Source organism: Castanea sativa, chromosome 1, assembly GCF_040712315.1.
Source record: "Castanea sativa cultivar Marrone di Chiusa Pesio chromosome 1, ASM4071231v1".
Lineage (NCBI taxonomy): Eukaryota > Viridiplantae > Streptophyta > Magnoliopsida > Fagales > Fagaceae > Castanea > Castanea sativa.
The window spans coordinates 55127224-55199312 of NC_134013.1; the positions used below are offsets into that span (position 1 = coordinate 55127224).

General features: G+C 33.8%; 4 protein-coding genes and 1 long non-coding RNA gene across 9 annotated transcripts in view; 1 reads left to right on the forward strand and 4 right to left on the reverse strand.

Annotated features, from left to right (window-relative positions):
* The first annotated feature begins 10937 nt into the window (after positions 1-10937).
* On the forward strand, positions 10938-15220 carry LOC142621485 (mitogen-activated protein kinase kinase SIPKK). Of its 2 annotated transcripts, none has more exons than XM_075794740.1 (9): positions 10938-11340; positions 11446-11530; positions 12457-12591; positions 13342-13566; positions 13669-13851; positions 13989-14212; positions 14435-14480; positions 14598-14697; positions 14838-15220. In XM_075794740.1, the coding sequence occupies exons 1-8, from the start codon at positions 11264-11266 to the stop codon at positions 14685-14687; spliced, it is 1065 nt and encodes a 354-aa protein (XP_075650855.1). In that variant the 5' UTR covers positions 10938-11263; the 3' UTR covers positions 14688-14697; positions 14838-15220. The 2 variants fall into 2 exon arrangements, with proteins under 2 accessions (XP_075650855.1, XP_075650856.1); XM_075794741.1 differs by having other exon boundaries at positions 11026-11340; positions 14786-15220.
* Positions 15221-15957: 737 nt separating this feature from the next.
* On the reverse strand, positions 15958-19028 carry LOC142639296 (protein phosphatase 2C 77). Its single transcript, XM_075813501.1, has 4 exons — positions 17907-19028; positions 17467-17814; positions 17272-17377; positions 15958-16624 (listed from the first exon to the last, which is right to left on the reverse strand). The coding sequence occupies exons 1-4, from the start codon at positions 18717-18719 to the stop codon at positions 16290-16292; spliced, it is 1602 nt and encodes a 533-aa protein (XP_075669616.1). The 5' UTR covers positions 18720-19028; the 3' UTR covers positions 15958-16289.
* Positions 19029-34325: 15297 nt separating this feature from the next.
* Positions 34326-36313, reverse strand: LOC142608787 (uncharacterized). Its single transcript, XR_012839556.1, has 3 exons — positions 36056-36313; positions 35544-35848; positions 34326-34692 (listed from the first exon to the last, which is right to left on the reverse strand). It is a non-coding gene; the product is annotated as an uncharacterized LOC142608787 (long non-coding RNA).
* A 46-nt stretch (positions 36314-36359) lies between these two features.
* Positions 36360-53257, reverse strand: LOC142608769 (uncharacterized). 3 transcript variants are annotated; one of them, XM_075780457.1, is made up of 16 exons: positions 53066-53257; positions 51586-51693; positions 49941-50489; positions 49596-49872; positions 47528-47826; positions 45916-46098; positions 44931-45683; positions 44715-44806; positions 44552-44611; positions 44378-44466; positions 42858-43439; positions 42387-42461; positions 40313-40383; positions 40156-40213; positions 37669-37924; positions 36360-37449 (listed from the first exon to the last, which is right to left on the reverse strand). In XM_075780457.1, the coding sequence occupies exons 3-16, from the start codon at positions 50354-50356 to the stop codon at positions 36728-36730; spliced, it is 3933 nt and encodes a 1310-aa protein (XP_075636572.1). In that variant the 5' UTR covers positions 50357-50489; positions 51586-51693; positions 53066-53257; the 3' UTR covers positions 36360-36727. The 3 variants fall into 3 exon arrangements, with proteins under 3 accessions (XP_075636572.1, XP_075636567.1, XP_075636577.1); XM_075780452.1 differs by lacking the exon at positions 51586-51693; XM_075780462.1 differs by lacking the exon at positions 51586-51693 and having other exon boundaries at positions 47528-47814; positions 53066-53256.
* Positions 53258-60526: 7269 nt separating this feature from the next.
* The window catches only part of LOC142621116 (uncharacterized), a 13145-nt gene continuing 1582 nt past the window's right edge, over positions 60527-72089 (reverse strand). The window contains exons 2-14 of one of the 2 annotated variants that reach the window (XM_075794429.1): positions 72048-72089; positions 70504-70587; positions 69407-69648; positions 69021-69264; positions 68485-68564; positions 66354-66438; positions 65147-65278; positions 64935-65048; positions 63097-63144; positions 62043-62127; positions 61240-61290; positions 60984-61145; positions 60527-60903 (exon numbers count right to left, since the gene is read on the reverse strand). The exon at positions 72048-72089 is cut by the window's right edge and continues 133 nt beyond it. In XM_075794429.1, the coding sequence (XP_075650544.1) occupies positions 61066-61145; positions 61240-61290; positions 62043-62127; positions 63097-63144; positions 64935-65048; positions 65147-65278; positions 66354-66438; positions 68485-68564; positions 69021-69264; positions 69407-69648; positions 70504-70587; positions 72048-72089 (1287 nt within the window). In that variant the 3' untranslated portion in view covers positions 60527-60903; positions 60984-61065. Of the gene's footprint in view, positions 60904-60983; positions 61146-61239; positions 61291-62023; positions 62128-63096; positions 63145-64934; positions 65049-65146; positions 65279-66353; positions 66439-68484; positions 68565-69020; positions 69265-69406; positions 69649-70503; positions 70588-72047 lie in introns of those variants that run through there. The other variant, XM_075794435.1, reaches the window with a different exon arrangement.

The following is a 72089-nucleotide window of genomic DNA, read 5'->3' on the forward strand; positions in this document are numbered from 1 at the left end:
GCTAAAGCTCAAAGGCTCAAATGCCCGCTTGGATCCTTTTACTCGTCACACTAACATTATTCTTATTTTTATTGGCAATTCAATAGTCACGCGTTCCTATTTATTTTAAGGATAATCATTACAGCAATAAAGTAAATGTTTTTAAACCCAAAGTAACATGATCTCTATTGTACGTTTCTTCAGCCTATATAATATGCAGCCTATGTCAGGCTAGAAAGAGGGATAAAGAGATGAGAAACATTTTTCCATATATATTTTAAGGTAATAGAAAAACTGTTCATATATATTTCCATACATAAATTGACGTAATTTGCTTTTCTTGTCGTAAGATTAATTTGAAGCATCATCGAGAAAATAATTTTATGATAAATTTTAATTTACGTGAATTTTAATAATTTATATGATACGTTGAATGTAATGAAATTAAATTTATTTATCAATTATTTTTCTTAGGGACAACAAGTACTACCACACAGGCATCCAAATTTGACTGTATGTTTGCGTTGTGTCCTGTCCACCGACTTGGAGAGCCACGCCTTGTATTTACCAGTTACCACAGTACCGGACTTTTATTTTTCATCGTCTTGTCTTTGGTGCCGACATGCATAGACGCATGGGAACTTCAGGGTCTATTTAGGCAACCAGAAAAGATGGCTGCAAAATTGCTAAGGAAATGTTAACGATGCCATTAAGGATGATTTATTGTGGGGTTTATCTATTAAAAAATTAGTATAAATTAATGAAATAGCTGAAAATAGTCTTTAGGGACAAGTGAAACTCAAAAAATTGGTTTTATTGACTCTATATCTTATAAAATTGGTAAAAAAAATCTAACAAAAAGTTGAATTTATTGATATAAAGTTGTTTATACTTGTGGCACTTGTGGGGGCAGTGGGGCTATATTAACTTGGTTGTACATACTACATACTCGCCGGATTGGTTTGTATCACAGTACCATGCTATTTGCTATGCTTGTAATAGATGTATTTATTCCTTAATGGGGTTATAGTTCTTACTTCTTACTTAGCTGACTCTTCCTATAAATGTACATAAAGAGTGGATTGTCAATTCAAAACTCACTTGGTTTATGTTGATCAATTCAATTCAAAGCTCGCTTGGTTTATGTTGATCAATCCACCATCCACCAGTGACAAAGTTGATCTTTCACACTCTCTAGATGCCTAAGAGTTATAGACTAATACAAATTATTTGTACCACTTTTTGTGTTTTACTTTATGTTTCATTAATCACAACTTTTTATGTATTTAATTGTATTCTATTTTAAGCTTTGGCTATTCAATAAGAAAAGCTAAACAAATACATGGTAAGTTATGATAGGTAAAACATAAAGTGGAACATAAAAAATAAGATAGAAAATTAATATTCATCAGAGACACACTGCATGGACCATTTGATAATACTGGCTTGCCACCTAGTTTGTCTAAAAGTCTAGTGCTTGTTACTGTTCTGGGCCAATGTTTTGGAAGCTTGAGGAAATTACAGTTGGTGTTTCTCGTAAGTGTCACTTCTACATGGGTCCCCGTTTTTCTCTTTTTGTGCAGTACAAATTGATCAACTTCAGCTGCTATTCCTTTCATTGAAAATGTGACACTTGAACATGGTGGAACCAATCATATAATCCCCATGTCTTTCAGAAATACTCCTGCTTGTTCAATATGCTAAATGATTAATATCGTTAAAACTTTTTACCATTCAAATTGACAATTATATATATAATTATATAGCTCCTGCAATGCAAAGTTTTCTAAATGGTTTATTTTGCATAAGTAGAAAACCAATATAAAGTAAAAACTATGACAGGACAGAACAGGAATGGAGTGGAAAATTCAAAAGCGTAGTATTGGCTTTGGATAAGCATCTAGTGTCAGCATCAAAGAGTCACGATACGCAAACAGATGTAATGTTAGAGTGTTGTGCATCGCACTATAATGTTTGTTCCTATGATTTTCCTTTTTCTCTCTTTCTTCAAGCAATCCGAAAAGTTTGATTCACAGACATAAATTTATGTTTAGGGCCGAAGAGGTTCATGAATCAGTTAGTCAAAAACACGTGCACATGTCTAATAATTTTCATTGGCACCACTTTCCCATCAAACAAAACCCAAGTGTGAACGAATACCTCTCACGATCTAGGAAGTTGCTGACTGACTTTGGTGGTCAAGTCCGAGGGACCAGCCGCTAACTATTATTTTTCTTCAAAAACAAATGACAAGCAAAATTTAGTCATTTGTATATAGTGTTAGACTATGTTTGTTATAGTTGAGGGAAGGAAAGAGAAAGGGAAAGAGGAAGGTAAGGGAAAGAGAAAGGAAAAGAGGAAGGTGAGGGAAAGAGAGAGGAAAAGGGGAAAGAAAAGTTTTTCTTTTGGGTTGTTAGGATAATTTAGGAAGGAAAGGAAGTAAGAAATAATCTTTATTTTTGTTTTTATTTTTTTAATAAACTTCAATATTTATCAATATTTTTGTTTGGTTTACAAGTATAAGGGAAAGAAAAATGTGTATTTTTACATTTGTGCCCCTTAAAAAATTAAATAGTAAAATACTTGTAACTTATGAGAAGTATTTTAGTAATTTCATAATATAAGTTAAAAGTTTTGACATTTCTCTTCCCCCTTCCCTCTCTTTCCACCCAATTTGGGCTGATAGCAAAATGTTGGGCTCCACAAAAAAATTTCCCTCCAAATTAATCCATTTTCTCTCCCCTCATGCAACCAATCTAAGGAAATTAATGTTGTATTTGCTTTGCTGTAAAATGTTTTATAGAAAACATTCAACAATTTACAGTGTTTGTTTCAATGTAAAATTTGATTAAACTTGAAAATATTTTTTGTTGGTTGAAAAATCTTTTGTAAAATGTTGTAAAACTTTTTACTTTTAAAATTTTGGTAAAACATTTGATAAAAATACACAAGGACTCTTTCACCCATCTGGTGGTTGGGTCACCAGATCTAGTGGTCTGGTGATCAGAGTCAATAGTCCAGTAGCCATTACTGGCAGCCCAGTTGCCGGACCTGCAACTCCAACAGCTAAGTTGTCAGTTTTGGCGGTTTGCAATTGGAAATTTTTATATTTTACAGTAAAACAAACAAAGTTTAAATATTTTCCTTCGTATCCTACATTTATTATTGCTCATCTACTGCCAGTTATATTAAAAGCAAGGTGACAGAGCCTTCCCCCTTGCAACCATAGTGAAGGTGCCCATCACTTAGTTCCTCATAACCATTATAAAGGGATAACATGATGTCAGATTTACCTCTTAATCATTATAAAGGGATAACATGATTTCAGATTGACCCCATAACAATATGGGGAATTAAATACCTACTGCAACTGGAAGAACTCTATATAAACTCCAAAGAGAAATATATACATTCCATCATCTCAACACCTTGTCATTTTCTTTACTTTGTTAACTTCTTTACTAACTAGACCGTCAAGCGTACCTCCGACCAACCCTACCGATTGGCTTTTGGCCTAGTGAGTAAGACTTTCTTATTGTAGATTTCTAACTAGTGAGACCTTGAACATCTAATGTTTATGTTCATTGGAATCCTTATTATGATTCCATTAAGCATTCCACACACCTACAAATATAAAAGAAAATGCAAAAACAATGTTCTATAATTAATAAATTTTAAAAACACAATCTTGCCTTTAAAAACTATACACGAAAAGATGTTCACTCTAATATTAAAAAAAAAATGTATATTACAAATTACATTTTTAAAATTTGGGAGTGTTTGGATTTTATATTCTAAAGTTTTAGAATTTGAATTTTACTCCCTGAAGTTTAAGATTGTTTGGATTTTACGCCCTAACGTTTTAGAATTGGGATTTTACCTCCTAAATTTTAGGAGTGTTTAGATTTTATTCCTTAAAATTTGGGATGTTTGAATTTTACACCTCAAAATTTCAAAATTTGATAATGTAAACATATAGTTATTCTAAAAAAAAAATTGCCATTCTCTTTGAGTGAAAATAAGCTAATCCAAAACTACAAATTTGACAATTGTAATTTCATAGGTAAAATATAAAGATGAGGAAAATCACCTAGAAATTTCACAAACCCACCAACCATCCACCGGTGACAAACTGGATTTTCCACTTCCACCATTGCGGTATTGCCTCATAGCTGGAGATAAAATGCTCGCCTTTTGCCAACCCAAAAGCAAAGAATAGAGAGAGAGAGAGAGAGAGAGAGAGAGGGAGAGAAAACAGGACTGCGTGGTACATTGGTAGTTTGGTACTAGATTCTCTGCCACCTAGTTTGTTTCTGTCTAAAATTCTATATGCAAAAAATAAGAGTCTGTACTCTGTAGTCGTATTTTTAATGACCACAGGCACAGATTGCATTTCTCACTACTGTCACTTCTTCATGGGTCCCTTTCTTTTCCTTTTTGAGCAAATTAAATAAGATCAATTAGTATTTTCTTTGAATGAACATAGACAATCGAACATGGTGGAATCAACTTTTGTGTTTTTAAAGTTGATACTTGATACTATTCATATAGCACGAGGAAAGAAAAGTTGTCTAAAGTATCATTTTATTCCTTAAAATGTTGAGTTTGTTTTTATTCAAGTGATTTGTGTTTTATTCTAGTTTCATATTAATCATGTCATTAATTTCCATTAATGATTTAGTGACACCTAACATTATAGAGGAAATGTATCTTGCTGGACAGTACTTATCTAGTACTTAAAGGTCAAATTAAACTTATATGAGTGACATGTTTCAATGGATAACATTTATCTGACAATTAACAATCTTATTACTAATAGAAATTGATGACATATCCAATATTGAAAGCTTGGATTGTGCTAAAACACAATAGTTTGTTCATACCCCCAAATAAAAATTATGACTAAATTGTTTTTACTCTAACTTAAACAAAGTGCAGAACAAGAGTAAATGTGCATAACGAGAGTAAATGTGCATAACGAACTGATAACACTACCCTAAGCCATATTCATCCATCATCAACAATAAAATGAAAGCTTAAAGAGTAGGGAAGAGAGATGCAAATACAAGATAACACCAATGAAAAACCTCAATGAAAAACCTCTCCGCGACCCTCCAATCCAAAATCGATTCACTAGAGAATAAAGTTGGAGTACACGAATAACAAAAGATCCTCTAAGTCTAATCTACCCCATGTACTTGAGCCCTCTAAGCTCCTGCTACCAACGGACTTCTCAGAGTCATTTCTTCTCTAGCTTTTGGATCCTGCAATTCAGCACGATTGCATCTGCCAACAAATGGCTCCTTCCAATGCTTCCCAATAGCTCCAAAATCTCACTTAACACTCAGAATGGGTGTGGTAAGTGTTTGGACTAACAACCTCTCAAGGATCTAGAGATTGAGAGGTTGGAGTTGAGGAAAATCACAAAGAAATGTGTAGATTATTGTGGGAACGACAATCTCTAACTCTCAAGTGTATTTGCTAGGGTTTTCTCTCTGAAAAACACTCATTACAATTCGTGGGTAATGAGGATATTTATAGTGTGTGTAAAAAATTTGGTAAAACAATTTAACTTTTTGCCAAACAGAGAGTCTCACGGGTACTTTGTGGGATGGCCCTTCTCGCAAAACACTCGCGAACTTGACAGCTTGGCGTGACTCTTTAGTTTCCAATCATGTGCTACACATGCGAGTTGCTTCTCACGAGCTACTCACAAGCTAGTTACGACTTCCACTAATTCACCTTTTGAAACTTGATTTTTCACCAATCTCTCACACTTATCCCTTATAAATAAACTCATATACATACAGGGAACATGATTGAAGAAATTACAATCAAATTGGCATAAAATTAAAGCCAACACAAGTTAGTTAGAAATCATAACTTTACAAATATGAAAATGAAATCAAATATGAAGGGTCAAAATTCTTAAACATATATGAGCCAAAATTAAAATAACTCTATTAAGTCTAGAGTCTCTAGACATTAGGTTGGCAAATCATGAGCAAACGAGTCTTGTATGTAGTTTTAGAAGCATTTTGTACACTATTGAGACATCTACCCAAAATCTACAAGTCATTGTGCAAGTTTCAACATTTTGACAACTTTTGATAACTGTTCAATCACTTGAACAGACAACTTGCAACTTTTCGATAGATCGAGCTTAAGTTGGATTGGTTGAACTATGAAAGATCGAATTCATGGATTTAGCCTTGTCAGCTCATCTTGTCACAATGGCTTAGTTCTTTTTAGCCTATGGTATAAAAGAAACCCTAATGGACATGCCAAAATTTTGGAGACTTTTAGAGAGAACATCTTAAGGTTGTGCCACCCACTCTCAAAATCGGCTACTAATGATCTAAGCTTAAAGCATATTTAGATCCAAAGTGTTTAAAGTTGTTGCATATTCCAAAACATCAGTAATAGACCAAAATCTTTAACTGGGTACTTAATTTTCTATCCAGTGGATTTAGTTTTGCCTTGGGGTTTTTAGGTCAAACCGTCCTAGTGGTTTTTTACTATTTTTTTTTCCATTAGTTTCCCCTGTGTCACCATATTGTCGTGTTCTCTATATCCACTATTTTTATTTGTAGGGGTGGCCCCCCAAATTTTTTCATTTCCATCTAGAGTAGCTAAACAAATTACATGGGCCCTTCCTAAAATGAATATCCTACCCTCCCAAATTATTCCCAAACTTCTTTAAGTTCTTTTAGTCCAATAGACATCTATTATTATATTGAAATAAAACAAAAATTGGCCCAAAACAATATGCAAGGTAGTGGGGTGTTGCTAATTTATTTGGTTTAGTTGTATCTCAGCAAAAAAAATATTTGGTTTAGTTGTATGTTTATACTTTTGTTTAATTTGTTTATTCAATTTTTTATCCAAAGGGTCATTATTTAATTAATGGTGTATTTATATTTCATGCAAAATTGAATTTTATATGATAATTTATTATATCTTTCTCCCAAGTTAGTTTCTAATTTTTTTGAAATGATTTTTTTTCGGATTTGAAATTAGGCTCTAAATAATGAGTAAATGACAAATAATTGATGCATTCTTTAAGAAAAAAAAATATCAATCATTTAGAACTTAGGACACTTGTAGAAACAACTGTTAATACTTCAATACTCGATGAGCGTCCTTCCAAATGTTCAAAAATTGAATCCAAAGAGATAGACTATGATCTAAGATCATGTGAACATATATATAAATTCCCTATCAACAACCAAGATGAAATCCGACGTGCTTATCTCATAGTCGGTTAAAGATAGAGAGTATCCATACAAAGAACCGGATAAACATTGTCATAGTTTTCAAGCTTCGTGGTTTAAATCACATCCAAATTGATCAGAATACTCACCTTCAATCATGCAATCTATTGTCTACCCTGAAATCTATTATATTTAGTACATTGCTACTACAAATTGACCCCTCAAATAATAATTCCTAGCTACGCTCCTGGTTACCCAATATTAGTGATTGATTGCATTAACCAAGGACCATTTATAACATGATTAAGAAACTACTTGTACTGAGAACTTGATTAACAAGGGTTAAAAATTTAACCAACTCACACTTTAAGAATTAAAAGTATAGTTTAGCAAATAAATTTCTTACGGTCAATGTATGTCTAAAAATTAAGAGAAACATGAAATGACAAGTGTGGAAAAAGAAAAGCATAGTTTGGACTTCGGATAATCATCGCATCAATGTATATCTAACATTGTTGTTTTTATTTTATTTTTTATGGAAGTATATCTTTTTTTTATGGAAGTATGTCTAACATTGTCTTACACAAACAAATACATGTTGAGTGCATCTTGGAATAATGTTCGTCACCTTCCGTTGTTTCCTTTCTCGTGGTCCGCTCCATACGTTTGATTCAATGACGTAAATTTATGTATTTTACTGAGCGGAAGGGATTATATGTTATGAAATTCAAATAGATATTTCTACCAAAAAAAAATAAATTCAAATAGATATAAAATTATAAATACTAGTCAAATCACGTGCCCCATTTTTTTATGGGAAGTTGCTAAATTTTCTAACCAAACAATATAATCCTAGTGTGAACGAAGCCCTGTCACGATCTGGGAAATTTCTTAGTGACCTTGATGGTCAAGTCCGACGCTCAACCCTCTTAATATTACATCAAAGTATACAAAATTAATATATTTACACAAAAATAATAAAATAATAATAGGAATTAAAAAAAGTGTAAAGCTGTTTTTTGCTTCACCTTTCTAGAATAAAAACACTCCTCCCCGATAATATAAAATAACAAGAACATTAGTTTTTTTAATTAAAAAAAAACTTTCAACACCAATCCCACGCTTAAAAACCATACACCAGATAATATGTTCATATTACTATTTAAAATAAATTTTAAACACAAGGACATTATTATTAATAATAAAATACATTTTCAACACACACCATCCCAATTCCCAACCATACACCAGATAATATGTTCACTTTAATATTTTAAAATAATATATCCATTCACACACACAAAATCATTCACAACCCTTCACTATTATCATATTTAGTGTGTGCTTGGATACCACTTATTTTGCTAAAAACTAAAAATAATAAAAAATATTTTTTGATTACTGTTCATTAATGAAATCACTGTGTATTTGCCTAATTGCACTGTTCATGTTCCATGAACAGTGCAAGAGGCACTGGATTAAAAAAAACAAAAACAAAAACACAAACGCAAACGCAAACGCAAACGCAAACGCAGAAATTATAATTCCTATCCAAACACGTACTTAATATATGGTGGAGAAGGCTTATGATGGCAGTTGGAGACTGACGTGGAAGCTTGGGTTAATGGCTTTTACCAGCTTGGCCACAACATCTTAAAGGCTTAAGACTAGCCAATTTCATTAAGGCCAAATCTCCATAAATTATAAATAAATAAAAAAAAAATGAAAGGTTTATGCATATCCTTATTAGTTCCAAATTTTGTGTTTGTGAATCCCTCCTAAGGGATAACTCCTTAAATAAAGGAAGATGGTATTTGAATCCCAAGAATTTCATAATAATTCAATCTCCAACTGCCTTATAAATAACTATATCTCTAAACCATGAGTAATTCTTAAGTATTTCTGAAACACGGAGAATAGTTTCTCACATTTATGATGGGATTCACCATAAATTTAAGACGAATGAGCGCAATTTCTCCATACTTCGGAAGTATTTAAGAATTTTTCCTAACTTTAGATGATACGAAAACATCCTTAGCTTTTGAGATATTTTTTTGCACTCGAGTTTGTTACTGACTTAAGCATCAGAGGATTCCCCCGCCTTCTGACAAGGGGTTTTTTTTTTTTTTTTTTTTTTGCTGCAGGTGTTCACATGTTGAGTATAACTATTAATCAAATTGCATCCTCAATATCAATTTTCATGATTTTGAAAGTCACACATATCCATTCTATTGGACAATATTATACAATTTTAAAGAGAAAATAATTTGGTGATATCCTCTTTTAACCTAACAAATAATAATATTAAACAAAATGATAAAATATATACTACAAAACATTATGAAATAAAATTATCTAAATAAAAAAATAAAAAAATAAAATAAGAGTCACCTTCTACAATTAAATTACCCATATAACTACTAATACAGTGAAGAAAAATGGGATTTATTATTTAAAAAAGAATATGTGAAATATATGATTGATCCTTAATATTGGGTTAGGTTTTACTTTAGTCCTTGAAATTTGAAAACTTATTTTTAGTACTAAAATTTCTGCAAATGTATGTATTTTTGTTAACGTAAATAAGCAAATATTCTCTCCATAACATACCGCTGGAAACTTCGTCTTCTTTTTAGAGGAATAATGTTGTAAATTTAATATTAATACACAGTGTCACGTGGCTTTATAAATTTGTGCCACAACAAGATTAATGATAGCAAGGCTATAAATAACTAACTTTGTATGTTTGCAAAATTGTGAAGACTAAAAAAAGAATTTTTAAAATTTCAGGGATTAAGATAGTACTTGATTGAGCTGTGCATTTGTATCAAAACCTCATTTCATCTCTCTTGTGTGTATAATTGTTTTTCAAAAAGAGAAAAGAAAAAATTGTACTTAATCCAAATTTTAGCATTGATAATATATTTTTGCCTAAAAGGAAAGGCAAGAAGACAACATTTGCTTATTTGAGAAAGGAATTGTCTCTATTTCATGATTTAGACTAATATTACAAATTTTAAAGATGAATATAATGCTACATCATTAAAAATTTTAAATGATGTAACATCACATATTTTGTTGAGAACAAACAATTACCAAAATTTAGCCCCAAAATTTCGAGTCTCAACTACTTACTTAAATACATAAAATAAATGAACTCCTTTCATGGTTTAGGTTAATTATTATGAGTCTTAATCTAAAAAAAATTATAAATTTAAAAAATCTTTCCAAAGAATGAATAGAATCTAAAAGTCTACCTAAGATCATGTTATTATAGCTTTAAATGATGTGATCACTATTAAATGCAAGAAATAAGATGTGAATAAAGGGATACATGACTTTTAATTCATACGAAAATTATGTTTTTTCTTTTTCCTTAAAACATATGATACATCAATGAATGCTCGATTGCACAAATAAAGAAAAAATGGAACAAATTCCACCAAATTAAAAGTTGGTATTACAATTTTTTTTTTTTAAAAAGGCTCAACCTTAATCTATGCTTATTGGACAGGCTCTTTAAATTTTTGGTCCAAGTCTTTGAATTTTCACGTGAAGTAGTAGGAATTCCATTTTCCATATTTGGGTAATATAACATGCAATGTGTCGTGAGTGGATTAGAGGACAAGAAAAGCAAGCAAAGAAAGAAAGAAAGACTTAAAAAAAAAAAAAAAAAGTGGAAGTAGAAAAAAACAGGAGGCGCGGCTAAAGGTAAACAAAACAACACCATATAGTTAATACAATACAGAATAGTGAGAGAGAAGAAAAGTAAACGGAAGTAAAGTCAGTGTGTATTTATTTTCTTTGCTTTCTTGCTGGTTTCATAGGTGTTAATGGTGTTGGTGGTGACTGCCAACCAATACTTTTTATATATGCTTCGTACTATCCCAACTCCAAAACTATACTTTTATTTTTATTTTTTTTTATTTAATTTAATTCTCTCAGAACTCTCTCACATTATAAGACTCTCTCTCACAAACCCTCACTCTTCTTCTTCTGCTCTGTTTTGCTCTGTTCACAAAAACAAAAGAAGAAGTTGGAAGTAGAAGAAAGCAAAAGCAGAGATAGAAATGAAGAAGGGGAGCTTAATTCCTAACCTCAAGCTTTCTCTCCCTCCTCCTGATGAGATTTCCTTTTCCAAGTTCCTGTAACTCTCTCTCTCTCTCTCTTCCACTTTGTAAAGTTTGTTTTTTTTTTTGGAAGTCTTTTTTTTTTTTTTTGTTGAGTAATTGGGGTTGTGGAAAATTGGTAGGACTCAAAGCGGAACGTTTATGGTTGACGATCTACTGGTGAATAGAGATGGGGTTCGAATTGTTACTCAAAGCGAAGTTGAAGCTGTAAGATTCATCTATATATTTCAAATTTTCAATTTGGGTTTCTGGAAGTACTTAATTTGAAGAAAATTTTTTATCAGCTTTCAATTGAGAACAACTGGGTCATCTGGTTTAGATCGGTATTTTGAATTATTTATATTTTGTTCTCTGAATTTTAGCTTCTCTATGTTCAAATCAACAACAAAATTTTGAATCTTGAAGTTTGCAGTGTTAGGAGCATTTAGGGGTTTTGGTTTATTGGATCCCAAATAGTTAAAATTTCAGGCTTTAATTGAATTTTCATTCTTTTTTTTTTTTTTAAATTTAAATTGGGAGGCCAAGTTAAGTGATTATAAAAATGCTGAAGACTTTAGCACTGGCTTCTCAAAGCTTGTTGTGCCCCTCTCCGGTGAGAAGTTGTTAGTTGAATATTCAAAACCTTCACAAAGCACTAATAACCCTGTTGAATCCATGGTTATACTAGTTTGTGATAGCTTGAAGCTTTATAATGAAAGGCTGATTTTTTTTGGCTCGTTCTGATTTGTGGAAAGTTACAAAATTTTCATTTAAAACTGAACCTTGCATTGTCTTGTCTTCAAAGGGGACTAGGTGAGCTATAGCTTGCCTAGTTGCCTCAAAGAATTGGTATGCTTTGGTTTTTGTGATACCCCACATGGTTAGAAAGAAATCGATCGGGGCTTGCTTTGGAATATACTTAGTAATCTGACTATTGGGCTAAAGAAAAATGAGATCCACCCACCGAATGTCATTTACTCATTTATTGAAATTTTATCTGCATTTCTAACTCGTCAAATGATGGATTTAATATATGTTATGCCCTGAGTAATTTCCTCCATGATAGGTTTTATAATCTTGACTATGTTCTGACTTCTCTATGTTTTTTTAAGAATACCTTGTAATTTGTTTTATGCGTATGCCTATGTGTTCAGCCACCCCCTATCAAGCCATCAGACGACCAGTTGAGTTTAGCGGATCTAGACACAATTAAAGTGATCGGAAAAGGAAATGGAGGAATTGTGCAATTGGTGCAACACAAATGGACTGGCCAGTTTTTTGCATTGAAGGTAGTGCAAAATTTAACACTATTTTACATTAATCACGCATTTTCTTACTTCATTCTTTTTAAAAAATTTTAGTCATATATCTTCTGATGTGTGCTTTAACAAAGTCAGTGTCTTTATCGTTTTCCTGTAGTTCTAATTTCAAGCAGTATCAATACGACTGTCATAGTTTTATATGTCTCGTCTTCACAAGATAACATATTGAGCATTATCGCAGCTATGGCATTGGGCATCAATAACTTAAAAACCTTGTTTAGTTGGGAGTAGAAGATAGATCAAAGAGTTCTTGAAGCCGTATCTATTTCAGTCATAATCTGACTCTGGTCTTTACATCATTCATCCTCTTTTTTTCGAGTCAAAATATCATCTTTCACTTCTTATTACATTTTGACATTTAAAACCACATTTTTAAGATGAGTGAGGTTGAGAGCTTCTATATGTTTCTACCACCTGATGTAATCCATTTGGATTGCTTTTTAGAAGATATCAGTGCAAGATTATTTTATCAGATTTTAAGGGAAACAATTTGATAGTTCTTATAGTCCTTAAAAGAGCTATTTAGTTTTCCCTCGAAATTTTAACAGGTTAAGTTTCAAATCGTGCTATTAACTCAGGCAAAAAAAATACTTCCATGCGGAATTGTTTATCTCTAAGCTTTCAGATATTCAATCCAACTAGCATTTGTTCACAATTTACTATTTACATATCTCTCCTTGCTTTAACATTAGTTCTTATGAATTCTCCCATATCCAGGTAATTCAAATGAATATTGAGGAGTCTTGTCGCAAGCTAATTGCTCAGGAATTGAAAATAAATCAGTCAGCACAATGTCCGTATGTTGTTGTCTGTTACCAGTCTTTCTATAATAATGGCGTCATTTCAATCATATTAGAGTACATGGATGGTGGATCTCTATTAGATTTTCTGAAAAAGGTCAAAACAATTCCAGAGCCATATCTTGCTGCCATCTGTAAGCAGGTGGGAAATTTGAATATCACATACTTATATGAAATTTTATCTATAGCAAATATTAATTCAAGCATGTAAATTCCTGTTCTTCCTTTTTATTCTTTGATGCAGGTGCTGAAGGGTTTGCTGTATCTTCATCATGAAAAACACATTATCCACAGGGATTTAAAACCTTCTAATTTGTTGATAAATCATAGAGGGGAGGTCAAGATTACTGACTTTGGTGTGAGTGCAATAATGGATAGCACTTCTGGCCAGGCTAATACTTTTCTTGGCACATACAACTATATGTCTGTGAGTAATTTAAGAAATCTTATAAATTTCGTACTTATCTCTTGTTTGTCACTGTTTTCTTTTTGGTAGCTGCTAATAAGTGTCTATTTTGCTATATATGACATTTACCAGTTGTTTATGTGCAATGTGTTTTATAGCCAGAGAGAATTGTTGGAGGCAAATATAACTCCAAAAGTGACATTTGGAGCTTGGGATTAGTATTACTTGAGTGTGCAACAGGCCAGTTCCCATATTCACCATCAGAGCAGAGTGAAGGATGGGCTAACTTTTATGAGCTCATGGAAGCTATTGTCGAGAAACCGCCACCTTCTGCACCTTCTGATCACTTTTCTCAAGAATTCAGCTCATTTATTTCTGCATGGTAAAGATTAAATTTTGCTTGTTTAAGTATTTAAGTTATGAAGAGTCAAATAGACTTCATTATTCTTCATTATAGGTTCAAGATTCATTGGGTGTGTGTGTAACCTACCAATAGTTGGCTAACATATTTGACATCTGGTTGTTTTATTTTTATCCTGTATGTTTGCAACTTCTGATCTCATGAGGTTATATCCCCATCTTGGGGATCTTTTGTTTATTTTAGTGTACAGAAAGAACCAACAGATAGACCGTCAGCACATGAACTTATGGTATGGATAAACCCTGCAATTCTATTCCAGCTTTATAGTTAATGTTGAACAAATAAAGTAGGATGTTTGTTTAGTGATATTCTAAATCTGATGCTATTTTACTCTTTTGAAACACAGACCCACCCTTTCATTGCCATGTATGAAGACTTGGACATTGATCTCTCATCTTACTTCACCAGTGCAGGATCTCCACTTGCAACCCTATAAAACTTGTATGGTATGTCCAAGTCTCGATTTTCAATGCTGAACTTGAAAGCATAAATCTCTTGCTATTCTGTAATAAGTTTATATTTAACCTTTGGTAGAGTTCCCACTTGCAAAAATACTATCATATGAAACTGAGATTTGAAAGTACAGCTTGCCAGAAATTTTGAAGACATGGTGAATGATTTTTAGTATTCAGTGCAACTGAAATAAAGTGGTTTCTTGAGCTTATGCCGGCAGCACTAAGGTAGATCTCTAAAGATTGGCAGTCGGGGTATCGCAATCCAGAAGAGTCGGAATCTGGAGAGAAAATGTATCATAAGGTTGGGTTTTATGTTGACAAGGAAAGGCAGCGTATGTGCAATGATACAAGGAATAGGACTTATTGTTAAACCTATAGAAATAATAATTGTATGAAATTATCCTTGAGGAACTTGCCAAGATTTGTTTAGTTGCCTGCCTAGTGTTGCAAATGCATCAGACTTAGTGTTTGAATATTGCAATTTTACCATGTTCTAGTAACTTTTTTTCATGAATGTGCATTTGCAAACAAACATAAATAAATAAATAAATATATATATATGTATATATATATATATATATATATATATATATATATATATATATATATAGACTCTTCCCCAAACTTTTGGTTTGGTGGTGGGCTAGGATGTCGTACTCATGTCAAACGTAGTTTGAGACACTTCTGCATGTCTCAACCATGTCATTTAAATTTAAAAAAAAAAAAAAATGGACATAGCTGGGACATGAGAACAAGAGGAATTGAATACCATTTCATAAAACAAAAGGAGCATCCATGCTCTGCATAGTACTAGTGCATTTGAAAATTAATAAATATATTTATTCTTTGTTGGTATTCTAAATTCTAAACATTCCTCAATAGTTAAGGATTTTCTTTATTATCCATTATTACTTTTAATTTGATGTACGATACTACATGAAACATAAATGCTTAATAATATATAGAAAATATAAATATAAATATATTTAATAATTATTTAATAGATGAGTTTTGCAATATGCCTGTCCTATTTTTTCAAAAACTGTCATCTGTTACCCATATTTGTGTCCATGCTTCTTAGGTGATGGGTTTTTTTTTTTTTTTTTAGGGTGTTGGAGGGATCATTATTTGTTTAACTCTGAGAGCTTTTCGTACAAACCTTAGTGCAAGCAAAATTTCGGTAGTCTTAACTTGGTTTGGGCTTCGGAAAGATTGTGGTGGAATTTGATTCCTGGACAATTTTCCTACTTGCTGCAAGAAAAAACTAAAACATAGGGCAATTGAATTACAAATTAAGTCCCTGCCTGGACAACAATGTGGCTGTACGAGTATATATTCATATCAAGATGACAATAAAAACTGCAAATACTCGTTATTAATTTATTACCTAAACCAGCTCAGGAAGGAGGTGCATGACAAATCTAATTAAAATGTACTCTGTAGTCTGTATTGCAGCTTTCAGTATACAAAACTGAAAACTCTATCGTATCACGATCAGCCCATGTAAGAATTGAAGGGCTGGACCATATTACTGATCTATTATCTCAAATCTCAAATATTCCAGTAGATAGGTGAACTTCCTATTAGAGTTTTCTCTTAATCTTCCTTTGAGCTTTCAAGTCTACCACTATGACAGTGATGTTGTCTTTACTTCCCTTTTGGAGAGCAAGCCTTGAGAGGTACTCTGCTGCAGCTTGAGCTGCAGGATCAACACCATCATTCCTTTCTGCGGGTAGGGTATTACCATGCTTTTTGTGCCACGCAAGGATCCGCTTTCTTGCAATATCACAAACCTCCTCGTTTGTCATGACATCCCATAAACCATCACTGGCCAAAACCAGGCACTCGTCTTCCTTCGACCGGGGAACAAACATCACTTCTGGATCCGGAATGACCCATGGTTTCATGTAATTATCACCTGAGGACGATAGAGCGAATCAGAAGTCAGATTGATCACCTTCATTGGCATGGAATTAGGACATTTAAATCAAAATGGTATAGCATGTTCTCTATATAAATTAGGAGGATCTCTAGAGGTTTTCTGATTGGGAAGTTAATTAATTAACTCAAACCAAATGTTCTTGTGCATGAATAATAGTTTCAGTGTTAGTGGCAACTAAAATATAGGAAGCTATCAGCTCAGAAAATGCTGGAATAGCCTACATGAAAAGGAACTCTTGTTAAACTGAGCAATGTTATGGCATCAACAAGATGTCATTATGATACTGACACTAAGTATGTGTATGTGGCCATGCATGTGTATACAATGGGATCCCTATATGGTTGTCTTTGGTGCGACGAGATCATTGTTCGCATTCTACAGCTAGTTCATATACTTTTTTTTTGCCAGTCATTCACTCTTACATGTTTATTTCTAGTTTTGAACTCATAATAATAATCAGACAACTAAGATATTTATAGTTGATTTCTTTGATCTAATAGTATAGAGAATGTGACTGACACTAAATATATATTTAGATTTATAATATTTAATTTAAACAATAAAATGGATCAATTTCAAACGAGATGATCATTTTCCTGAGATCAAGGATCAAAGATGCATACCAATGGACCTGGACATTGCAAGAACACCAAAAACACGGGATCCTCTCCATTCTATGACCCTGCCTCCCGCAGCTTCTATCCTTGCAAGTTCATCATCTCTATTTGGCTGAAAACAGCATAAAGGTAACTAGAAAGATTAATATCTCAGGGAGGGACTTTCTTGACCAAGTGCAAAACTGCAAAGACATGCCTTACTTTGTGATCTACTGACAATGGAATAACCAATTTTCCACGAGACAAAACTGCTCTTGAATCCCCACAATTTGCAACTATTAGGTGGGTTGAACACAAAATGGCAACCACAGCAGTAGAACCAACAGTTTCAGGGGCAATAGGTATTTGATTAGCCTCAGAGTTGCTTCCACTGTTGCCACGGTGAACTCCCCCAATCTCTTCATCAACTTTGACAAAACAATTGAGGAAGGCTTTCTTCCACAGCTCCTGACAACTAATCCCAGTACATCCATCGGAGAAACTCGCTTTGGAAATTTCTATCTCCTCAGTCAAAGCCAAATGTAGACGTTCGTGGCAATAATTTGCAACCTATAAAAGTAAAGCCCCTCCAATGAAATCAATAAACTTGAACACATGTATAATCTAATGAGAAATTAGAAGAAAAGTGGGCAGAACCATACCTGACAGCCGCCATGACCATCATAGACACCAAAGAAATGGGCAGTTAAAGGACTTGAATGATGATTCATGCTATTAGGAACATGTTCATCCGACAGCATTCTAGCAGGAATATGCAAGAATCGGGGTACAACCACGACATCATCCTCCATCTGTGGCCTCATTCCACACATGGATGTGAAACCCCAAAGGGGATGGGAATCCAGTTCAAATATATTTTTGCTACTTGCTCTACATATCTTCTTTTCCTGCAGCACCCCAGGCTCAGAAGGAGCAGTAAATAACTTTGGATCAGATCCATTACATCCACTGCCTTCCTTACTCTCAAGATCCAACACCATTGCAAAAGGATCTTGTGCATGCTCCAACTCAACATTTGATTCTTTCAATTTGGACTTGTCAACAAGCTCAAAATTCATCACAGTTGTACTTACCTCAGAACTATTCCCATCTAATGACATGAGCACATCTTCCTGGCTTCTCCAATCAACTGTCCTACAATCAATCTTATCACCTCCATTTTTAGTAACGAAATTTGACACAGTGGTTCCTCCTCCTTCCCTGTTCTCTGCTTCGGCAGATTGTGATACTATACTAATTCTACTTTGTGGAATGTTACTACCACAATCTTCTTTTCCACCTGAAATTGACACATAAGATGGATTTGGCTTTGTTGTAGGTTTTGACAACAAGAAGGTTGTGTTTGCAAGAAACTTGAGCCCATTGATTTCCTTGTGGGTTGTTATCAATGAATCATTACAGATCATATTATCTAGCCTAAATGGAAAGGAAATGGGTGGAGACATCTCCTTCATGATTCCCTTTTGCCTTGTTACAATAAAATTTCAGACTTTCCTAACCCTTTAGAATCACATAAACTACGCTTCTTCTATTCTCATATAGGTTGGATTCAGCGAAACATATGATGGTTTCAGTGTGTATGAATTGACTTGATTGGAAATATCCCTATACTCAACAAAAAGAAAATAAAAGAATTTCCTATAATCTGAGATAAAAATAACCCAGATGCTTGAGCAAAGTGAAGGAGCTAAGGATGAATGAAATTAAAATTGTAAGACAAAAGGATTTGAATTTCCATTTTGTGAGATTCAAAGAATATACTGAAACTACGTGCTAGAAATAGATACCTGTAGACCCTATTAAACCTTTCCAGTTCTGTACGCTTCTCTATTTAACACCATCAACCAGAAGCAGACAAAAGACTAAAATTATGATAAAAAATCGTTCTTTCTACCACTTCAACCAACCCTTTGATCCATCGACAAAAAAAAAAAAAAAAAAAGTGAACCTAATCAGACAGTGAAGCCTAGAAAAAACTTTTCCCAGCATCTAACAAACCCAAGAAAAAGATAAGAAACAATCAAAACAAGATAGTGAAGCCTAGAAAAAACACAGGTCCAAATAAGTTACCTGAATTTGAGGCAACCCATTTTAGTTACTTTCATGTTTCAACTAAAACACCTTCTATTAATCTTAGTGCAACAAAAAAACAAAAAACAAGTCACCACCTACTTTGTCATTCACATCTCTAGAGACCTCTCATTCTAGAGTTTCTCAAAACAGTATTAACTCAACTATCAAGTATCAAGAATATACTAGTATTTGCTGAAACATTATCAACGTATACTTTCCAAAAACAATGAAACACAGACTAAAGCAAGAATGGATGTGTGAGTTGCTTTGCTTACTGTTTCAAAATACTGATATTAAAGCATGAAAAAGAAGTGGACAAAGACAAGAGGAGGAACCTTCTCATAAAACATACAAATTACGATTACTTTTTTTCTTTTCTTTTTTAAAAGATTTTTTTTTTCTTTTTTTTGGTAAAAGATATTATTATTTTTTAAATCATACAAATCACGAATTCACGATTACGTTAGACTATTATATAAAATAAAATAAAATAAATAAATAAAAAACCAGAAATAATACACGTGTCCAACAGACAGTCATATCTTTGTTAGAAAAATAAAGTAGTTAACCCTTGTTGGCACATTTTAATTAGACAGATGTGAACCCAATCAACCATGCACAAGGGGACTTTTAAAAGAAAGGAAAAAAATCTTCGAGCAAATAATTTAAGTAACTAGATGATGTAATACGTGATGCGCGGGCAATTTTACAATTTTATTTGAAATCATTTTTATGTATATTAAGATCTACATATAATACTTACTTTATGATATAATATTTATGTTTGCCTACAATATTGATGAATCTTTGAAAACTTTATTTTCTTAATTCATATTTTATTTTTAAAAAAAATTGTATAACATTATAAGACTATAACATATTATAATATTTACCGTTAAAAATATATTTTATTTTTAAACTGATTAAATGATTTTGAAATCTTTAAATAAGAATTTAAAGCATAAAATGCTTTTATATCCTAAAATTATATAAATTTAAACAACCTCCTAAACACTTCCTTAATCACTCTATTCTCACAACTAAATATGGAAACCTTAGATTCTCAAAAAAAAAAAAAAAAAAATATATATATATATATATATATATATATATATATATATATATATATATATATATATATATATATATATATATATACATATGGAAACCTTAATCACAAAATCCAATTCATTATCTCAATGAAATTGAGGGAATCATTTTTAAGTATCAACATAAAGAGAACATGATTAAATAAAAAAAAATTTTGCTAAAAACACATTCAATTATCAAAATTTAATTGTCTTTAGTTAGGTTTCTGTATACTTTTTTTTAAAAAAAAGCAAAAAATACTTTGAAATCATCATTGATTTTTATTTTTATCACTATGGCTTATATCAAAGAAAATAGCATTAAAAAAAATAAAAAAAAACTACAAAGAAACATACAAATTATGAGTTCTAACATTTAAAAAAAAAAAAAAAAGCTAACTTCATAAATAATCAATTAGAAATTTTCTTTTTCTTTTTTCTTTAGTACTAAAACTAAATATATTTATGACTTTTCCAAAAAAAATATCCCAAACACCTAAAGACTGAAAGCGAATCACAGCTTTCACAAAATCCTCAACGTCCAACTTCAATATCAAAACCGTAAGCTACCATTACTAAATAAAAAACGCAACCCCCCTTTCCTTAGTCATAATCTACTCATATAGATTATGATCAAATGGTACTGCAATGTTGGAGTTATGTAGGTATCGTTGAAAGGTTGAAGGTAAATGACATCGTTTTTTTTTTTTCTAAGTGCATATTTAAGATGGGGTTGCATGAAAGGCTGTGGGCATATGTATATATAAAGGAGTAGAAGTTAAAAGGTTGAATGGAAATGTAAATAATTTTTTTTGTGTGAGAGAGAGGAAAAGGCTTGAAATAATAAACCAAATGAAATAAATAGTAGTCTCAAAACATTGAATAAAAAATGTAACAAAAAGTAGTCTTGAAACATTGAATCAAAGAAAATAAAGAGTATTTATTTTTAAATTTATTCTTATCTCTAATGTGTTTTAAGAGTATTTTTAATTATTTTCATAGAGTATGCCACATGGCAGAACCTCATGCCCTCTCTCATGAGGTCTCTACTTTTATATAATATATATATATATATATATATATATATATATATATATATATATATATAATATATTGATATTGATGATTAGTTCCCCAATTATATTGAATCATATTATTTATTGATTAATGTAACACAATTATATGCATATAATATTGTCTTATTAGCCTTTGTAATTTCTTATTTATGGTTACTATTTTTTAAGATTATATGGTTGAATTTAATGGAAGAATCTAAAATATTACACATTAATTATTTATTGTCTTTTCTGATGAATAAAAATCTAACAACCTCAATAAAAGATTTGGCTTTATTTTTCTTTGAGGTTCCTTCCATCATAATGGCAAAACAAAATTCAGCTAAACAGGTATATTCCATGACAATCACAGTTATTCTTATTTTTTATATATATATTTAGATCAATTATACTAGTACATCTTACATGATTAAAATTTAATACTTATTTTTCAGATTTATTAATTTTAATTACATGAATCAAGAATAATCTAACGCACTAATTTTCATGGAAGATTCAACCTCCTACGTTAGTGTCATGAGGTTGTGACATCTGTGTAGAATCAATCATAAAACATATCAAATATTATATATGAAAGACAATATAGCATACACGGGGGAGACCTTAAAGCATCCACAATGGTTTTTTCAATTCTATCTTATTTTACCATCCTAAAAAACTACTTTATCAATTTATACAATACCATTTTACAATACTCCAACATCTCAACTTTTATTTTACAATACTACACATTAAAATAATATAATATAAAATAAAGTAAAAATAATATAAATACATTTCTCACTTCTCTCTCTGATCTCTATTTCTCTTTCTCTCTCAACCACCCACCTCCGCTGAGCAAAATCCAACCAAAATCAAAATCCACCACCCTAAAGCAATGCCACCACCATCAAACCAAAACCAAACGATCAAACTCATTCAAAAAAAATCACCATCGGAGCCACAACCCTAAAGCAACGCCACCACATCAAACCAAAACCGATCAACAGATCCACCGATTCAAACTCACCAATCAACCGATCCAAACCCACCATCAACTGATCCCAGCCCACTAATCCAAACCTAGCCCACCGATCCAACCTCCAAACCCAACCCGCCAATCCAAACCCAGCCTACCAATCCACGCCGATCCAACCTCCAAAATCCAAAACTCAACACCAGTGCAAGCTTTGAACGAGAGAGATGTGAGAGAGGGAGTGAGGAGGGAGGAGTTGTAACTTGTGAGAGAGAGAGAGAGGAAGTGAGAGTTAGAATGAGAGAGAGATGAGAGACCGTGGAGAGAGAAAACACATAAAATATTAATATATTTTTTATCATTGAACTACAATGCGATCGCACGGTAGCACAATTGTATTTTTTATTTTTTATTATTATTATTTTTTACAATAGTTACATTTTACAACATCTAATGGAGTGGGCATTTTAGGCTTGAATTGTAAAATAGGCCTACATTTTAGATTTGCCTAATTCGTTGCTGATGCTACAAGATAGTTTGATTTTTTTTTTTTTTTAATGAAAGATATTTTCAATTTTTAAAATGTAATGCAGAAAATATCTGAGACAGGTAGAGATTCAAAAGTCACTGTCAATATGTTTTGAAATTCAGGGAGTCGATGACCAAAGTGACGTGATAAAGTAAGAGTGGGAGTTTTTGGGGAGATGAACAAAATGTATCATTTGTTTTTGATCTTGTTGTAACAAGTGTGTAGTACGACTTTTAAGCCTCGTTTATTCCCTCAAAAGATAGGCCGTTTTGATGGGATAAGTACCGTAAGCTCTTATGAGTCTTACTTCCCCTCCCCTGTGTGTTAACTTCTAATCTAACTAAACTTTCTCAAAAAAAAAAAAAAAAAAAAAAACTTCCCAAGTAAAAAGAAAACTATCTTTTGTGATTCTTTTCCTCACAAATTTTCATGCTAAAAAGCCTGCACCAACCTCAATCCTCTTGTTTCTCGCCACATGTTCAACCAACCTTTTTGCTTGGTTTTCTTAACCCAAACATTATCCAACAGATCGAGGTCTTAAAAAGTCTAGTCACAACTCACAACAAAATTTTACAGTATTTTCAATGATAGAAAAAGTTATTGAATGTATTAAAGGTGCTGATTTAAAAAATATTTTTAAAAAATTTTTATAGAAATTTTTTAATATATTTTTTAATTTTTTTATATTTTCTAAGAAGTGATGTTATAATTTTTTTTAAATAATTTACTAATAATTACTCTAAGAGTATCTGTTAATATGACATTTTATGATATCTTTGTTTTTAAGTTATAAGCATTTGTATCTGAGTTTGTAAAATTAAAATTTTAAAGAAAAAAAAAACTTATTTTAAGTTTTTAACACCCTAAAATGCTTATTTACCTACCTTAACATGCATTATTTTATAACTCATGCTACATCTTATTTCTTATTTTTCACATCAATACTATTAATTTAATTACTCTCTCTCTCTCTCTCTCTCATTCAACACTTTCTCTTCCACAACAACCAACAAATTCATTCGCCAAAAACCACAAAACTCAAAAAACCCACCACCACCAGCAACAAAACCTTGCAAACTTACCATCATAGCAACTACCATACCCACAACCACCATGACCCAAACCTAAATCGAAACAAATCGCAACTACCGTGACATAGCCATATACCCATCCACAACCACTGCGACCCAAACCGAAACAAACCACATACCCTAACCACAACCATGACCCAAACCCAACGATCTCCAACACAAACACAAATCTCCACCACGACCCACAACCTCCTCCACAAATGCCAATCTTCATGCAAATTTGAGAGAGAAAAAGAGTCCAAGATTAATTAAGAGAGAGAGAGAGAGAGGGAGGGAGTAAAAACCAAATTATTCAATGACAAAAAAAGTAGGACTTCCTACAGTGAATGAACTCTTACTAGTAAAAGTTCATCGTAGCAAAGTTGTTAAAAGTTAGTACGAAATACAATACAAAAAGATGGAGTAGGAACCTACAATGAAATATAATAGCACTACAACTCTACAAGAGTAATAAGAAGTGAAGAACAATAAGGTGTTATGGGATGTGAGCATCCTAACTATAGATTCGACTTCTATCTCAATAAAGATCTTACTGATATAGAGGTTATAAGTTAAACTAAGTCCATCTCAAAGTCCTAAAAGTTTCGTCACCATAGAGTGTGTGAGGCTTATTGTGAGAGAGCGAGCCCTTGACCAGGGATAGACCCAAGAATTCAAGCTAAGGGGGCCGGAGACAAATATATAAAAATCATTGTTTTTTAATATATTAAGATGCAATCATTTACCAACAAAAACAAAAGACACAAAACACTATTGTCTCTTAATAAATTATCTATGAAAAGGGAACTTGACGCTCTTTTAAATCTTCAAAATCATCTATGACTGAATCCAAACTAAATGTCAAAATTATATCCTTTTCAATGTATAACATCAGAGAGTCTGTCAAAAAATCATTTTTCATTTTGTCACGAAGGTTAGTTTTGACAACTTTCATAGCTGAAAATGCACGCTTTGTAGTTGCAATAGAAACCAGAAGAGTAAGCACAAGTCTCACCATTATAAAAACAAGTTTGTAGTGTTCTAAGTTTCCAGTTCTCACTAACCATTGACACAACTCGGATAAACTTTTCAATTTTTTGAGCTTTGGATCCTAAACTACATTATGCTCATAATGATAAAGTTCCTTCTCCAACACTTGTTTGTCATAATCTGTGAAATCTTGTAAATAGAACTTCTTTACCAACAAACAAAGATCACTAATTCTGAAAGAATTTAATGCCTCTCAAGGTTCTAAAGCTAAGCTAAGTCTAAGTAACTCCATTGCATCCTCACTAAACCGATGATTCAGTTCCTGCAGTTGAGAATCTATTGCAGCTTAAAAAATATTAACTCGATAATGATGCTTAACTGTAAAGTTATCTTGTTGTTTATGAGCTCGGCCTCGCCTCCCAACATAACAATTCATATCTAGGACATCTATGCAATGCTTCTCACAAAATGATATCACAGTGGCAATTAAGTCATCCTATCCATCATCTCTAAATTTTTGGATAAGAGCTTTAGTAGATGAAACCAAATGCATGGAATTTAAAATGTCTTGAGATTGGCTTTGCAAAGCTTGACAAAGTTTATCAGTGATCTCTATAGTTTCCTGCTCAAGATGCAAGATGAAGACAAATTCAAATGAAGTTAAACCATCATAAGCTGACTCTACTTTTGCCCAATGTTCACCATCACTTGCATCATCAATTATACTTAGTAAAACTTCACATGTTGGAGTAAACATCCTTAATAAGCTAGAAACTAATATAAAATGTGAACTCCAACGTGTTTCTACAAGCTGTTGTAAAGTACCAATTTGATTAAATACACTTCTAGTCTCAAGGTCTTCAAGATCAATCAAACGTACTATTTCATTAGCATTAGCAACTTTCAATTGCTCATTACGCTTGCATGAAGCATTAACAGTTTTGATTACCAAAATCAATTTTAGAAAAAACCCACTAATGGGAACAACTTGTTTTGATGCTTTTACTAATGCCAATTGAAAACGATGTGCAAAACAATAAATTTAGTAAGCATATGAGCAATCATTCAAAATCAAAGCTTGTAATCCATTCCACATACCTCGCATGTTGCTTGCTCCATCATATCCTTGCCCTTGAATATTTTGTATATCTAAGCAATGCTGAGATAACAAAGAATAGATCCCCTTCTTTAGAGTCAAAGCCGTAGTGTCAACAACATGAATAAGCCCAAAAAAAATGTTCTTTCACAAAGCCTTTTGTATCAACATATCTAAAAACCACAGCCATTTGCTCTTTCATGGACTCATCATGAGCTTCATCAACCATTATGCAAAACTTTGCATCATCAATTTCTTCCCGAATGGCCTTCTTCACTTTGGCTGGGAAAACATGTAGAATTTCCTTTTGAATTCTAGGTGATGTGTAGGTTGCATTTTTGGGAGATTTTTCTATTATTTCAGCAACTTTTTCATTCCAAAAAGTCACAATATCCAATGATTCAAGAAAGTTCCCACGATTAGATGAACTAAAGCTTCCATCTCGACCTCTAAAAGATATAGCTTGAAAGGCAAGATGTCGGGCAATATAAATTGAGGCCTTCAATTGCAACCGATTATTAGCAATTTATTCTTTAGTGAAATGATCAATCACCTTTTGTAAATGTTGCGATTGGTTCATCAAATCCTTACACATATGCTTTCAACTCTACGAGCCGAGTTAGGATCTTTGCCTATATGACTTTGAAAATAACAATTTTTGCCCCCAACTTTTTTCCAATTTCTAAATCCACTAATGGCGAATGCATTTTGTCCCATAAGCCCATTTGGCTTATGAAAGATAAAGCAAGGTAAACAATAAGCTGCATCTTTTGTTGAAGAATATTCAAGCAATGTTGAATGGTATCCAAACCAAGAAGCTTGAAAGCTACAATTGTGTTCTTCACTTTTTTGTATTTTTCTAGACAAGGTTGGTGGGGACCATTTTTAATGAAAGCCCGTCGAATTTTGTCACGTTGATTAACATAATATTTCCATATTTTTTTACGTATTTTGAGATCATAATCCAAAGAATCAATATCAACCTTATGAAATTTTGTTTGAGGGATATGGTCATTTTCTGGAATTGGGATATCAACATTTTCTGAAATTGGAACATCAACATTTTTCGGAATCAGGGAATGAATATTTTCTAGAATTGGAACATCGGCATTTTCCGGAATTGGAATAACAACATTAGTGTTGGCAATACTACATTGACTTTCAAAGAATTTGAATCTTTTCTTTTGAAAAAATCAAACATTGTAGTTGATGTTCTCATGATCTACAAATAAAATAAGAATTATATATATTATCTCACAAACAAACTAATTGTTGTTACTAAGTAAAGAAAATATTATAATCTAAGTAATATGCATGATGCATTTAATTATAAATTTAGTATTTCTCACTGCTTTTCAATTTATAAATTTATCTAATTTCAAATTATTAATTATAGTATTATGAGTTAACAATAGGTGCAAGTGAATCACTGTTATATTAATAAATTTGTGTGACAATTTATTATATTATATGATTTATCTTTGTCTTTTGTCTTTGTATCTTTACCTTCTTTTTTTTTCTATCACTCACCTAGTCACCCAGTCCCACTACTGACACTATAAACTTATTATGCACTACCAACAAACACTTTACCATTTTTATTACTTGAAAGTTGAATCACTTTTCCTTTTGCTGTGACTTGTCCCTATTTATTGCCCAACTACCACATAACAAACAATCAAACACTGATATTTTCTCTAATCTCTAGAGACTCCACTCTCTCTCTCTCTCTCTTTTATCTATATAATATAAGAGAGATAGTCACAAACACAGAGTCACAATTCACAAAGACACAAACACAGAGTCACAGAGCCAAAAAGCCACCAAAAAAAAAAAATAACACAAGCACAAATGCACTCATCAGTAAAAACACAAACACCACAAGCACAAATTCTAAGATTTTGAAGGATAGATTAAATACTTGTGTGTGAAGTGTGAAGGTTGGAGCAGATCAAAGCCAATAGCAGCGTCACGACAAGATGGGTGTCACGTGGGTCTGCAAGATGGGTCTCGCATGGAATGGTGGCGGCGTCACGATCACACCTCGCGTTTTGGCGGCTTCACTCACGGTGTGGGCAGCGGCAAAATCTCTTTGTCTTGCCTCTTAGCCTTAGGTTTTCTTTTCTTTTTTTTGTTTTTTTTGTTTTTCCTTTTGGAGACTGGAGTCTTCGGACTGCTCATTGCTAGGTTTACATTTTTGGGCTTACCTCTTTTTTTTTTTTTTTTTTTACATGTGGGCTGGCTAGCTGGGTTAATGCCTTAATGGTTTACAATTTTAGAGGGGGCCCAAGCTAAAAAGTAAAGGGGGCCCAAGTCTTCTTTTTTTTTTTGAAAATCAACCTACTAAAAAAAAATTTGGGCAAGGGGAGGCCCGGGCCCCCACCTGTGTCCATCCCTAGCCCTAACCTATTTTGAATTGATGGGTTTGGGCCAAACCCATGTGAATGGGTGAGTTCACGTTGGTGCCTCTCAAAATGGAGGTTCAATTGATTACGTTTCTCACCTAGATTAGGGGCTTTACAATAGAGTCGTCATTTATTTAATTATTGGAAAAAATAAGAAAACTACAATTGAAAAATTCATCATTTTATTGATTTGAGAATGAATGTACATTGATCATAGGAAATTACACAGCTTTGGTCCTAGATACAATCCTTTTTTTTTTTGGTAGAAAAGGAAATTTCATTAAACTAAAAAAGCAAAAGCATAGAACATCATCTAATAGAGTATAGACCATTAAGATCAAAGTTAAAGCTAGTCTTTAAGTCCACAAGCGGACTGTTAAACAAAATAAAATCATCTCTTTGAGTAGCACATTTCCTGGCTAAGCCATCCGTGCATCTGTTAGCTTCACAATAGCAGTGGGTGAAGTGAATGTGGCAGAATCTAGTGCTCAGCTGCCTGCAATCATCCAAGAGAGAAGATTGACTCACGTTAGTCAAAAGAGGATTTGTTAGAGCATCAACAATAATCTTAGAATCTAACTCAACTTCTACATTAATAAATTTTTCTCTAAACAAAAATTAAGCCCATCCCATAATGCCCATAGCTCTACTAAGTAACTAGTTGTTATCCCGATTTTTCTCGAAAAGCCAACAACCCAATTCCCATGCTCATCTCGTACAACACCGCCACCACCTGCAATCCCAAGATTTCCTAAGGATGATCCGTCGGTGTTCAATTTCAACCAACCTTGATACGGTCTCTCCCACCTTATGTGTTTCTCAATTGGTCTGATTGAATTCCTAGGACCTAGACCACATAGAAAGAACTCTAAGGTTCTATGTCTAATCTCCACAGCTATAGTGTGGTGAGATTTCTTGTTTTGGAAGACCCAAGAATTCTGTTTCAACCAAATTAACCAAATGGCAAAAAGGAAAGTGTATCTCCATGGAATTTGGTTTGGAGGAGTGGCGTGATTTGCTCTGCCATTTTTGTCCAACCACTAAAGAAGCTCACTCCTGTAAAAGGATGGATTTGAACGGCTCTCTACCTAGTTGGTGCCAAATCGGCCTAATTACTGTACAGTCACAGAGGGCATGGATGATGGTTTCTAGAGCTAGCTGACATAAGGGGCAAACAATGCCCGAATCCACCCCTCTAGCATATAGACAGGACTTCACTCCAATGCTTTGATGGTAGCATTTCCACAAGAATAATTGAATCTTTGGGAGGATGTTAGTCTTCCAAATCCATTGCCTTTCAAAGATTCGAGCATTTTCTAAACCCACGGCCAGAACATAGGCACTTTGGAGGCTGAACATACCATTAGAGGTCCCTGCCCAAGCAAGCCTATCCCTACTTCTTGCGGCAATGATTCCCAGCACAACATCTTGAGGAAAGAACATGGATATAGAATCCTACCTCCAACCACTAGCCGAAACAACATCTTTAACTTCTAACTGGTATTACTCCCTTGTTAGAGGGCATTGCAATAAATTCCGAAGGGGTCCTTGATCTGACCATGTGTCAAACCAAAAATTAAGAGTGTTTTCTCTTCCAATAGCCCACATAGCACCTCTTTGGAAGACATCCTTTCCTTTCTTGATGGCTATCCAAGCTCAGGAGAAAGGGAGCTTGTCATTGTTGATAGAACCAAGCCTTCGGTGATTACAATACTTTTTCTTTAGAACCTGAGTCCATAGTGCCTCAGTCTTGATGTTGAAGCGCCAATTCAGTTAAGCCAAAAGGGTTGTATTCCTTCCCTTAATTTTTTGGAGTCCTAAACCCCCCAACTTTTTGGGTTTTGTTACCTTATCCCATTCTATCCAGTGCAATTTTTTCGACATGTCAGTTGAGCCCCACAGGAAATTACGATTGACTCTATCAATACCCTCCAGCACTTCCCTCGATAGTTGAGCACATTGCATAACATATGCGGGGATGGTAGATGAGGAGGATTGGATAAGATTAGCCATACCAGCCATGGACAACAAGTTTGCTTTCCACCTTGCAAGTTTCTGCTTTACTCAATCCAAAACAAAATTAAAGTCTTGGCTGGAGACCCCCTGGTGCTTTATAGGAATGCCCAAGTATTTCCCCAGAGAGGGAGTGGACTAAAAGCTGAGGATATCGTAAAGAGATTCCCTTGTGTCGCTGTCAACATTTGGGGAGAAAAAGACCCTTGTCTTCATTTCACTGACCAATTGGCTTAATCTGTCGCAAAAAAGATCCAGCACATCTCTAATAGTGGAGCAATTCACCTGGTTTGCCTTGGCAAAAAGGACTATGTCAATAGCAAACATGAGGTAGGAGAATGCTGGTCCAATCTTAGATGACTTGATAGGAGTCCAGAGCTTCTCACTGCACTTTTCCTCAATCAACTAACCCAAGAAATCCATACAAATTATAAAAAGATATGGCAATAGGGAATCACCCTACCTGATGCCTCTAGAAGGATAAAATCTCTCCAAGGTTCCCCCATTTAACAAAATGGAGGTGGAAACAGAAGTAACACAACTCATAATTAATTAAATTATGTCCTGGGGCAGGTTAATCCTCATGTGCATTTCTCTGACGAAGCTCCACTCAAGCTTGTCATAGGCCTTCTCAAGGTCAATTTTGATCGCCATGTACCCTTCTTTGCTTTTTGCCTTACTAATAGTATGAATTAGTTCTTGAACTATAATCGCATTGTCAATTCCTTTCCTATTTGGCACAAAAGCTATTTGGAGCGGACTAATCACTTGATTCAGTTACGGTCTCAACCTCGCCACTATGATTTTAGTGACAATCTTATATACAGAATTGCACAAGTTGATAGGCCTATAATTATTAAGCGATTCCGGACCTTGCACTTTAGGGATAAAGGCAATATGCATCCTGTTCAGATAATCAGGAACCACCTTGTCCTTGAAAATTTTTTGAACTTCTTTGACTACAGAGTCCCCAACTATCAGCCAGAATTGTTGGAAGAAGCCCGCATGAAGGCCATCTAGACCAGGGGCCTTAAAAGCTTTCTTGGACCAAAGAGCAACCCTTATCTCACCAACTGACACTTCATAATCTAAACTGTCATAAACTTCATCTGGAAGCATTGCCTGCCATTGAGAGATTGGAGGAGCAATTCGGGGGGACAAGGTTTTGGAGGTGGAGTAGATTTCTTCAAAACCCTTCTAAATAAAATCCGCTATATCTCTTTCCTCTAAAATCCAATCCTCCATTCTTTTTTTTATAGCTATGATTCTGTTTCTTTTCCTTCTGACTAAGGTGGACAGATGAAAAAAATGAAGTGTTGTGATCTCCTTAAACAGTCCAGTTGATCCGAGACTTTAGGGCCCAGAGCTCACGTTCCTGATCCAAGACTTGATCAAGCTCCAACTGTAATTTATTTTCCAACTGTAGAAGAGAGGAGGAAGGACTACTAGCTATTGCTCATTAGATGCCACTTAGTCTAGCCATGATTCTTCTTTTCTTAGCAAACACATTTTCGAAGTGTTCCTTATTCCAAGTGGTGGCTTTTTTGGCAAAGTTTTCCGCGGCCTTAGCTTAGTTTGGACCTGCCTGCCAGGAAGAAGAGACAACACTAGGGAAGGATGTATCTGAGAGCCAAAAGCTTTGGAAGACAAAAGGCTGAGATCGTTCAATAGGTCTTCTTGGACTCGATTCTAGAATGACTGGGTAGCGATCAGAGTGACACCTGGTGAGATGAGTGACTTGTGCTTCAGGCTACCGTTTGATGGAGCGATCCACATCAAGACCATTGGGTATGAGAGAGGTCTGTGGTTGCTATGGAACTCGGATAGAGTTGAAATCACCCATCTTGCAAATACTGAGTAGGAGATCCACGTGGTGGTAAAAGTACGTCCTCTAGACATCAACTGGCTTCCCTCTGCTGTCTATGCAAGCCCGAGAATAGCTGAAAGGCGTATTCTCTGGAATAATCTCATTTCTAAGTCTGAATTAAATAACATGCCTTGGATGTTAGCTGGTGATTTCAATAAACCTCTTGTATATAGTGATATATATGGAGGGAGGGCTATAAGTATTAATAACTCCCTACAATTCAAAGAATGTCTAAACAAGTGTAACATGGTGGACTTGGTTCTCGGGACCATGATTCACATGGACTAACAAAAGAGAAATTAGCGGTGGCATCTCTACCTAGAAGTTCAAGATACAATCTAATATAAAGTACACAACTTTGTTTCCTAGTTAAAATTTAGAGATTGAAAATTACATGGAGTATTTGATCTACTAATCCTTTATTTAAGTTTGAAGGCTATATTACAAGATGGGTAGGTGTTGATTGAATCCTATCCTGAAGTTGTTGCTCTCTTTGTATCTCGTGACTCTTTGTAGTCTTTTTATGAATGAAATGTCCCTCCTCTTGATTTTTTTTTTTTTTTTAAACCTGGATTATGAGTAGTTTGGGTCTGACCATTGTTCTAGGCCCAGCTTGGTCTTAAAGTCCAGGTCCGAACCAGTATTTTATGATATAGTAGAGGCTCAAAGCTGGTCCAAACGTGGCCCGGTCCATGATTGGGTCAAATAAATACCACTTAAAAAAAATGGGAATAGTATGCAAATTGCGAAGGTAATAAAGCATTGGAAAAGTGAGCGAGGAGAAACAAAACAAAAACAAACAAACAGAGGTTTGAGAGCATTCTTTAGGTTGTTTAAAGCACCTTGAGAACAAGGGTGGTGTTGCTTACACGAACCCTCACATTAATTAGACTTATTTATAGCAATATAGCTTGACAAACATATGTATTTTTTGATAGGTATAGCTTCATAAGTAGTAAAAAGAAAAATTAAATACTTGCGTCTTTGTTGCTGTGACCACAGATTTTTTTTATTCAATTTCTAGTTCATTTTATTTATTCATTTATTTTGTTAGGTAAATAGGAAGGACAAGAGAGGTGATATTTGAACCCAAGGCACAACGGACACATCATTGCAATACCACTGCTAGAGTTCTACTTTTTTTTTTTTTTTTTTTTTGGGGAGTGGACTCTTACTAATGTTAAATGCTTTAAAGCCAATTTCTTTCCGAAAACGAATACTATTTCTTAGCCTACATTACTAAATTTCTTTTCACATTTTTATTACATTATTGCTCTTACTCATTTTTGATCATTTTTGAACACAAAGTACACCAAAGAAATTGGTTCTAACCCATATCCAAAAAAAAAAATGGTTCTAACCGCCAACATATCCAAGCACAACACATGTTCGTGCAGCATAATAAACTCGATCACACTCGTTCACAAAAATGTTTTCACAATCAGGCAATTGGCTCACTTCATCCTGCTTGTTGATATAGTGATAGTGATTTTGTTTTTGTTTTCGCTAGTTATCGAGGGAGAGAACTAGTGGGGTTAGTGCAAAATCACTGCAAGAGGTGCTAGAGCCTAGAATCACTGACCACCCCCAGAACCCCAAGCTGCCTTAGGACCCGTTTGGATGGAGGGAGGGATGAAGGGAAGTAGAGTAGAGTTGGCTAAAAATAGGCTAATTTTGGACCAAATCTACTCTACTTTACTCTACTCTACATCCCTTCCCTTCAATCCAAACGGACCATTAATCTGTGAAAGTGAAAGCTTTTATAGTATACACCATACTTTATCTCTACGACTGTATCCCATTGCTTGATAAATTGCCATCACAATCACAATCGCAATCACAATCAACTACAAGCAGGATGAGCACATGCATCCGTGGAGGTAATCTATGCCTATCATTACACCAAAACAACAAAATTACTACCTTTATCATCTTCACATAAATTCAGCACTCTTGAAATTCTTCAATCTATAAAACATATTTGATAAATTACTAATATTTATTGAAGGCAGCAAATTTATATTTTCTTAGCCAACAAGCTGAGACATACATAGGGTCCTCGTACAAACGAGACACAGAACTAAGGCACACCAACAAAAATAAAGCATTTGATCTGATTGCTTAAAAGCCAACTTATTTTGGTAAGGGGCAGATATACAGCTCTGCATTATAAAGTTCAAAAATTACCTACCAGCATAAATGGAAAATGAGAGCAGAGTAAAATACTTCAATATCCTGTGTCATGCAGTGGTTTTGAGATCTCAACTGCATTAACAACATAAAACTGTAATTATGAAATGACTAGGAAAATTTATGTCTTCAATTGGCAAGGCTTAAGAGCCAAACTACATGAGGCCTGTAAATGAACTGTGCTAAGCAAGCTCGGCTCGGTTTGAACATTTTTATTTTTATTTTTTTTTACATTCATTTATTTAGTAAACAGCAAAACTTGAGCCTAGGTTTAGGCTTGACGACTTGACTATTAAATGAGCTAAGCTCAAATATAAATAATGTGTTCATGAGACTAGATTTAAACATATAGAATATTATCTCCTCAAATAAAAAAATATATATATATATTTATATGTATAAATATATAAAAGGCACTAATATAGACTCAAAATTGGATTATGTAAGTTTGTCCACAAGTTCATAAGATACTAAAATATTATTTGTAATTTGTTGATAATATATATAGTCCATTTCGTAGTAAAAATAATATATAATTTTTAACAAAATGTTTTTTTTAATACAATAGATGGTTGGTAATGGTGAATCTAATTTTCATAAGTTTTTAATCGAAAATAATTTTATCTAATTTCTGCAAATAATTTAATTTCAACTATAATTTAGTTATTAATTATTGGCATAGATTTGTGAAAATGTAAACAAAAATTAGCGGTGGTGTTTACTATATATTTACTATATATTGGAAAATAATAAGTTAATTAAGTAGCTCACAAACAAGCTCAAACTAGTTAGACAATAGAAAGGAATGAAACTTTAATGTGCAATATAGATTAATGATGAGCTCAAACTCAACTTGTGTTCCAAAAAAAAAAAAAAATCTATCTTGAACTTTTAATTTTCTAAATAATTGGCTTGGCTCAGCTCACCTCATTTATAGCACTAAAGGCTAGCCTCGTGAGCATCAATGCCATGTGCCAAGTCATCCTCGTGTAAAATTAAATCATAGAATGAATCTTTTAAGGAAAAACAGATAAAATCATTAAAACAAATGAAAAACTTGATTCTGTCAACCAAAGGCCAGGGCTTAAGCTAAAAGACATACCTCAGCCATACACAACTGCGTGCAAATTAATCAGGACTTAGGAAAAGGACACACTGGCAAATCATTCCAGGTTAAAAATAAATCCTGCCAAGAAATCCAAGGTAGATGACTAATTCCTGACCATGCTCCCTGCAATCACCATGAGCTTAAGTTCAAAAATAAAATCCCTAAAGTCATCATCATTTAAAATGGCATATGGGGACTTCTGCCACTGAGCATGACCACCTACCCTTAAGAAATAATATCACAAAATTATAGCTTATGAATAGTCCATATATACAGTGTATGACTTTCAAAGAATAACAACAGAACAAAGATTGGTAAGAAAGATCTTACCATCTGCTAGCCTGAGAGATTACAAAAAATCAGAAACCTGAAAATACAGCAAAAGTATGAAGTAAAAGAGCAAACAACAATTTGTTTGATGAAAACTTGGACCTTGATTATATCCAGATCACTACTTAATGAATTCTACTTTCTCAAAGAAAAATCCTTGATGCACAAAACCTAGAATAAGATTAATGCATTAACACAGCATCAACAGTAACAGACAAAAGGGTCAAATTGTCCATAAGGAATCATAAACAGAAAGGTATGGAAAGAAGAAAATACCTCATATTTGAGTAAGCCAGCCAGCAGATAATAGAATAAAAAGCTGATTTTATTAGAAATATAAAATGTATGTACAAGAGGCGTTGTTCTCTCCTTTGTGACAGCTACAGCCAGATACAGTGTTTGCTAAGATATAATTTCTAGGACATACTAACTTGTACCTTGAACAAAAATTTACAGTCGAAGTCACCAACTTAATACAGGAGCAAAATCCAAAACATCCGAAAGGTTCACTCGAAAATCAACTTGTGCAGGAGTCTACAAAAGAATTTATATAACCTAATTGTGAACCGGACAGCCGAATGACCATCCCTGTAACGGGTCATTTCTTGACAACAGCAACTTTGTTTTGTTTGTCAATGGTATAATGAACAAGACTATACAAAGAAAGCAACTTCAAACTATCATATTTAAATCTGAAAGGTCATCCATTGGAATTTCAAGGCCCATGAAGTCATCATCTTGCAAACCATCTTCATCAATGTTCAGCCATGAACCCAGATCCTGCTCCTGATCATCGAGATCATCAGGCACGCCTAATACATCCATTCCCGGTAACTGTAGATTGGATAAATCAAGAGACTCAGAGTCATCCAATACATCCAAGCCAAACTCATCTTTTGCCTTGACATTGCCACTCTTAGTAAGTTCATTTGACTTTGATACTGAAGGCAACACTGGTTTAGGTTGATCTGACATCTTGCCAACAAGACCATTTACAGACGCAGATAGCTGAGTTGTTTTCTTAGGCTTTGTTTTAGATTTCCTTTCCAGCTTAACATTGGCTAAAGCTGGACGACCTATTTTAGTATTCCCATTTCTAGATATGATCTCTCTGCTGTGTCCCTTTCCATCCCTGTCCCTCTCACTTCTCTTTCCTTTGGCACTACTTGATAGAGAACTACCAATGCCTGATGGGGAACTTGAAGTACCTATAGTACCACCGACATCATCGAGCAATAATTCCCTCTTCTTCACCCTATTTGACCATGTATCTTCTCTACTAGTAGTTTGTTCGGATAAGTGATTCACAGGTGGAAGCACATCCAAGGAGTTAATATCGTGGTTGTCAGCATTTTGACTAAATTGTGAAGGGCTTTTCTGTGAACTCAAGGAACCTGCAAAAGAAACAAAAGATAACAGTCCACAACTGAATCACATCACACTAACACAACAAAAAAGACGGAATAAATCAGAAGGCTGCAAATCCCCACAAAGAACTTTTCCCAAGGGATCATACTGGATGCAAAAAATAAATGTTCAAAGATATAGGGAGCATTAAGCAGATCACAATTATTTTTCCCATAAGGCAACAGAGAAAATACCAGAAAACCTACCTTCCATAGAACGGATGGAGGCATATGGTTTGGTTGATTCACCCTCTGTGGTAGAATCAGCTGGACGTGCACCATTAACATTGGAGGACCTAGAAAGAAACATATCCTTAAATAAGGGCTCGCTGAAGCAACTCTTTCCTGTATCTTCAAATTGATGACATCGTTCTAATGTCCGTTTAACAAATGCCAATGCAGCATGCTTGGCCACTTTGTTACTGGAACTCTTCCCACCAGTGCCATGAGGACCCCAACATGTCTATAAAAAAACAACTGTATTAAATTCCAATCCACCACATATGCAAATAAACTTTCAGAAATAGAATTCCAGCAGCATTTCACCATGTGATAGCCTCAGACATGATAATCAGATGAGGCAAAAACAATTTCCCAAGACAATCTAGATGCCCTCAATCAGAATAATGTTAAATTGAAAAACGAAAGAAAAGAAAGAACTCATGAAATCAAACAGTAAAGAAATTGCAGGAAAAACATATAATGAAAATCAAGATGAATTCACACACACCGAGATCAATGCAGACAGGGAGCACACTTAAATAGTCATCCACCATGGTCAGAATTTTTGGATCAAAAGCTGTTGGTGCAAACTTAGGGACACTCTCCATTTGATATAACAACTTTGGAACTAACAGCAATTCCTATAATTTGCAATATTTTAGATTTTTTTTTTAATTTATCCCACAGACAGAATATCTAAAGAGAAACAAAAGAAGAAATCCTCCATAGAACCATGTGTTTACAGACCTTAACTGCCAATTTTTTTTCACAAGTTGGTTGACGTATGCAGTTTTCTCATAAATTTGTTACAACTTACAAGTACCACTCCTTAATTGAGTCTAAGCAAAGTCTAACCATAACAAGACTTCCAGCAATACACCATGATCCAGTAGGCCTTGTAACTAGGACTTTTAGGGTCCGTTGGTTGGAGGAGTGGAAAAGTAGGAGGATAGAAGAAATTTAGTTTTCTCTCATTTGTGTTTGGTTGAGAGAATGAAAAAATTGCGAGATGGAAAACTTATTTGTTTGGTTGAGAAGAAAAATGAGAGAATGGAAAATGAAGTTAGTATAAATTTACAATTATGTCCCCCATTAAATAAAACAAAAAAGTAACAAATTTTTTATTTAAAAAATTGTGTATGGACACTTCAATTTTTATTTATTTATTAAATAGCACAAGCCAAAGCAAGATGAGCACAAAAAAGAAAAAAAAATTACTGAGCAGCCAAGAAAAGCCAAAAAAAAAAAAAATAGTAGAGAAAACAGAAGAAAAAAAAAGCAAATGGCAAGAACATGCCCAGAAGAATAAGAAGAAGAAAAAGAAAAAAAAAAAAAAAAGGCAAGAACGCAGCCCCAAAAAAAATTTTGGCAAGAACAACGCCCATGTCCACTGTGCACATGGGCATTTTGGTCAGCCCAAATTGAGCTTTTCTCCCCATTTTGGGGAGAAAAATTTTTGGTAGGCCCGGGGAGAAAACACCCCGGCCCCACCACTTATTTTCCCTCCCCCCCTCCCAACTAAACAACCACTTAAAATGCTATCTCTCCACTTTTCTCTTCTAAACACACCCTTAAGGATGGGGCAACATGGCCATAGGTCTTAGCTCCATATCTTATCAAGAATAACAAAGAAAAAGAAAATCCTGTTGCTTAACACTTGTACACTGGCCCAAGATTCCTCATTAATAGATTTAAATCCACTTATGAGCAACAATAGAAACAGGTAACAACTTGGACAAAAACCATAAGGTTTTGACCCATTTCACTGGACATGGTTTTCAATAATAGTTGTCTATAATGACAATCAAACTTGAAGCAAGATTTAAGCTTTAAGGGTTCCTTGAGACCTAGAATATACTGCATTTTTCACTTTCCCAATCCTTTTTTTATTATTTAATTGATGCACCCCCCCCCCCCCCCTTCTCTCTCTATCTCTCTCTCTTAACAGTAGAGATTTTCAACTTAAAGAGAGCAAGGAGGTTTTTTTTTTTTTGGGGGGGGGGGGGGTGTTTGAGGAGAGGTAATCAACAATATTATCCCTCTAAAGAAACACTAAATGGAAACTGATAAGATCATCCTTAGTCGATAATTTTAGGAAACCCTTCCAGTTGTTGATGTTATGTACTTAACAAACATGGACCTGAAGAATTGAGGTGCTCAAACCATTACTATCTCCTATTTTCCTCTTCTTTGTTCTGTATGGTCCAGCATTACACCTACTCTGCTTCCTGGCCCTCACTGGAGTAGTTACAAGAAGTTTTAGGGGCTGCTAATATCAATTTTGCTACAGTTTTATTTTTTTATTTTTTTTTGTCCATCTTTTTTCCTTTTTCCTTTTTCACTGTGTCATTTTAGCTCTTGGTTATGCCCTACCAAAGTCATATAAATATTTTCAAACAAGGAACATGGGAGCTAATTCCAAATTAAAGACAAAAGAGGGGAATACAGAATACTGAACATTAAGAAGATTACCATATACTTCTCATAGGCCATTCTCACAAGTCTGTCAAGGGCACGTTGTTCAAACTCCCTACACAAGAATAGAATGTTTTGTTTGCACCATGATGAACAAAAGCTTAGGTTAAACATAGCATGGAAGATTTTCAGAAAATAAAGCATTAAATCTTACTTTTCTTGAAGATCTTTCATGGCTGAGGAAGACTTCAACAGTCTATCTAGCAAGTCTTTCTTCTTGGAAAACTAGCGCATCAGCAAACACATTCATATGATGAGAATCTTATAAAAAGAATCTAGCTCATTGTAAGATGGAAAGTTCAACTATAAATAATGCCATGATACATGCGAAATGAATATTCATTTTCCATTTCCAACTCCATTTTTTTTCCCATTATAAATACATTTACTTGAATTTTTTTTCAACTAAATTAGGCATGGACATATATCCACTACATAGGCTAATCCATACTAACCATGAGCGGACAGGAGGTTGTAAATGAACACAATAAAGAAGGGCGAGCATAAAGGCTTTTGTGATGGTTCAAATAAGGAGAGTGACCCACTATCACCACTTTTATTTGTTCTAGTGATGGAGGTGTTGAGTACAATACTCTCAAAAGCTGTAGAAGGGCGGTTTATTCAGGGGGAGGAAGGGAAAGTGAGCCTCTGATGATTTCACTTCTCTTGCTTGCAGATGACATGGTGATTCGGTGTGGGAATGATCTAGAAGAGATTGGCTATTTGGAGTTCTGTAGTGTTTTAAAACTCTCTTTGGGTTAAAAATTAATTTAAGCAAATCCAAAATTGTTCCCACTGGAGAAGTTCCAACAATATCAGTCTTGGCTGAGATTCTTGGTTGTAAGATATTGACTCTACCTATGAAATAATTGGGACTACCATTGGGGACTAGTTATAAGTTCAAAGCAATATGGGACCCAATTCTGGAAAAGATGGAAAGGAAGTTGGATGGTAGGAAGAAGCTTTATTTTCCAACTTCATTTCACTTAAGGGTAAACTCTCCAACAACTTACCCACTTATTTCCTTAGGAGATGAGGTTAAGTTTTCCTAAGTGAATTGGACGACAATCTATAAGCCAATTCAATACAGTGGACTGGGAATCCGAAGCCTCATGTGATTTAACAGTGCTTTTCTGGGAAAAAAGTTGCGGTGGGTATCCTACAGGCTATGGATATTGATACATTATGGAAAACCATGGTGGCTACAAGATTTGGCAATATATTGGGAGGGTGGACTTCAGGGGTCTTAAAGGTCTCTTTTGGAAACATATTCGAAATGGGTGGGGGAAATTCACTGCTTTTATTGGGATTGAGGTCAGTAGTGGCTAGACTTATGGTGTGGGGATGTCATTCTTAAGGAGGCCTTTCCGGCACGTCGAATAACTCAGAATGAAGAGGCTTCTGTAACAGACCATATGAATTGGACTAATGGTGTTGTGCATTGGGATGTTTTGTTTATCTGGGTTGTTCATGATTAGAAGTTGGGGATTCTACAATCATTTTTGGCTCTTCTCAAGTCCGCCAAGTTTACTAGGGATAGGGAAGACCAGATGTGCTGGATCCATTAGGAGTGGTGTTTTTGCAGTCAGGTCATATTATCAGGCTATTACTCCTGGTAGTTCACAAAACATTTTGTGGAAAAGTATTTGGAAGGTCAAGGTTCCTACTAAAAGTAATTTTTTCCACTTGGACAGCAGCTAGGGGGAAAATTCTATAAATAATCTTCAGAGGCCTCATATTTGAACTGTCAAGTGATGTTGCACGTGCAAGAACAGTGGGGAGACTACAGACCATTTCCTTCTTCATTGTGCTTGCGCACAATTTACTCTCTTTGGTTTTGTATGTTTGGTATACAATGGGATTTGCTCAGGAGGGTAGTGGATTTTCAGGCTTGCCAGAAAGGGAGTTATGGTCAACATTGTTTTGTGGATATATGGGATGGTCATTCCCTTATGTGCTATGTGGACTATTTGGCAGGAAGAAACCAGCCTACTTTTGAAGGGGTAAAACATTCATTTTTGGAGCTAAAATAGTTTTTTGTACCACCTATGTATGGTGAAGGCTGCATTCAGTGGTCAATCATTTTCCCCCTTGGATGAACTTCTAATCTATGTGATTTCCGATAAATATTGTGGTATCCCTAGTACACTACCTGTGTAAAAGGGGAGCCTGACTGTTTCGAATACTTGATAAAATTTACCTAAAAAAATAAAAAAGGTACCAAATACCTGTCCTTGGGACTTCTCTTCTAATCTACTGATTTCGTCACTGATTCCTTCATCCTCAATCTGTGCCATGTCAGGCTGAATAACAAAGAACATGCAATCAACATACTACAGTTAAAACACCTCAATAACAAAGGTAAAAGAGCATGATATAAAGCATTCCAGCATAACTAGGAAAAAAGAAAACCCCATAGCCCCTAGGCCCCCTACACCATCACACCCCCCCAAACAACACAAAAAATCAGACAGAGAGCAGAAGCTTCAAGGGGACATATCAGAACAAGAGTAGAAGCTTAAGGGGACAGCTTTTTCATAATGATACAGAAATCAAACATTTGATATATATATATAAGCAGCCAATAACTGTCAAAATAATTTCTGAGATCATATTTAATAAATAAAAAATACCCACCATCTAATGGAACAAAAGAGAATGTAAAATTAGTACTAGAGTGCTGGTAGAAGTGAACTTACCACAGGTTCTGGAAAAATACCAAGACTTTGAATCTCCAGAAGAAGTTTGTCATTTATATGCATATTATCATACTGATATTCTGAACAGCCCAAGCTAGGCATCAATGTTTGATCTGAATGTAAACCATTTGGAGAATGACCAAAGTTTGAGTTCATCCCCGTGTTCAGGAAGCCCACCATATCACTTTCGGGTTCATCGTGCTCCATCTTTCCAGTTATCCTATAGCCGTTAAAGGCAGTAGGCCCAGCAAACTGAAAGTTAATTAATGACTGGTGGTTCAAACTATTTGATTCCAAATCTCCATCCATCTCATACGCACTAAATTTTAGGTCTTCAATTCCATTAATACAATCCTCCTCAGAAATGAGAGCTGCTATGAGTCTCTGACATAAAGGAATCACACTATGATCCCCTGTACCTGGTACTAACTGTTCTGCAAGAAGTTCGATGCTTCTTGCTTCAGTAGCAGGCTCCATCTCTCTCTCATGTTCAATAAACCCAAATCCTTTAGGAACAGTACTGCAGCCATTAACATTAGAATGAACTGGGCTTGATGTAGGAACCAAGTAATCAAGCTTTCCCTGACAAATTAAACGAAAAAAATATATATATATATATTATAATTGCTCTTAAATATGAAAGGATTTTAACTAAGAAAACTACGACACTCCAAACTATATATAGATAGACAGATGAAGACCATACCTTAATTTGCACTATTCAGAAACCACAAAAATTTTAAAACATTATACTCCAAACTACATGAAAAAACTTTTTAAAAAAACTTTAAGTGACCAAGAAATATGACACTGGCTTAAAAAAACAGTACTTAAACATGTAGCTAGTAAGCTTCAAATTCATTATAAAAAGTTTAAAAAAAAAAAAAATGTGTTTCAATTCTCAATATTAGGTTCAAGGCTCTAAGAGTTGATACTCACGGACTTAATAATACAACCTTAGTGCAGTGATACAACTTCATATAATAAAACAAATAAACAAAAGAATAAATAGTAAACTATAAAAAAAAATAATAATAAATAAAGAAGATGGGGAAGGGAGAAGATAAAAGGACAAAAACAGTAAAATACAAGATAGAAAAACATGAAGAACTCCAAATTGGCAAAAACAAAATCACTTATATGCACGTAACCATTTTTCTTTATGTCATTTGAATATCCTATGATTAACAAAGACTGCATCCACAAATCTGAATAGAGCAAGTAAATCTGCCAAAGCAACTACAATGTAAAGAATTCTTTTTGTCTGATTTTAGGGTAAATATCAGGTTGCTTGTTAATTAATTAAAACAACAAATGGATTTCTGATCCAATAAATCATAGAAACGAACACTAAAACCTGATAAGTTTCCACCAAGTCAAAGAGATAACTTGTTATATGAAATGCAATTATGCTGCCAACTTTACCTATACCACTTTTTTTTAACACAGTGAAAACAAAGTCCACAAGATATGATTATATATCTGATATAAAATTAGCAATAAAAAGGGTGGGCCATTACTTGTTGCTTTAAGAAAGCAATGTCAGCATCAGATATAAATCCAAAAAGTGACTCCATCTGCTTCCAAAAGGGGCTAGAAAAGGCACGAGCTGCAGCGACAATCAAATCAATTAACCCACAACTACAAGTATTTTGGCAACAAGATGAATGCAAAATTTTCAGTGAGAACAATACCAGGATTAATGACAGCAGTTGCCGCAGCCAATAGCTCCTCATGCCCGTCATCTGACCCAACTAAATAAAATAAAACCAAAAGTGATTAAGAGGAAAATAAATAAATAACCACAGAAACTTAAGGGTTTATAAATGTTCTCTAAAACAGTTGTAGTTCAACTACCGAGAAAATCTGCTGCATTGATCGCTGTATGCTTTTGACGAGCATACGGCTTACGGTCAGAAAGTTTTCTAGTTGGTGGACGACCTGCCTTGCTGAATGAAAGATTTCATAAAACTATTAGACATCAATCCAAGTGGCCCAATATTGTTAGACAACAAATTTGGGAGAAATTTATTAGACAACCAGAATAAAAGATATTCGATGAAAATGTCTAACCTTTCAGTCTTATCAAGACCAAGCCTGGCACTCCTAAGCTGTTTTGCTGTTCCAACATTACCAGGCTTCTCAACTGTCATTGGCATGAGAGATCTTGTGGAAGTAAAACCACGCCCAGTTCTCCCTTGTCTTCGAACACTATCTCCAATTTCTTCCCCAGTAATTGGCTTGTTCTTTCTTGACGGCAGGACCAAAGCAGACGCCTTTTGTACATTCTGCCCAACCTTCTCATCTATCTCATCAGACTTTTTGCACTTATCCCTGGATTTAGTTTCCACAGCCCCTGACTCCTCACTTTCAGATAAGGCGGCTGAAGACAAGGTTTCACCTTTTAATTTCACTTGTTGAGGAGAACTGCCAGGCATGCGTCTAGCAAATCCCAACCCAATGTCATTACCAACAACATCAGATCCAGTATCCAGAGCAGGAGTTTCATCATTACTCGAAACTATAGGAACAAGATTTTTTCTTCTTGCAGTACGGGAGATCTTCTGTGGCCTCTGACCAGCCCAATGGGCTACAGGTGGGGATGAAGACTGTGTTGAGGCCATTCGTTTGCGATTATTGGATCCAACAGCAGCAGGGGGCTTGTTTGTGCAATTAGATAGTTCCCAGTCATTAGGAACATTCGCTCTCTGGACAACAGGGGACAACTTTGGTGCAACACCAGAACCTGATCTTGGAGCCCGAACAGATGCATTCATTTTCGCATTCGAAGTAGGACTAGCTGAATTAAAATCATCACGAATTGTCCTGAGCATTGCACAATGCAAAGAAAATGAAAATTATTATTAAGAAAACAAAAAACGAAAGAGTCAAAAAAAAATGGGGCTTTCAATATCAAACTAAAGGCTCCTCCAACTGAAAAGAATGGAACAGAAGCCTCCAAAGAAGAAAATTATTTTCATAAGAAACAATTGCAATTATAATATGGTCAAGAAGACAAAGTGACAAAAACTCAAGAAAATAAGGATGCTATACATACTTATTAATAGCTCTAATGTTCACCCTTTCCTTATCTGAACCAATAGGACGATCTCTCCTATCATTGATCAGGGGACTATTGTCGGCATCAGTCCTAGGGACAGATGAACGCATGCCAAAGCCAGTCTGTTGAGAGTTACCATCTGATTTTCCAACTCCAACAACTCCATTAGGGACTCCTGGCCTATATAAAGACACATTTCAATATTACCTCTCAAATAAAGAATTATTAATGATAAAACTTACCAAAAAAAAAGAGTTATAAATGATAATTATTAAAATTAAAATTAATTAAAGTTTGTTTCATAAAATGACAGTCAATTCCTCCCCCCCAAAAAAGAGACTTAAATGTTCAAAGAAATGTCACTTGAAACAGATGCCCTTACATCTAAGTTTCCCCTACACTTACTTAATTCTTTGTGATAGGGTAGCCTTTACCCCTCTATACTACAAGGCTAAATGCTCAAGAAAAGTACTCTTTCATTCTTCACAATTCAAATTATGGGCTTGATTCTAATTAAAACTTGCAGAAAGTTAACCAATCAGCATTGCTAGGCCAAAAAAGAAAATACACAATATCTAAACAGAGATTTGTATCCTTAACATCAAGTGCTTTCACCTTTTAAACAGTATGTGAATATGATATAATAGACAAAGTGTCAGTTTCTGGATATTTTGAAATATAAAAATGAATATTGTAAGTTCAAAATTGCAAATATATTTTCCTGTACTTCATTAAACTTTGAGTCCTATAAACCAAATATGCATCCATAAGGCAATAGTTGCGTGCCTCATGCAATGAGGTGAAACCAAAGGTGTACTAACCATTAATATCACGCATTGAGGTGTTTTCCTTAACTTTTTACCTTGAGTGTAGCCTATATAAGGATAATACAGCATTGAATGATGACACAGAAAAAATAATAAATGACTTTGAATAAAAAAGAATGAAACCCAAAAAAAAAATATTTACCATTTATGCGTGTCTTTACTTGCCCTCTTGCCTAGCTAATTCATTACTACTTTAACAAGATGCTAATTTGTACTTCCTTACTACTCTCAATGTTGGCAGTAAACCTATCTGTTAAACCATAAAAATTAAGAATAACATCCAACTAAACCTACATGGTGTAAAAACCTCAGATGCATAAAGCAGAAACTTTACCCCTTTTAAAAGTTTATATCTCCTAAGAAGAATAAGAGTATGTACTATTTATTGAGGAATATACAGAAAGGAAAAAAAAAAAAAGATAATAGAAGAGAGAAACAATGCAATTACAGTATAAGGAACATCATCTTTATCAACAATCATATCTACCCCCCACAATATTTTTTAAGTGGAGGCTTCAACATATGGACACAAGTTTATCGGCCATGAACAGCATTCTTTAGTTTTTATGCTATTCAGTAAAGGCTCTTAATGATTACAGAGGACACCTGTATCCTACAAAGTGCTACTTGTTACCAAATTTCTCTCAGGGAAAAAATAAATAAATAAAAAATACAACAAAATGGCAACTAAAAGAACCTGCATTGCCAAGCGGGTACTCTTAATAGATGTAATTATTAGAATAGTCACTATGAGATGTATGAATACTAGTAAGAAGTCAAACCTGAAACCATGGGATTCATTACTCAACCTCGACCGGGCATCAGCAACAGGTCTTTGCTGTATTCCCTGTTTAGGTTCCCGGTAACCATCAATTGGTTTAGTTGACGTTGTACTTGGAGAAACATCTGGCTTAATACCAGAACGCTTCTTCTTCATTTTTGTCTTTTCCCAACCATCAACACCAATATTTAATGATCGATCCTCAGCCTGAACTGCACCACTAGTTGCAAGCCTTAGCATTTCTCTGTCCCTATCTATAGCCCCAGATGGCCTGACAATGGCATTACTCTGCACATCCATCTAGATTTATCAGAGTCTATGTCAGACACCTCTTAGAGGAATAATAACTCAGGCAATGGGCATGTCACGCAAAACTTTAGGTAGACCAAATAAAAACATATAGAGCAAGAAAATCCAGCATGCCACCAAATGCATAATATAATATAAGAACAATAACCTGAACAGGTGCACAAACACATACATATAATGTAAGAAACTACAAAGTAAATAAGTTACCTGCTAGAACTGAAATGAATAATATAAACAACAATAAATACCATATCATCTCACACAATCTAGAGAAGAAAAAAAAAAAGGTTCAAACTATGTAATAACTGTAATGGGAAAATTTAACTGAAAGAGAGCTTTCACATTATATGTCAGTAATGTATATATACATAAACACAGTTGTCAAAATGTGAATCATATTATGAATCAGTTTTATTTTATTTTTTTCATGTATCATATCATGTATCGTAAGATACACAAACACCTAAAAAAAGTATAAATAAATATATATATATATATATATATATATATAACGTATATTCATTATAAATTTTGAATATATTTTCAACTAATGACTAATTTAATTATTAATTATGTAATAATATTTATCAAAACTAACTAAACAAATCAAATTAAAATGTGTTTATAACATCCATGTTCAAATTGATTTGTAATATATAACATATGAGCTAAAATAATAATTTTTTTCTCATCATATTCGTCATCTTTCCCAATCAATTCCATCTAATTCAATGGTATCATCATTTTGCAAAATTATTTCTTCATTGACATTTTCTTCCTTATCATCAACATTTACTATTTTTTCATTTTCTTTTGTTTTAATTATTATTTTTATATCAAGGCATTCTAGCTTCTTAACAGACAACTCAAAAATGAAAATCTAAGAGAAACTTAGAACTTTAAAATAGAAGAACAATCTGGGGAACCCCAAATCCGAGACCAATCAAAAAGAGTAAGAGCAAACAAATCCTTCAAATGATCCAAGGAGCTCTCCCTATCTTCAAAAGTAAGACTATTCCACTCCTTCAAAACTTATAACAAACATAAGATATAACAAAAATAAAAACTAATTATATTTTCATTTAATACCTTATTCATGGAACAGAAATGCAAATATGAAAGTGAAGTGTCAAGTGACTAGTCCAAATTTTTATTACGCTCAATCAAATAGCCCAATAATTTTATGTTAAAAACAATTCTAACTTGTTAACTTGAATTAAAGCATAAATTTTAACAGAAAACTGTATTGTGCGATTTTACAATATGACACAATTCATACGATGTATTGTACAATTCATGAGCATGTTCAATACTTATCAACGAAACGATACAGTACTTTTTCACTCAATACGATACGTATCGAGTATTGTAAGATACTAAAAATTATGAAAAAACTTAAAAAATCATGCTATCCACAAGAACTGTAACGTCATATGGTGATCGTCAAAAGGCAGCAACAAACAGAAATCAAAACATAATAAGGAAAAACTTAGGTGCAGTTCCATAAGTGTGGTACATTAGATTCCCCAATTTAATTCAAACACATGATTGCGTTGACCCATAAAAAAAAATAGTGTCATCTTTTCCAAGGACAATTAAATTCAACTCATCTATGTGTTTAAATTTAATTGGGAAACCTAATGTACTACACCTAAGGTATTGTGTCTAAGTTTTACCCAAAAATAATCCAAAAACCAATATGATAATTATAATAATTGTTGCAAGTTAATTAAATGAGATATTCATCCAAATTAACATACCCTCACATCCAGCAAAGAAGTTCGAGTGCGCTTGTTTGGGACAGCATTTTTAGTCCTTTCTTCAGGTTTTTGCTGCTCAAGTTCAAAACCACTGGCGATGGCATGACTCTGAATTCCAATCTTACCTACATTTGTCCCCAAGACGGACCGATCATTTGATAACACACTAGACCGGTCATTAGAGAAACCATCTGATCGGGATCTCTTCTTTGATGGTATGCTTGGGAAAAATTTGTTAAATACAGATAAGGCTTCATTGAAAATTTTCATACGTTCCCTGTTAAATATTACAATGTTATAACTAGTTACAACTCCGATCTAAAATGCAAAGTATATAAAAACTACCTCGCCTTGACAGAGCATTCACGAAGACCAGTCTTTGCTCGTTTGATTTCGTCTGCTAATGGGGATGGCAGCAGCTTGCCTTTCGAATAAGCAGATGGAGAATCATCTGGTGAAATGCCAAGTGCAACACTAACATGTCGTTTAAACTCCACTTGGCGCATAGACTTATAATCTGCAACCACTGTCTTCGGATCAAAACGCATGCATTGGAAGAAGCTCAGCACGTCTCCTTGTGTCACTGTGGAACTGCTTCTAGACATGTTTGGAAGAGATGACAGAATTGGATTCTCCATGTTCTCACGAAAGCTGCCCGATCTATCCAATTGAGCAGCTATGTGGGATCCACGCTGCCCACTGGTGTATAATGGTCTATCCGGGCTACTAGAAGGCAAATCAAACTTGCTAGATGTTGCCATTGCATTAATTTCCACACATCCACTGTGTCACAAACCCAGAAAACACAGTGGTGCATGACAAATTTGAGATAATATAGCACATAAAGGCTGAATTTATGCTACTAACAATGACCAGCTGATCCAGACAGTTCTCCTGCAATGGAGAAACCATATGCAAATTACATAACATATGTAGAGGCTTCACATCTTATGTTCCTTAATGCTTGTAACACATATATAACTTGAAATTAAAAGTAGATTGAAGGTCCAGATGAATCACTAATAGTTCGTGACAAAACATGTTTGAGCATGCACATGTGTGCATCTCTTTGTGGATACATACAATAAAATAAACCAATATGCATGAACTATAGAACTCTAAAATCTATAATATTCACCCATTTTCACACTTTTGAGATCCAAAACAGAAGGTACTATAACATCCTCCATAGAGAAAAGATTATTTTTTTGTACAGATGAACAACTTTGTCAATAAAGTGGATGGATGAAGCCCCCACAAAACGAAACTGCTATTTATTAATTTGTTTCAGTTGGTGTTACCTCTAGCTTCTACAAATTCATTTCTTCTATATTTTCTTGTACTGCCACCTGTTCATCTCAACGCACTCTATGCTTTTTGGTAAGTAAGATTTAGTCCCAAGGAGAGGAGAAAGGGGAGATTTGAACTAATGACCTCCGCTTCATGAGGCGTGGTCCCCAGTCAATTATGCTATCACTTGGGATTACACTCTTTTCTGTACGTTTTTTTCTTTAAGCATGTCATTTCCTTGGTCAAGGAAATTTAATTGCATCTCTCCATTGTTCTGACTAACTAGTATCCATGAATTGCAAAGCCTCATGATCTAAGTATCTCCCAAAATTATCAATTAGGATCAGAATGTTTATGCTCCAGTGATTTCATAGTCTTTGCAAGCTTGTTTGAAGATTTTGCCAATCAAAGTAAGCCAACATATCTTTAGGAGAAAAAAAAAATTAACAAGCTACTGGTCAAAAACTAAGTATAAATGTCCTAATATTTCCTTATCCTCAGTGAGGAACAAGAAAAAAGTGACATGAATTACAATCTTCCTTGAAAACTTAAGCAACTAGCCCCTGCTAAAATTACACGCAGAGAAGTGTTCAATCATTAATGCAATGGGTTGTCATAATTATAAATTTCAATTAAGAATAATATAATCCATTTTTATATGCAACATAATACATAATCAAGTTCAGACACAAGGACTTACATGCTGCATTAACAACAAAGTGAATCAACAACCTGGACTCCAACCTTGAACTGTTTTATAATAATTAAGATTGCCAATTTACAACCCATGCCCCCTCCCGAGTAAGGACTGCATAGAGAGAGCAAGAATAACAAACAATTGTGCATTTGATTAATATCAGTCACAAAAAAATCCAACTTTGCTAATACTCAGGAATAAGGATCCTCCCCCATTTACTTGTGAAATTAATGGATTCCATTTTATGATGAAGACTTAGCTGTCACAATACTAAAGGTGTAAATAATGCAACATCATTTAACATCAGATATTATCCTTTAGATGGTCGATTGAGATTTTACATGACGTGACATCAGATAAACTTTTAGATTTGTCAAAATTACACTTTATCCTAAAATGGGCAGAAAAGCAAAATGGCTTTCTTAAATAGAGTAGTTAGTAAACTAAGTTTATATAATAAATAAATAAAAATAAAATTTTTAAAAGGGACATATATGATATTGCCCGCACCCAAACAATGGCTGAAATTTTACTTGCACATGAAATAAACTTACATGGTAAAACTGTCACGACTGACATAGCTGGTCATACTCTTTTAATTTAAGGTAAAAATTATTGGATTAAGATCCTTTCGTTCGTATGGATCTACTTCACGGTTTCAAATTAAATATTACAAATCTAAACGTATATCTAGACCACCTCATTTAAACGTCATCACCTTTTAAATGACGTAACAGCATGCACACTGTTAGACCCAATTAGAAAGAAACAAATTATAAATAAATATGTGTGTGTGTGTGTGAACAAAAAATGGACTCTCCATTTCACTTGAAATGAAGACGATCCATGTCCAAAATTACCACCATTGAAACATTAATTCCAAAAGCAACTTTCCAAAATCACTTGAATAACTTTCTGTAAATACCAGCCAGTAGGGGTAACAATTTTTTCAAATTACATTCCTCTGTATAAAAATAATATTTCTAAAAAAAAAAAACCCACTCTTTTATTTTGTCTGTTATTTCTCTGAAGTTCACTTTCTCAGTTAAATTATTCACCATTAAATTTTCCACCAATGACACAACATAAATTTTCCTCTATTATATCATTCTAATTAAAAATAATTAAAATAAATAAAAAAACACACACACACAAATTAAATATACTGACACATAAATTTGGCTACTATAAGCTTAAAATTACTGTTTCTTCTTAATTATTCGATTTGTGTCTCAATCTCAGTTCATCAAACATAACCTAAGAGAAAAATCGCAAACAAAAAAGGAAACCCTAGAAGTTGAATCACAAGCAAAAACCCAGAAAAGGAAACCAAAATCCATCTTCAATTACCCAAAAATAAAAAAAATAAATAAAAACTTAGAGCAAACCACAAAAAATAAAACCCTAGAAATTAAATCAGCATAGATTTTTTAAAAAATAAATTAAAAATAAAAATAAAAATAAAAAAAAGAAAATTGTATACCTTTTGAATTGTGGTATCAGTGTAGGTGCTCGCTACGATTGAGAGATTTAGGGAAAATTTAAGAGTTAATTTAGGTTTTGAATTTGGTATTTTTGAGGTTTGTTTTATGAGTTGGAGTTCGAAATCGAAGGTTCGTACAAACAAGCCATGGAGGACGAAGCACCCTGTGTTTTGATCGGCAATGAATTTGGGCTGTGTCCGAATTGCCGTTTTTGCCCATGTTTTGTTTTCTTTCGGATTTTTTAGCTACTTTTTAAGTAGGGGTATTTTGGGAATAACGCTAAAAGTGTTGAGCCGGCTTAAATGAAATCCAGCTTCAAGTTTATACTACCAAATCAATATTTTTTTTTTTTTTTTTGTATTTTTTAAGGTTGTATGTAGTAAGAGAAATGATTGTCTGGTATTACTCGGTTTGATTAAAACAAAACAAAACAAAAAAGAGTGAAATGATTGTTCGATTTGTAACAATATGAGCAATTATTGATGTTAATTAAATTCCTTTAAAAAATTCACATTAATTAAGGATGTTTTCAACTATTCATTAGGGTAGAAATTTAGTATTCCCGACATTTTTGTTGGTTTTTGATAAATTCCCGAGATTTATAATTTTTGTGAATATCTCTATTTAGAATTTTAACTTCTTGATTTTAGTTCAGAAATATTTCTTCTAACATATTTTGTTTTCTTGATAATTATTATATTGTAATGAGGTATGTGTACATTATATTGTTGTGATAAGTACTTGAAAATTTTGTTTAGCAATGACTAAATGCATTGGTTTTCATATTTAAAAGGTATAGTTCAATTTCCTTCTAAAAAGAAAAAAAAAATACAGTTCACTATATGATACTGCGATTACTAAATGAGTATATATAAATATATATAAATTTATTTTAAACATATGATATACATCTAAATATACCCTCTTACAAATTTATAATTGATATGACTTAATATTGTCAACTATTAAAAAAAAACCTTAAATTTTCATGGAGTAAAAGAATCAAAAGTGGTGGTTTGATTATGAGTAATAGTGATAGAGGTCACGTGGTTTTGTGCAATAGACAACAAAAACTGGTTTTGATGGTAGTCATGAACTTTTTGATTTCCAAATAAGTCTATATACAAGGCAATACTCGTGGAAATGGGAGTTTAAAATGTTTGTTCCTTTGCATGATGATAAAAAATAAGAATAACGGTACAACAATGCCAATGATAAATAACGTGAAAAAACTTCTAACTCATTAGACCTAGTTGGTTGACTTTTAAACACATGGTCCTTACTTGTAAAATCGTAACAACTAACATGCAAAGTAACACATTAAAAAAACAGTACTTTTAGGATTATGTCACTTGCTATATTTGTTGTCACAGCTTGTTAAAATGATCATTTTTTTTTTTGAGAGAAAGTTTTAATTTATTGCGTTCGATAATAACTTTTTATTATTAAATTAAGACACCAATCGATTTTTTATGTAAGCAGGGATTGAATCTCAAATCTCTTATTCAATCATCAAAGGTTTTACCAATTAAGCTAACTTGAACCCACAAGTGATCAATTATGAGTAGTGAACAATCATTTTTATATAAACTAATCACTTTTTCTTCACCAACAACACTAGACATCATAGTTGTGACAAAAATTATGTCCCTAATTCCTCTTGACAAAAAAGAAAGGGCTAATAATAATAATAATAATAATAATTAGTGGCGAAGTCAAGATTTGACTTCAAAGAGCAAAATTTATAGTTAATATACGTGTCTCCATACATTTGCAGACATATATAGAAACAAGTACATAACGCACGGACACAACGCATACACATCTATATAATACTTAAGAACAATCATAATAATAAAATGATGCTTATGCCAATACAAAGCAGTATTTTATGTTAGAAAATCCATTAAAAAATAGCATATTTATTATATTTTATTTATTTGTTAGGATTTTTATATATTAATAAAAATCATGTTGTAATTATTTCATATTCAAAATTCCACTTATAATTCTCGTGCAATAACTTATATTAAGCATTCACATCCGATATTGCAAATGATATATAGGGAGATTTTAGCATCAAAGCACAAAACATACCCATTACCCGGCCTTATACTTGTAAAAATTTTACAACAGTGCTATAGTATCGTCTTACTTATATGACAGTATTGTAGCAAGCTTCTACAAGTTTAAATTATATTTTATTTTCTCTCTCTTGTTCTCTCTCTTTTTCATTTCTCTTTGTCTTTCTTCTCTTCTCTCTCTTGTGTTTGTTCTGCAATTGCTCTCTCCTCTCCTTAAACCCAAAACCCTCCTTTTCTCAAACCCAAACCCAAACCCCGTGTGGTGGTGGTAGCGACAAAGGTAGGCGTGGGCATAGGAGTTTTGGCGTGGGTCCTCCAATACAACATCGTCTAACTTGTGTGGTGGCAGTGTGGGTTGTGTGGCAGTGGTGGCGAAATGGGTCTGGGTCGGTGGTTTTGGGGTGGTCTGTGATGGTGGGGTTGATCTAAGTTTATGGTGTGGGTTTATTGGTTGATCTGGGTTTGTAATATTTTATGATGTAGGTTGATCTAGGTTATGGGGTGATGTGTGATGTGGCATGGTGGTGGTAATGGAAGTGAGTATTCGATGGCAGTGGGTAGTGGGATTTTGATTTGTGTGGGAGTGGGTTTTGGGTCAGTGAGTGGTGGCGGCATGGTGGGTTTGGGTCAAAGGAATGAATAGCGTCTGGCCTCATGGAGCTCTTAAAGCTTGTCTTTCTCATGCTTTGAACTTTGAAGCAATTCCTTGCACAAAGACTCATTTATGGCGGTGGTTGCTATAGTGGTGGTGGTGTGGGGTTTGGTTTTTGGGTTTTGTTTGGGTTTGAGTTTTAGATTTTTTGTGATTTGCGGGGTTGATTTGGGTGATTTTGGTAAGGATTTGCTGTGATTTTACTGGGGTGGCAAGTGGTGCAGCAGTGGTGTTGTTATTGTCAGCGATGGTAGGTTGTGTTGTTGATTCCAATGGTGGCAGGTTGTGTTGTTGATGATTAGCAGATGGTGAGGTGGTTTGGTTTGGATGGTCTTTGTGTTAGGCTTTGGGATTGTTCACGATGGTGAGAGAGAGAGGGGGAGGAAGAGAGGCAGAAATTAGAGAGAGAGGAGAGATATTGTTTTGGGTTATATATTTTATTGTGTAGATATATTATTTTAATGAATATAAAAGTTGGGATGTTGAGTGTGTTGTAAAATGATATTGTATAATAGATAAAGTAACTTTTGAGATAGTAAAATAGAATAGTTTGAAAATACAATATGCGAATGCTCTAATTAGGTAAAAATCTCAAGTGTAGCTTATGTCAGTTTTGTTACTTATAAAATGATATAATTATTACAATTTAAAACCAAATAATAACTGTGGAAGGCATAGAGTACTAGTGTTATTGAGCCCGGTATGAGGAGTATGAAGGCCCAAGTGATAATTAGCTTGATCCAAGTAGACCTAAATGACCCAGAAAAGGGCTTTTTTGCCGAAGAGTTGGATAGCTCGAGGACGACTCTCAAATAAGCACCATGCAAGAAATGTGAGATGAAGACCACACGAGTCTGGAATGTGGGTGCTGAGGGACCAATATGGATAAGGAGGAAGGGAAGCTTCCTAAAGAAGCATTCATCAACTCTGCATTGAATACATTGCACCAACCATACCAGCCACATTAATGGGTGAATAACACCTGAACAGTGTTAACACAACCTGTAATCTACCTAGCATGGCCTCAAAATGGAGGATGGGATAAGTATCCTAAAAGAGGATCCCTAGTGAACAAGGATCAGATCCTCAATTCTAGAAAGAAAATAATTACCTTTGTAATCCATCAAGTGTAAAAGGCTCCTCGACCATTCCGTGGAAAGATAAATTTAACTTCTTACCCTTAATAAACCTGGTTAAACCCAATCTTTCTACCTTTACTTTATTTTTTTCACATAATCTTTCATTTAGGAGTGTAATGTTGGTCTAAAAACCCATATCTACAAATTAATTGTAGTGTCCTTGATCCAAGCCTAATCATTAATTGGGCCTCAAATTTCTACCCCATACAGTAACCATTTATGCACCCAATTCCACTTATAATTCTCCTGTAATGACTTTTATTAATTAGTAAAATTTCAAGTACAATTTATGTTGGTCTTGTTACTCATAAAATGATTAAATTATTACATTTATGATTAAATCATTATAGTTTAAAATCAAATAGTAACCATTTGTGCATGTACTTTATGTTAGCAAATAAGGGTGTCCAGACCCAACCATGGCTTGAAAAACCGACCAACCTGCTCAACGTCGAGCCAATTTCAGCTTGAACCGAAGCTCCAGTTGGTCGGTGGCGGGTTTCTGATTCCAAGAACTGACGCCGACGGGTAGAAGGGTAGGTTTGCTTCTCCAAAACCAAAGCACCTGAACCGAACCGAAGCTATATAAAAAAAACAACCAAATTTGGCAAAATCAAGTCAGATCCAGTGAGATCTTGACCCGATCTAGCAAGATCTCGACCGAGATCAATGGGATTTGAATCTGGCCAAATCCCATCAATTTTTAGAGAAAAAAATAGATTTCTATGAAAAAATGCAAATTCTAGCGACGTTTTTCAGATTCCGACGACCAACCAAATTGACTGACGCTTATCCTCACCTGAAACTGACTCGACCAATTAATGTCGACAATCGGTTTTGGGTTCCTCCGCCCCCCACTTGACACCAATGGGTCAAGTCTGAGTTGGGTCCAAAACTGACCCAGCCCATCCTGTGGACAGGCCTATTAGCAAATAATGTGCATGAACTTTAGAGTTTAATTTTAAATTGATATAAAATTATGGATTTTGTTATATTATTGTTTCCAAATTTTATTACTTACTCATTTTCTTATGCAAAAAAATTCATAACATAAAAAAAGAGAGTTCTTAACACTTTTGAAAGGTAATATTTTTTCTCTTCAATTAAAAGTTAAAACGTTTATTTCTTATGTTCCACTCTTATTTTTTGTGTGTGTGTGCGCACATGAGTGCGCTCACGTGAGTGCGTGTGTATTTGTATTAATACGAAAATGTATGTATATGTATTAATCACTTTGGAACATAATTTAAAAATAACATGATCTTAGATTTCTTTCTCCAAAAATTCAACTTGAACCACATAAAGTTCAAAATATATGATCGTCATATGTATACACTATAAAAAATGGGGGTTTAGGTGGAGCCAGGGGGTAATGCCCCCCCCCCCCCCTGATTGTCCAGGCTCTGCCCTTGCCATAAGATAATAATAACAACAATATCCGTGTCTTGATGATACTTACAATTAATTAATCCTTGTCTTTTTCTAATTACATAAGTATTTAATAGTTGATTAATTTAAGTATTATTCAAGAATAAATATGTTATATGTAAATAACAAGAATCATTATAGTACAAGAGTTTGAAGTCTTTTATTGCCCTTGACTCTCTCTTTTTTGGAGATATTTTCCTTGATACTTTTTGGCATTCAAAAATAAAATATTGTAGTGCATGAGCTTGCTTACTGGAAGGTTTTTGGTTAAGTGTTTTTGTTTACTTTGGACTTTGGACACATTAGGATTTAATTAGGTCAAGAGCATTATAGCTCAATTGATACCCCTAATCTTTCTAAAAGAGATATCCATAATTCAACCCTCCCTCTTTCATTATAATTATTGAATTATATATAAATAAAAAATAAAACTCAATCAAAAAAATTTTCTTTTAAGCCTTAAATCCAGTTGGCTCCCACTAGTATAGCCTCCAATCTAGGGTAGAGATTGACATTAGACAAACACCCAACCCTCAAGAAAAGGGGAGGGGGAGTGAATTCACAATGTACAAAAATGTATATAAAAAAAAAATCATTATTTCATGAAACTTTTCTAGATCAATAAACTAACAAAGATTTTTATTTTTATTTTTTATTTTTAAAACCAAAGATGTCATTTATATAGCTCATTAATTATGGCAATAAGGCAACATCTCATATTAGACATTGTTCTTGCAATATAATCAATGAAGATCATATAATTCCTTTTTAATTCCAGTTTTTTATCTTTAATTGTAAGGGGTGTTCACCAAATCGCAAAAACTGCACCAAAACCGTCCTTAAAATGATATAACTGCACCGCAAGTAACAGTGCACCGCACCACAAGTAACAGTGCACCGCACCACACCACATGGTGCAGTACAATTAGCGGTTTTATAATAAGAAAACTGCACAAACTGCATCACACCCTCTCTATATATTAATATATTCATTTTTTAATATAAAATATATTATCAATAGGTTTTTATAGAAAAACATTCTCTCATCTCCCCTTATGTGTGTGTGTGTGTGTGTTATTTATATATATATATATATATATATATATATATATATATATATATAGCGCGCGCACACACACACACACACGCACATATATATATATATATATATATATATATATATTATCAATAGTTTAAGAAACCTAGTTTTTTTTTTTTTAAGTTTAATAACTTTAGCAAGTGTTAATTAGAAAAGTCAGCCCAAAATAAAGAAAAATTAGCTCAATAAATTAAAAGTTAGCTCAAAATAAAAGAGGAAAATCAGTTTTGAGCTAAGCAGGAAAAACCCAAAATTTGAAAAATATATTGTTTTCAAACCACATCTTATACACGGTATCGCACATGTGACCACAAAAATGAGGTGCGGTGCGGTGCGGTTTTAGTTTTGGTTAAACTTTAAACCGCACTACACCGCACATGTGATCGCAAAATTAGATGCGATGCAGTTATGACTTTGGCTAAACTGCGTGGGTTAATAATAATCATACCCAACCCAACTCACATAGATCGAGTTAAACATAGGTTGTACAATTTTTTTTAATTACTATTATTATTATTATTAAATTGAATATTAGAACAACACTACCACAAAACTATTTTAAATTTTAACAATGCTTCAAAGTTCAAGCTATCACGTGAGATTAGAAGAGAACTTAGGATTTGGGTTTTATTTAGAAAGAGATGACAAAAAGTAAATCACAAATTTGTATAATATATTTTTTTAAATTTAAATATATATATTAAATATAAGTGGATCAGGTCAAATTAAGTGAATTTGTAAATCTTATAATTCGAGCTTAACTCAACCAATTGCAAAAAAAATTTCACAACCCGACCTAACCCACCAACCCCTAAAAACAAACCCAACTCAGTAGATTGGGTTGGAACGGGGTCTATTTTTGTGGGTAGGCGAATTGGCTACACGCCCCTACTTAGTTGCCCTAGGGTTGCCTAGGTTCAAAGAAGCGAAAGATATGAAAAAGCTATTTATTTGAAACCAAATTTGTATAAGAAACAGTAGATCGCCCCTACATATTACTAATTTTTTAAGGTATGCCAAATATTGCTAACAGATAAAAGACATTTGTCCACTTCAAGAGTTAAGACATTATTATTCAATTTTTGGAAGTAACAACTTGATTTCATATCTGCTCACCACAGCCCTAGGTTGTCATTTATACAATACCAGTTTTCAGATTTAGAATGTTTATCTTCAATACACCCATAAAGCATTTTACAGGCTCCTAGACTACAATGAAGTAGAACAAAACTTAAAAAGAAAAGAAAAAAAAGCGCCAGCAACTGCCGCAAGAGAAGGCATAGTCCGCCAACCTGGGTAGTCAAAGACCTGAACACGGTTTCAAGATTCCTAATTGATACAAAAACTTTCCAATTATAACTGCTACTAATGCTACCAGCCAACCCATTGAAGGGTATTCTTCAAGTTCCTCAACATTACTGTACACTTAAAAGTCCTGCAACATTGTGCCAGTTAACTCGTTGATAATGCAGAATAGAGCAAAACCTGACTGAAAAATAAGCAGGATATACCCACCATCTTCGTAAGAGGGCCTGTCCATCTATTCCACAAGAATCAAGATGTTTTTTTCTTTTACATGGTAAGGGTCGGTTACTCTTCACTGTGACATGGAATCCCCAGATGCTGCAAGCAGCTTTGCATCCAAGTCGTCAGCAGCGTAGTCCACTGCAGAATCACCTGGCAAGGAACATTATCCATTAGAAAATTACTACTAGATATGATATACAAAAAGCACACTCAACAATGCCAGCACTGGACTAGGATCTATTACTGAGGATAGAGTCAGTTGATGTCCGCTTTGGTGATGTGCTCCTCTTCAAATCTGCAATCATGAAATTAATTGAATATCTTCTTGTTGGCCAAGACAGAGAAGGCTAAATACACAAGCAGGTCTACCAAAATTAGAGCGTTTGGATTGTCTACAAAGTACAGGTTGCAAAATCATTTATCTTTGACACTGCTATTGTTGACATTATCAGAAAAGGATTTCATTTGAAAAACCAGGTACAGATCTTAAACAAGATGGGGATGTCAAGTACTAACTTAATTGAAGAAAAATTGATAATCCAAGCATGCACCATTCTAAGCCAATAGACAAGCATCTTTAACCTTGTCAGTTAAAATTTAAGGGATAATAACACATTGAATTAATGTCCTCGTTTCAAACATTACAAGTTTGGCGAGCCCCACACCCAAAAAAAAAAAAAAAAAAAAAAACCCCTCCTCTTATACTGTACTTTCAGCAAATAACAATTAGTAAAACACATCCAAACACACTTTTTTTTTTTGAGAAACATCCAAATGCACACTAAATGTATAAGACTGCTAAATGTTGAGTCATATTAGATAAGCTTATAATTTAATAGCTTCTGTCTCATGGGCAGTGCACAAGCATCATATAGGCAGACAATGATTTTAAATTAGTTAATCATACTTGAAAAAAAAAATGTGACCACCAAGTTAAAAAGGTAGCAATGCAGTATCATGATATAATTTCGCTAATAGCTTTGTTTTATCAAGAAGGGAAAAAGAAGAGAGAGAAATTTATACTCAACTAGAACGAATTTACCATACCAAAAGTATTACGCAACCCTTTGACAGCATCAAAGTTCTTGTATGTATAGCCAACAAAATTAAGATCTTTAGGAGTCAAATGCATCTGCCAACAAAGTCATAGCACAATAATAAGATGCCTAATGATAAGTACACAAAAGCATTAAATCAGAACATATTCAAGTAAGCATGACTCTTATATATATGTTATACATAAACTGGCCAAAAAAAGTTCCTATGCAGATAGGCCACGTCAGTGACAAAGTTATGATGTAGGCTAAGGAAGAGATGCACTGGAGCCTAAGGGCTGAATATATGTCCATCAAATAAGAACAGATGGTTTACAACTTTAGACCAAAATTCCATGCCCCCAAGCTGCACACTAATTGTATGTGTCTTATTCTTCTCTCTCTCACTCCCCCCCTCCACCCCCACCCTCTTTCACTTGAAGAAGAATGGATTCTTTTCTTTTTTTTGATAAGTAAGAATGATATATATCTACTGTATATAAGAAAATAACGCCAAAAGGAAATCTATATAAGGTAATATTTGATGGTGTAAAAAGCCAATATTTGAATAAGGCAATTTCACAAATTGGGGACCACACCAAACTAATTTTATGGAATCAATTTTAGGTTCTATTAGCACTATTTCAAGTTCTTGTCATAAGTAAAAGCATGGCTATGCTTTGTTCCATTAACATGGATGGGCTATTACCATATAAAACAGTCCCACACAATTGGGCCATCTAATTTCATAAGATAGTGCATCCTTGCCTTGCATGTTCATGATGTTTGGACAACATAGTTGGAATGAATAGAGAACTTTGTTGGTTTATTTCCACACTTTCCTTTTCATTAACTTCCTGGTACTCTTTTATTTATCTATTTATTCAAACTCACCCCCACTCCCATGCTTAAAAAGTCTAATGACTGTCCGTCATTGGCTGAAGTACATCTTATCTCTAGTTTTGGGTTTTTTATTTAAATCGAGAAATACTTAACAAGCATATGTATAAATTATTTTATATTTGCCAATAGGATTTTATCCTCCTTTTGTGCAAAAAATTGCATACCTTCCTCATAGGTCCAGATCCAGCTCTTGATTTTGTAGGAGGATTCACCTGTGCCACAATTAAAATTTTTGTCATGGCTATGGTACAAAAGGCATCATACTGAACATAAGCAAAGACCTAGAAAGATCCGTTTAAATAGAAGAAAGATTGCAATCAAATATCATAAACATGGTGACATTTTTCTATTATAAAAAAGCATGCAAACAAATAGGATCGATAAACTACCCCTCTTGTTCCCAAAGCTTAAGTGAATAAAAAAAGTGAGTCACTTAAACATTATTCTTGCACTCCCCCTCACATTTGGGCACAAACTTCCCCTTTATAAGTGGCACCTAACACATGGAATTTTTAACCTTTTAAATGGGAAGTAGAGCAAAGGCATGGTTCAAACTCAAGACCGCCCACTTTGATATTATAAAAAAGTACCACTCCTTCCAAAAACTTAAGCTAAAAAGAAATGGTGGATTTAATCACTTAAAAATTACTCTTAGAAGGATGATAACCAGCTATTTTTTATCATGTAAAGCTCAATTATAGCATTAAGATACCAAATCCATGAAGTACCCAACCAGCATGCACCCTGGTCCTAAATTTTAAAGATACTAGTAAGTTATTCGTGCGATGCACAGATAATGTTGTAATGTTTTATATAAGATGGTTTTGGAGAATGTTGTATATGTATTATAGCATAATTGTTATAGAACTATATTAAAAATGAGTTCATCATAAAAATAAAAACCATTATAAATTACACATACATATCCATTATAATTATTCAATTGAAGTAATGAAAAATAAATAAATAATTTTTTTTTTGGAGGAATATTATAGAATAAAAGTTGATATAGAATGTATCTTTCTCCTTAATTCTAAAACAAAACACACATACCAAACACTCATAGTCAATAACATCATTTACAAAACCCAAAAATCTACAAAGTCTGACCTTAACATCAAAATCGTAATTGCTATTGTCGCTCAATATAAAATGCAACCCTCCTTCCTTGATTGTAGCCAACTCATACAGGTTAAGATTAAATGAAACAACAATGTTAAAGCTAGGTAAGTGTTGTCGAAACATTTAAGGTAAATGACATTGTTTTTTGTCTGTGTATTTGACATGGGATGGCATGAAGGGCAATGGGTAGTTATATATAAAGGGGTAGAAGTGCAAGAGGTGAAAATGGTGAGTTAAAATGCAGAGTTTTGTGTGTATATATGAGGGATGAAAAAGCTTGAAACATTGAACCAAGGATACAAAAAATATTTATTTTTTAATTAGAAAAGTCTTAAAACATTGAACCAAATGAAACAAAAACTCAATATTTAATTTGTTCTTAACTCTGATATGGCACTTGAGAATATTTTAATTCTTTTTGCATAAAACGAGCCACCTAGCAAAACCTCATACATACATACATACATATATATATATATATATATATATATATATATATATATATATATATATATATATCCAGGTTTAAAATCCTATATGAAAAAAATTAAATATTCTCATTTAGAAAGAAAGAAAGAAAGCTTCATTACCTCAGTCCTCAGTACCTCTGTAAAGAATCCTTATCTTAATAAAATTTTAAAAAATAATAACAATAAAATCAAATCTACTCAAAAGTAGAATGTCAACTCCTTGTGTGACTATGGAGACAGCAAAAAGAACGGTGATTTCCTTTTTATGATCAATAATGGAAAAAGCCTTATCTCATTTAACACATAACTACAAGAAACTATTGCATTCAACAATTCAATTGAAAGTCAAACCCAACTACACAACCAATGGTCTCTTGCCAATGATCAAGGATGAATTTGCGACACATTACCTCATCGAATTTCATAAAATTTTGTGTATCAAGTTCCCCATTGACCTCTGGCTTAAATGCTGCCTCCATTTCATAGAGTTTGTCCCATACCACATCTTTGAACCAGGGATGAGCCTGGTAAAGGTACCATTGAATTTTTTTTTACAAGTTAGAACAATATTAGAATGAAAAGTTTTAAATATAATAGAGAGAGAGAGAGAGAGAGAGCATACTTTAATTTGGTCTGCCCCTCCAGTGCCAAGCCGATGTTCAACATCACAAAGCAATCTACAGATCAGATCCTTTGCTTCAGGTGTCAATCTTGCCTCATCTGGAAATTTTAAATGATGTTTCCAATGCACAATCTAACATATGTAAAGCAATATGTCAAGGAACTGATCACATATAACTTTAACTTTAAACTATTAACAACAGAAATAGGAATATGTTACAAACTTTACATATTAATTAATAGAGAATGACTTAATAAGGACTAGGGGAAAGACAAAATGACACAAAAAGGAAACGTGGGAAAATATCTAATCTATGGTTTTGTTAAGTAACTCTATGATTCACACTACCAAAACTCCACTATGTTGTGTTGCTAATAATGCAATTTCTTTGAAGTTTAAATTTAGTTAAATCCTCGTGCCCATTTTGTCTTGTCTTGAGTCTGAAAGGTCATGTTCCTTTCCCTTCCCCCATATTACTGTACTCTACATATTAGTGAACCAGGCAAGATGTTTATTCACCTCTAACAAAAGAAGCATTGATAAAAAGCAACAAAAGCACATTCTCCTGAAACATCAATTATAGCACAGTACATTATTATAGAAAGTTAAATCTTCACTAGGCTTCATGTAAATTCCAAAGTCCGATTTTGATGCTAAGGTTGAGAAACTAAAAGTCTTTTGGTGTCACACCAGAGTTCTTCAAATCCAACCCACCAAAGGGATTTAAAAAGGAGAAAAACCACCTCTCATTGTGTAGCCCATAGCCCAATGGCCTTCCAAGGGACGGCAAAGAGAAAATAGCTATTTATTTATAATTAACTATATCCAAGAAAAACTATATAAATCCATCTCAAGGTGATAATAAGCACTTGAATATTATTAAAAGAATTGATGAATGATTAAATTCACGATTTTCTATTAGCTTAAGTTTTTGCAAGTGTTCTACATTTATATGATTTGATTTTTTCCTTCAAAGAGGAGAGGAGATTAGGGTAGGGAGAGGACTTATGGTCAATGGCTAGCCCAGCCTTAGGACTGAAAAGTACAAAAGAAGGCATTAAATTAATAAAAAAATAAAACATGTCAGAATAAAGCAAGATGAAAAAATAAATAAGGCATATCAAATAGGATAACCTACAAGCTAATTAGACATCTTATGTTTCAGCTGAAAAGTTAAAATCAAAACAAGTGCTTTTGGCAAATTAACCTTTCTGCAAGCTGTTACTGGATCATCGGAATAAAATGGGGGATAGCCAACTAGCATCTCATACATTATTGCACCAAGCGACCACCTGCAACCAGGCAATTAGATAAGAATTCAGGGAAGGCTTAAACAAGGAACCACACTAGTTTACTTGTCAAAAAAAAAAAGGTATAACTTTAATCTCCATCTGTAAGTGTGAGTATTTCTCTATACTTCACAATAATTTGTCCCTATAATGATATAGAAGAGCCATCTTCAACCTCCAAAGCAAAAGCAACCATAAACGATATTTTCACTAAAAAAAAACTGTGATTGCATTATCCAATTCTTTTTAAAAAGTGCAGGAAACATTTTAGACCTAAACAAAATTTAAGGTATAAACTGAAGGTATAGAGCCCAAGAACCCAAACTAATTCTGCAATACTCTCAATCCCATCTTATGTTCTTCTAGTGCTTTTGCATACATCAAACTAGATGATTTCAGATGCTAAATTTCCACAAATCAGATTCAATTTTAATTTGGCATAATTATAAATTACTCTTTTGAAAACATGACTTTGTTTTTGGACATTTTAAACTTTAAGGTTATGTTTGATTCGGATATAATTGGGAGGATAGAATGGGAGGAAGGAAAACTAAGGAGAGATTGCCTTTTTCAACTGCTTAATTGGGTTGAAAATAGGGAAGAAAGGGAGGGTTTGGCCAGGTATTTTCCACATGGGCCCACCAATACAAATTTGACCAAATAGGTGGAGAAAAGATGATGGAAAATGGGGAAAGAAATTTTAATGATGCTTTTACCCATATCCAGATTACCGTTGCCAAACACCTGTCTTACCAAAAACCCTGTTTTTTTCCCTCATAAGATCCATTGCTAATAAAGTGGCAGAAAACTTAGTCATGTTGCTGATCCTTCTTCTCAGACTCAAGAAATCACTGTATAGTCTCATTTGAGGCAGAGCAAAACCAGAAGCGCAATCCAAATTGGAAACACCAGAAAACGGGTTGCACTCTAATCTAAACCTGGATCCATTAGGCAGAGATGGGGCCATAGAATGGTGAGCCGACTTCATGCCCCCGCATTAAGCCAAAATCAACCTTTTGAAAGAAATGGTGCCATGGCCATATTGTCTTTCTGTTTCACAGAGAGTTTTTTTTTTAGGTTGGTTTCTTTATTTTAATTTGTTGATAATATGAATAATATGAGGTTGGGAGAGGTGCTGTGAATGAGAAGTTGCCATTGGTTGTTTACTTGTTTTTGGTTTTATCCGACATATGAGAGTTTTCTTGTATGGGAGATGTGCCAGATTCTTGGGTGTGTTTTTTTAGTTACAGTAAGTAAATTTTAATTATTGTTGAAGATCCTATAAATTACATAAAATTCTTTCCAACATTGACAGTTGAGATAGATATTGAAATAACAAATGAGAAGAGATAATTGGCAAAGGCAATGTAAGATCATGTTTTAAGTGCGGATTATTATTTGTTAACAAATGATAATTAAAGCAAGATAAAAAATGGTTAGCAGGGTAAAGATCATGGTTTCCTTCTTATTTTAGAAACAAAATGGATGGGTAAAGAATGAATCTTAAACTAATTTAGCTATTCATATTATTTTAAAGGAAAAGATAGTTCTTAATTCTTATATACTAATGGAAAAACTACACCTATGTAATAAGAGCATAGTAGTAAATTCATACAAACTACCTTTTCTATCTTCTTATTTTTCTATGATATTCATTTTCTATCTACCAACACGCATGAAGGATAAGAAGACTCTTTTCTTTCCTCCTACGTTGTGATCCTCTCTATACTCTCCATCCTCCCAATCAAACAGGGCTTAAGTGCTATTTATACGCTGTTTTATAACAGGTGCATCCTAAGAAAAAATAGTCCAATTCCAATTATATCTGTTTTGCTTCTTACAACACACCTATACTGACAAATCATAATGTTTATCCTACCATTTTTCAACTACTATTGCAACTCAATAACACAGCATTATGAAGTGAAACAGAATAACTATTGCATTCACTTAATAACATGAGAACAAAATTTTAACACCTAGAAAATGGACAGAGATCAATCACGTTGCATGAAATTCAAGAAAGTCATTTTTTATAAATAAACTGACCAGTCACACTCCACACCATATCCTTTCTTTAGCAATACTTCCGGAGCGATATAATCTGGAGTGCCAACTGTTGAATAAGCCTGTAATTTTTTTTTAAAAAAAAAGAAAAAACATATATATAAGAAAGCATGAATGTTAAGACCTTCAAGAACATTATTCCTCATTAATCAACAGATACAATTAGATCTTCAATGGGTTATGAACTAATCCAATGGCCAAGATGATAAATAGTGTTCTGGGTGGTAAGGCATTGGAAATAACCAGTATGACCAAGTTTTTGTGGGTAGATACGAAGCCTCCCAAGGTCACTATGTTCCATGCCCCACTAAAACCATATTGTTTGTCTTATTTCAAAAACACTTCATTGGGCCACGGTTGCTCATGCACATGCAATTGTTATTCTTCTTCTGATATTAAAATTGTATCTAGAAATTGTTAAAATTGAAATTGCAGGCATCTTTGTCTGCGCATAATTGAGTACAGAATATGGTGAAATGCCACATCAGTAAGACACTAAAAAATGGATAATTCCCTACCAATGTCCTCCTGTTCATCTGCCAATGCTGAAGTTGTTCAAGGGGGCTTTTCCACCGTCTCCCAGTTTTAGTATCTGAAAAGCATCCATCAATATCCATTGTATCATTCAAGTTCTCATCATCCAGGACTTCATTTTCATTTATAGAAGATAAATTGGAGCAGTCAAGTGGCTTGCAGAGGCCAAAATCAGAGAGCTTCATGTGACCATATTTATCCAACAAGAGGTTGTCAGGTTTTATATCTCTGTAAAAATCATGGTTGCAAATGCAAAGAGTAAGTCACAGATATACCAAATTAGACTCTCCATTGGCTTATCTTTTATTGCTTAAAAGAAAAACTCTCCATTTCCTTACAATTTGGTAAAATGTCACCAAAATATACCGACCTGTGAACATAGTTATGTTTATGAATAGACTCTATGGCCAGAACACTTTGAGCAATGTAAAATCTAGCAACAATTTCAGTCAAAGTTTCTTCTCTCATGAGCAAAGTCATCATGTCACCACCAGGCAGATATTCCATAATTAGATACAAGAATTCAGCATCTTGAAAGGAATAGAAGAGTTTCACAATGAAGTGACTGGCGACTTCTGCAAGCAAATTTCTTTCAGCTCTAACATGTTCAACCTACATCGTGAATAGACAATCAGTGAGCATGAACAAATTATGCCAGTAATATGTGAAGATAATTTGAAGTAATTAGGGAAACATTGAAAAACAACTCTTTAATTATTTGATTAAAAAACAAGAAAATCGGAAGCTGCTTAAATGTTGAATTATTGAGTATTAATGATACTGATTCTTGAAATCAAACATTATCACTTCTCAATATGACAAAATCATACACCCACTTTACAGCAGAAAAGCAGCACCTAAAGAATCAGATGGCACCTTAAATTTTCATGAATTCTACTATGTCTTCTGAATTTGAGAGAACAAACTAATTATTGACATTGAAAAAGAGAAAGTTATATCTCATAATAACCACTAGTTCTAATATATGTAGTAAGTTACAATCCATTTTTCTCTCCTAGAAAGCATGTATATAAAAGCAAGTGAAACAGAAAGAAAAACAGACCCTTTGCCAGGTCTTTTTTTTTTTTGCCAACCCCGCATTTTACAGAGAAGGGACCATTTGGACAGTTCAACTATCTCTAAGATCACCAAGAGAATTTTAGAAAGGCCATTATTTAGAGCTTTATAGAACTCAAAATTCTATTCCAAGGCACTCAAGAAAGTTACATGAGTAGAAGAAATACAGAACAAACATTTCATTTAGTAAATTTAACAGTAGGGAGGAAAAGATACAATTAAAGCTTGGAGAATAACAAGAAGGTCATATATATTTAGTGGAAGAATAGTATTAAAGAGTATTACATTGAAGTTTAATAACACCTTTTAAAAGAATTCAAAACTTCTTCTTTTTTCAATAAAACTTTATTACCTTTATTAAATTAAACTTTTAATAATACCAGATCTCACCTGTCCTCTGCTAAGCATTTCTGACTTCTTTAACTTCTTCATGGCATAGATGTTGCCTGATTTCTTCTCTCGACACAGTCTAACCTGTAAAATAGTCATATAGAAGCATCAAACATTGAACAAAAGCTAGAAAAATGTGCTTCCCACTACTCTCCTCTCTCTCAAAACTTCCAAACATAGCATTAGTCACCACAATTTTTTCAAGCTTCCCCAGTCAAATTGTAATTTAAATAGAGAGAAAATAATTTGTCAATTCTTACTATCCAAATTAGTGGATCTTTTTTCAAGTTTAAATAAGAAATCCTGGTCATTTTCATGGGAGTCTTTTTCTTTTTGGGAAGAAAAGCACAAAAGGGGTGCAGCAACCCTAGTACACGGGATGTATACAAAAGAAAATACAATATACAATAAAGGTTAACAAAAGTTCATGGTCTCCAAGAATTCGAGGAAATCCACAACTGAAAACGAATAAGAGGTCGAAGTCCATTCATAAGGTCTTCAAAAATAAGAACTTCAACTTCATTGAGTGTAACTCTTTTCTCATAAAGCAACGAGCATTTTTTTCTCTCTAAAGACACCACATTTAGCACAAAGGAGCTTTCCCGTTATATAATTGGAATTCCACTTCCAGGAAACGTTTATATCCTCACCAAGGATAGGAATTTACTCCTTTTTTCCACTATATGTTGGGACTACTTCAGCCCAAGTTCAATGCATTTACCCATCTCGATTAAAATTTTGGTTCCTTAACCTCTTCTTTCACCCAAACTCTTCTAGCAAATTAAACACCACAGCCTTCACCTTGATCTATAGTGCTGTCACACAAACCACCACCACCTCCATAAGCCAATACTACACCACACCCTTCCAAATCATCCACCAGCATCATGCCTCAACTGACAAGTGCCAAGATGTGTCTACTCCTGGATCACCATAGCTTCCAATGATTGGTCATCCCACCTTCACTTATGCCATAATTGCCACTTTTATTAATGCTATCACTACCACCTCAACTGTATTACCACCAAGATTAGCACCAACACATCACTATCATCAAAAATATCTTTGACAATACCTTCATCACCACCAATACTCCACCCTCAACTGTCACCACCACAAGACTCCCACCATGGCTGCCTCCACCTCCAACTTCGTTTCCCTTTAGATATTCCTTCACTAGTGGTGTAAAAAGATCTCCACTCCTGTAAATTATTACCTTAAAATTTACTTTGATTTTTTGTGTGGGATTGATTAATGAGTAATTAATACTATTTCTAAAATAATTTTAATATATATATAATGTACAATTTAAGTAATTTTAGACACCATCTGAGTTTAACACAATAATTCCCAGATATGAACCAAGCTTAACACTGAGAACTAATATTTCAGTAATGCTTTTTTTTTGTTTATATATATATATATATATATATATATATATATAAAATTAATAATATGGTACTGCAACAATGTTAAAGAAAATAATAACAAATATCTTCACAGCAAAGCTTGTATGTGGTTTATAAAATATCCACATCTCTAACCTCTCCAAAGGCCCCTCTCCCAATGATGGTCAGAAGGTCAAA

What these genes read in the sequence shown, in the direction of transcription:
- LOC142621485 (XM_075794740.1), top strand. Translation starts at nt 11,264, where the DNA reads ATGAAGAAGGGGAGCTTAATTCCTAACCTCAAGCTTTCTCTCCCTCCT. An exon ending in GCACATACAACTATATGTCT is followed by an intron (nt 13,852 to 13,988) that starts GTGAGTAATTTA and finishes TGTGTTTTATAG; the next exon opens with CCAGAGAGAATTGTTGGAGG. An exon ending in CGTCAGCACATGAACTTATG is followed by an intron (nt 14,481 to 14,597) that starts GTATGGATAAAC and finishes TTTGAAACACAG; the next exon opens with ACCCACCCTTTCATTGCCAT.
- LOC142639296 (XM_075813501.1), bottom strand. Translation starts at nt 18,719, where the DNA reads ATGAAGGAGATGTCTCCACCCATTTCCTTTCCATTTAGGCTAGATAAT. An exon ending in CATTGTCAGTAGATCACAAA is followed by an intron (nt 17,378 to 17,466) that starts GTAAGGCATGTC and finishes TGCTGTTTTCAG; the next exon opens with CCAAATAGAGATGATGAACT. An exon ending in TGCAATGTCCAGGTCCATTG is followed by an intron (nt 16,625 to 17,271) that starts GTATGCATCTTT and finishes TATCGTCCTCAG; the next exon opens with GTGATAATTACATGAAACCA.
- LOC142608769 (XM_075780452.1), bottom strand. Translation starts at nt 50,356, where the DNA reads ATGGCAACATCTAGCAAGTTTGATTTGCCTTCTAGTAGCCCGGATAGA. An exon ending in AACATTAGAGCTATTAATAA is followed by an intron (nt 45,684 to 45,915) that starts GTATGTATAGCA and finishes TGCAATGCTCAG; the next exon opens with GACAATTCGTGATGATTTTA. An exon ending in AACTGCTGTCATTAATCCTG is followed by an intron (nt 44,467 to 44,551) that starts GTATTGTTCTCA and finishes TTGTCGCTGCAG; the next exon opens with CTCGTGCCTTTTCTAGCCCC.